Source organism: Triturus cristatus, chromosome 8 (genome assembly GCF_964204655.1).
Source record: "Triturus cristatus chromosome 8, aTriCri1.1, whole genome shotgun sequence".
In the NCBI taxonomy this organism is placed as follows: domain Eukaryota; kingdom Metazoa; phylum Chordata; class Amphibia; order Caudata; family Salamandridae; genus Triturus; species Triturus cristatus.
The window spans coordinates 1,499,392,856-1,499,464,944 of NC_140591.1; positions in this window are offsets into that span (position 1 = coordinate 1,499,392,856).

The following is a 72,089-nucleotide window of genomic DNA, read 5'->3' on the forward strand; positions in this document are numbered from 1 at the left end:
TCCACACTAGCATTTTGAAGGTATGGCTGGAAGGTATAGAAAGATGTCTGTAGCTCATGCAGTTCCTTCGTAGAATAAGAGATATGTTTAAAGATGGGGAACTAGTTTCATTTCGCATACAAAGCGGTACCTGATTGGGAGATTAAAAAAATTGTTTTTTAAAAGTAGGGTGCACATTTGTTTTGTGGAAAGGTATGTTTGTGATTGGTTAAGAAAAAGCAGTTTGCACGTTCATATTATAGTACATATTATAGGATAAATTCTGCTCAACTCAACCACACCTGCTACTTGCATTTGGAAGGCACTGTTCGAACTTAAAACAATTGTAAACTTTTAACCTGCGTGTGCTAGTACGCGTTTATACTAACAAATGCATCATGGTAATAGGGAGGGCGACCTCTCAGGCACAGCTCATACAATGTCCCGGGGTGTGAATTCGCTGGACATTTGTGTTTGCTATTAGAGGGTGGTGCATGGCTTGCACCCTGTGATACTACTTGAAGCGAGAGGAGGAAAACCTTGAATCGCTGTAATAGAGGGAATACGTTCTTTTAAATGAGGCCCCTGGTGGGTGGTTAATGTTCCGTGGCCAATCCAATTACTATATTGCAGGGTCTCTGTAGGACTGGGGATCTTAAAGTCACATGTAAATTAGGCGCGGAAGGGCACAGAGACGTTTTGCAGCCTAGGGGAGCGCCACCTTCCCGGGTATTGTTCACTAATTGTTCGGGGGGGTTCGAGGCCAACTGAAGTCCGGGGATCGCTACACTCTGGGTCTTTATTTAAATATTCAGGGTGGGCCTCGACAGTCCCTGAAGCCTCGGTGGTCCTAGACAGTGCCTTATTTGTTCTGTAATCACACGGACAGTACTTATGGTGTTATAAAGCGCTACACTCATAGAACTCTTGCAGTTGTACAATTACCCAGGCTTCATTTGTCTAATAGTCAGTTAGATTATGTTTGGTAGGTGCACTCTAATATTAAATAATGTTGTCCTTAAAATCTCTTATAAACAGATGATTTTCACAATAAACAATAGACAAGTGTCGTCAGAAAAAGAAGACCTATACACTCAGTTATTTAATTGAAAAAATAAGTAACCTTTATTAAAAACTAATAAATAAATAGAAATGTAACTTTAATAGAACAGTATAATAAAAAAAACATGGGTTGGACTCCAGTGGAAGACTGCAAGACAGAAATGAAACATAAGTATGTGTGCTATGTGGAAGAGGTAAAGAAAGGTAGTCCAAATGAAAGGACCATAGTGAGAATGGTAGGGAGGGGGTGTGGGTGGAAGGGAGAAGGGGAGGGAGAGTCAAAAGAAGAGAGGGAGGAGGAGGCAGAGCTTTGGCCTATTGCACCCAGCCCTTAGTGTTTACCCTCCGTCACCCGATTGTCTAGGACGCTGGGGTCTGCGAGAAAGATTGTGGTTCAGCAAGTCCTTAAAATTAAATACATGAGGCCAGAGATTATGGGCCATATTATGAAGGAAGGGCGATAACCTTATCGCCAGTTTAGTGGCTGGAAACTGCAGCTAAAGCAGCAATATGGGGTTGAATATATGCCCTTGTGAATTCCCTTAGAAGCACAGGTTCTGGTGTGAACATGGGCTTCTGTGGGAATTTACAAGGGCGTATTATCAACCCCTTATCGCTGCTTTAGCGGCAGTTTCCTGTCACTTAAGTGGTGATAATGTTATCGCCGTTGTTTGATAATATAGTCCTACATTATTAGCTGCGGGAAAATCGCTTGCATACACCTGTGCACCCCAACCCCTTCCTCCGCACTGTGCTCAATTGTAGGTCTTGCACACCGAGGCTTCACTGCTCATCTGTAGGGGTGGGCGGAATTTGCGAAAGTAACTTTCGCAAATGATCGCGAAAATGCTAAAAATCTCCGCAAACACGCCGGAAATATCGCGAAGACACGGAAGTTTTTTTTCCCGCCTGTTCGCGGTATTTTTTGCGTGATCGCAGGTCGCCAACTTACCCATGCGGTTGCTCACGGGCGCGGCCATCTTGTTTTCACTTGTCCCGCCCTCTCGCGATGCTTACTTCCTGTTACGGGTCACGCAAAGCATGTTCGCGTCCGTTCGTGGTAGTTATTTCCTGTTCGCGACCGCTTTTACTTGATCGCGTTGCTTTTTGCTTGCTCGGGGACAAAATATCACGCGAACTTGCGCACGTGGTCGCAATGGGCGCGGCCATCTTGTTTTTCACTCTATTGCATGGTTCTGGGGCCTGATTTTGAATCTTCCCAAAATCTTTTCAATCCTTTGTTTAAAGCCACTTTTTTTGGATCTTTGTTACTTATTATTTCTCTAACTATTTTCCTGCTTCTATATTTTTTGTTTTTGTCTACTTTTTTTTTGTTTTTTAGCTACTTTTTCTCTCTTTCTATTGCCTGCTATTTATTTCCTTTACTCCTTTATTTTTTTTACCTTTTCTTTCCCACCCCGTCCCCAGAAACATGTCTAAGGATAGGGCTGTTCGCCGTCGCAGCCAGAGCCACGACCGCCTTCCTTGCGGAAGGCGGCGCCCACAAGGGGTGCAGGCACAGGCCTTATTTGGGGAGGTGAAGTTGGCTGCACTAATTTTCTTTTTGCAGCGCCACCTCCCCTCAACCCTGGCAGCAGGTGGCAGGCCTGGGTCCGGGTACGGCCTCCGGGAGCGTCGGCAGCGGTGGGGGAAGGTGCGCCGGGCAGTGTCGCGCTTCTCTGGGGTCCGGCGCACCCATGCGCAGCTGACGCACCGGTGGTCCGACATCCTGGACCGTGAGCAGGACCTGCTGGATCTGCTAGGAGTGGAGGTCCCAGGGCTTGGTGAGTACCTATTTAATTATTACAACTTTGAGTCTGTTCTTCTGCTCTGTGTTATATATTGCAAATGTTGCTGCTTACAATACATTCCAGGTTAATAAAGTTTAAAAGTCTTCTGTGATTATGACACAGGTGCTCTTCTGCGCTACTACTAATCTTACTTGTTTGCAGCTTTGCGTTTGCGCTTGCCTAGCGTGATACTTTACGAGTTTATTTTAGAGAAATTAAGTTACGTAATGCTACAGTGACTCTAGTCCACTCCTTACTTTGTCCTGTCACTAATAGATTGGGGCGGATTGATACTTAGGTTTAGGTACTTTGTATGAGCTTCTAATTTGTTAGTGGTATGCTTGATGCCCCCTCACTCAGTTACGTGACGTGCTGCTAGTACGGCAGTCTTTATTAGAACCTTTTCTAGTTTATTCAATGAGTGGTGGTAGGCTTAGCACTAGCAGATCAGCATCAATCAATCAAACCAAAATTTGGTGTACACAAAAAATGTAGTCATGTGTCCTCCATGACTTGACCATGTGCATTGTTGAGGAATACAGTGGAAATGCATACTTAATGTACAATTGGCATGCCTGGAATAGGTGGGCTAGGTTGGGTGATACGTCGTACTTAGGCTTAGTTGTAACTTAGTATTATGGAATCAGAATGGAAGACTGGATTACTGTTGATAAATAGTAATGTAAGTAGTCAACTGCGAATCCCCCGATATTACTTGTTGACCAGATGAGATCGGTCAATTTAGTGATTGCAATTGTTGTTTACATAAGTGTTTTTTTACCGTTGTTGAAAAATATTGTATTTGTTTGACACCATCCATCAATGTTTGTCTCTCTCTTATATCTTTCCTGTTCATCAGCACCCAGGGGCAGACAGACAGGGAGTGGGGTCTCGGCGGGACAACAGTCCGAACAGCACCAGGAGGACACCGCTGAGGGCTCCTCTGCTGGCCAAAGTAAGTCTTCTTGTTTTTAATAATATTTCTTATTCCATAACTTTTACTGCCCCATATTTTTCACAAACTATTGTTTGTTTCCAAATGCTATTTTTTTACCACCAATTATCCTTCGATCTGTACGGTTTCAAAAATCTTATCCCTGCTTCCGCTATGATGACTCTCAGTACTACTACTACTACATACTATCAGTCTGTCTGTACTGTAGTAGCTAGTCTTGCCCAGTTGGCCAGTGCCACTCTTTATGTGAAAGGTTGTAATGTAAAACTCATATTCACCAGTAGCTTGAGCTATTGAGTCCAACTCCAATGCTTTGGGTGGTCGTCTTGTACTACTTTTACTCTTATTGATCTTGAGTCTTTGTTAATCTTGAGGCTTTGAAAAGATCAGCAACAACAGAGCTACCAGATTTATTACTATTTTGATATGATAGCCTATAGGACATACTACTACTGTTGTAGGGATCTTGCACATACACAGACATTTGCACCAGAAAATAGGATGTTGGTGATGGTAGGTTGGACCTTCCTCGGCTCGCACTCCTCAATCAGAAATTCCGCACCCACCACAATTCCACTGCTTGACTATAGTACTGTCTTGTCATAACTATTAGGTCTCGGAAACCTCCCCCCAAGATACCCAACAAGCAGACAACCCAGAACATAGCACACCCAACCTCTCAGTCGTGGAAGCAATGCACATGCACACCCTTACTTTAATTTGCTCACTCGTGTAAGTTAGTCCACACCAAATACCACCAAGTCTATGTAAGTTCAAAATGTTTATTTCAAATTGAGAAGCTCTGTACACTGTTTTATTATAAAATGCAGCACCAACCGGAAAATCAATAACATTAAAACAATATAAATTGTTACACTTATACAGTTGGGGATTAAATCATGATAACTGAACAGTGGTGGAAGGCAGCACCACCATCCCCTAGGAAAGGAATTTAGTTTATATAAATTTATAAATGAAGATGTGAGTGAAGGGACCCCTCACCTTAGAAGAACCTAGTACTGTTAGTTGTTGCATCATTCAGAAGCTCTGGTTCGTAGAAGGGAATCTTCCGTATGTAATGCAAGAAATGAAATGGTGTGCGTTAGTATATTGCAACTTGCAAGCATTTCTCAGCCGTGCCAAAAAGTGTAGCATTTATGGATAAGCAATATGGACTAACAGTAACAGTAGTACACCAGTACTTCCTAAAAAAGCTTGTTAATGTTTTCGTTGACCGCTTGTACGCAGTGCGTAGACTAGACAGTAGCAGTGTGAGGTAGGTCATGTGGACTCAAAGGTGTCTTATACAAGAAGCTTCAAGGTAACGTCACATGTGCAAAAATAAAAGACACAAAGGTAAAATGGTAGCATGGCTAGGGCTAATTAAGCAAAGGCTACAATGATCATATATAACTATTAGTGTCTACTCTACTACTACCTGATTTGTACTAGTGATGTATGTTAATATTAACTCATTTTTCAACAAGGTGTATATGACGCCTAATAAATGTGTAATGTTTTCTAGGCGCACTACCGACCACCATTGCCGGGGCCAGTGAAGGCAACGCAGAGGGCGAGGATGCGGCAGTTGCTGCAGATAGCAATGGAGCAGTAGGGGGAGTGGCAGCACCAGAGGCAGGCGGTGGTAAGTTAGATTCATAATCCTTAACTATTGTTGAACTTGACAGTACACTCACTGCAAGGGTGTACTGTATGTATATGTATACTGTACAGTTGTGACTTAGGGGAGGGCCCCATTAGGATGGTGGGCGTATTGCCCCCGCCGGGCTGGCTGGAATTCACTGCCGACACCGCAGGGGCAAACCTCCCGCCATCCCTGTAGAAAAAATTCAGACCCCCCCACATGTCGACCAGGCGGAAAAGGGTTCAATATGGCGGTGGTGTCTCTCTGAACACACCGCCAGCCATATAATCTGCATTTTGGAATGCCTTTGCGTGGCGGCATTGCCGTCCGCCACAGAAAGGCATGCAGACATTGCAGAGTATGCTTGGGGGCCCCCATGGAGGGTCCCTACCTCTGCTGTGGTACCCCCCCACCTTTCAAAGCAAAACGTGACAGGCTCTGTGCGGGGCCCGTCATGTTGTGCTTGGAAAAGCAGCACAACATGTATTTTTAGCATTGCTTTCGGCAACGCCAACCAGAATGTAAAAAAAACAGGATGCGCCTGCCACTGTGCCGGGCGCATCATCCTAATCAATTGTCCCCACGGGACCCCCACCCTTTTTAGCGTGAGGATGGTGGGCGGACAAAGTCCGCCCGCTATCCGATGTCGTAAGTAAGTATGAGTTGTTGGTGATGTTTGAAGAGAGGACTAGAAGACTAGAATTCCCTTTAATTGGCATAGGAGCGGGAGTATTGAGTAACCAATGGCCTCATCTATCTGATTTCAACTCCGCTTTGAAAGTTTTATGGAGAAGAGCACCTGGTGCACTGTTCAACTAAAAAGTGAAAGACGGGTGGAAGGAAGAAAGACGGGCGAGATTTAAAATGTTATGTACTACTGTGCTTTATAGTGCTACTCTACCATGCCACTATGTGTATAAATAATTAACTTGTCTTACTGTTGTTCTAAGAGTATATTTTACAATTGTCTTAATTTTTTCTTTTTGATACACAGCTACTCCGAAACAAAATCGAAAGGAGTTGGCCGCCAAGGCACGGCGCCGAAAGCTGGAGGCAAACCAGCGGGAATACCGGCGGCTGGTGGTCTTAGCCGAGGAGGAGCAAGAGACTGCGGCAGCAATTGCTGAAGCCTCCTCCAGTGCCCCAGGCCCCAGCCACCACCCTCCAGCGGTACGGCGCCACCGTCTGGCGGCTGCCCGCCGCCACTGTAGTGCCAACTCCGGTGCCCCCCCACTGTGGCTGCAACTGCCGTGCCCTTAGACGCCGCGTCGCCCATTTAGAGGGCGAGATGCGCCAGATGCGTGTCCTCCTTAAGTCCCGCCCCACCACTTAGTCCCTGTCATCCTGTTCTGCCCCTTTTTTAATTCTTGTTTGGTTGGGTGGGTGGGAACTTGTTTGGGCGTTACGGACTTCTATGGACATTGGTTGAGGTTAGGGAGGGGGGTGGGTCAGCTTTTGTGGGTTTAGTTTATTTTTGTTAGGGTAAATTAAATATATTTTTCTATGTTACATGCAATGTTGTTAATGTTTTGTAGGTGGGGTAACTGTTTTACATCACACTGTTTCCTTGCTGGTGCATGGCCGGCCATAGCCTGTGTTTGATTTATAATTGGCTGACTGTATAAGACACAAACAGATAGATGCGACACACCTCACTCATTGACTTGCCCTTCTAGTACTTTCAGTCTGTCCTCTAGTCTATGCATTCTTTGGATTGGTGTGTGAAAATGAAATCATTGACAACATGTCCATTATTAATTCTGCCTCCCCCAAACTTCTCTCTTACCGGTGCTTGATGTTTATGTCCAACTGTGGCACAGCACTGGCTGCATGGTGAAGATGGTTTCCTTTTTCATACATGCCATGATTGGGGTGGTGGTGGTGGTGGAGGTAGCATAGTAGTAGTAGTAGACACTGGCAGGGCGGCAGCATTTGCAAAAAAAGAAAAGGAGACAGTTAATCGCCTTTGAGAGACTGTTAGAGGAGTAGTAGAATGAAGTACAGTACAGAACTTACAGAGCAACAATAATATGCTCAAATATTTGACAGAAAAACAAAATGGTGGTTGGGATAGCCTACTAGATAGAGTTACAAACTATAGTTGTGTCGAGTCACTTGACTAGGCCTACAGCCTAACAGTTAGTGCTGTATATGAGGAATGAGAACAAACAAATCCAATCAATGCCGGCAATTCATGCTGAGGTATATGTTTCTTTGTTAAATAAAATAACCTCTGAAATATCCTACTCATGGGTGGGCAAGCAGAAGAAGATCATCGCTCTGCCTTGAAATTGAAGTAGTGTTGCTTTCACCACATCCCCCCCAGCAAGTGTGTGATTAAGTATTGGTGTACATTTAATTTAGTTACACCTCGACAATAAATCACACAACCCGGGGGAAGAGGGTTAGGGTTTGTTGAATGAATGGGAAGGGGGTTTTTGGGAAAGGTTTGACATAGAAAAACAGTATGCATACATAGACAAACAAACGACAATCATTGAAGACTACCATATCCATATGTTAAGGGAGAAAAAGGCAATGCATGCATGATGATGAGAGAACCGGATTACATACACTTCTAGTTCTTGTTCTGTTCCGGCCTTAATACTTTTACAGATAGCAAATAGAAATTTTAAATATTGGTAGGGAAGAATCGTAAACACAGAGCAAACCTAATGATGATAATAACAACTCCAAGAACACACTGTTGTAAAGATTGTATACAAAATATTAATCAAATTATTTAAAAGAAGATAAAAGTGGATACTGTTACTGTGTTATCCTGGTCAAAAATGTGGACTGGATTTGCATCTCGGCATTCCTCTTGCTCCTCTCGTCCATCAATCTTGGGTGTGTTGCCTCACCACTTGCCACTGCCCGGCTGGAAAAAAAAAGGCGATTTATTGGTAAGGTAATTATGCATTGTAGTGTTTTACAAAGTATAGGGCAAGGCACGGCCTGTAATTGTAGATGGAAAACCAAAGGGGATATTGAGAAACAAAGTTGAAACAAATGCACAAGTTATGCTGTAGTGCAACAAGAACACTTTCCGAGGTGGCATGTATGCATCATCTGTACTACTCTAGTCTGTTTCCAGCATTGACCTTCAACAGTAACAGGATAGAGCAGGCCCACAGTGTTGCTTAGCAGTAGCACATCCTACGTTAACACTTTAGACTCCTTTTTTTTCTCTCAAAGATTTGGACAAACGCAAAGCACATTATCCATTCCAAACATAGCATTTTACAGTTTCAGTTAGTAAAATCAATGCACTGCAGTCATCCCACCGCTACACTCTATTCCACTTCTACACAGACATTTGTGTCTGCTGTGGTTGTTGTTGACGTGTTTACCTTTATGCTTTTCCGTTTCATGCCACTCATGAAACGTCCTCCTGACTTCATCATCATCTCCGATACTTTTACTGACTGACTGTGAAGATCGGCCTGCAGTATAAGTAACATTTTTATGACACAACAAGAGTAGAAATATAAATATTGCTGACTTGAGTCATTCTTTATTGTGTACAGAAAGATAGATTACTAGTACACTTTGACTTCACTTTGTGCACAACAAACAAATAATGAAAACACAAAGACCAATCGCTCAGAGTCAGGTGTCCAATGCATGCCATTAATTGTCATTACCTGGTACTTTTCATCTTAAGTTAACGGGCCGTCTATTTCACCTTCATCATGATGGACGGGTCTGTTGTGTCAATCATACTCATTGCGCATATTGAGTGAGTCCCCTTCATGTATGAAATTAAAAGCAATGTATCACCTAGCTGTAGAAGTACAAATTCAATATTTGCAATAAGGGGACAATTGAATTTACCTTGAGTTAAGTTTAGTGTGTTCCGTAGAAAGTTGATTAGTGGCACTGCACAATTACATAAATTCATGCACAACAAACACAACAAAATCTAAATAACTGAGTCTGCGACTCTGCGTCCAATGCATGGCATCGATCATTACCTGTTCCATCTTATTTTCAGTTAATGGCTAGTCTCTCTCGGCTCTGAAAGGAGGATAGCTATAGTAGTCATCTGATTCATGCTCCACTTCTTTTGGAAGGACTAGGAAAGTTTGAATTTGTTGTTGTATTATTTACCGTCATCCAATCATCATTCATGAGGGAAATGGAATTGAGCAGGAGATTCAGTATGATGGAGCGGAGGAGCTGGATTCGGAGGACTGTACTGTCAAATAGCAGATACCTGAAACTTGTATATTAAATTAGAAGAGTAGAAGACAGTAGTATTGGATTTGTTGTGATTCACAAGTTTGTAACCGGAACGACAGGCACACAAACAAAGGGGGAAAAAAGGGAGGAAGACAGTAAGTGCGAGCCTAATTGTCAGGGAAGTATAGCTCGTCCTCAAACTCTGGGGGTCCAGCCAGTAGTAGGTAATCATCTGACACAATACTTCAGTCACCTGAGCCGCTGTCCTCATCTTCCTTCATTGCTTCATGTATTGTGTAATTCGGTGGTATGAAGTGCTGATTCATTTTGATCCTTGTTAACCTCTCCACGTTTTTTGGCGATATACTGGTCCTTCTCAATGTTACAATGGAACCAGCAGCACTGAAAACACGTTCGGAAGAGACACTTGCGACAGGGCAAGCCAGATAGCTTATCGCCAGCCTGCTGAGCTGTGGCCATTCAGACCTTTTCCTATACCAATACTGCAATGGGTTTTGATCAATATACACCTCTGTTGGGTCGTCCAGATAGGCCTGGACCATCCGCTCAATGTTCAGGGTTGCTGCTGGTAAGCTTTCATGCTGTTTTTTCTGTGCATCAGCACTGTGCTTATTAAGGCCTAACTTTACATACCAATCCTGTAATGATAATGATTGTACTCTGCCTAATGATCCAGTTTTTGTTTCTGTGGTCGATAGTGAGGGTGAGTGTTGTGATTGTGATCCAAACGCACTGCCCTCAGCCGACAAAGTTGCACTTGATCCTGCATGGCCTGCTTCAGTACTTCTTGTGGGTTGATCTTGCAGCCTTTTAATTAGCTGCCGTTCGTTTTCCAACTTACTGGCTGCTTCAGCTATACAACGTTTGTAGCGGGCAACATCAATGTCGGAAAAAGCAAAGAATGTCTTCAGTCCTAATTTTGCACGTGGATCCAGAATTGTGGCACAAATGTAATGTTCTTGTGACAAAATTTTATTTTGCATCCTTACATTTTCAGCTAAGCGCCGGGATAAGCTCTCCACCAAGTCATAGGCTTGCTTTCTGTCCTCTACACCTTTGTATGATTCAGACACATTATTTAGCTCATGCTCTAGCATTTGCAATAATGGGATAGCTTGGCCCTTTGTACAGTCCTCCTTGCTGACTTCACGTGTGAAGACCTCAAAAGGACACAGCATCTCAGTCAGGCATTTAATTAGGGTCAATTGATCCATCTCAAGGTTCATGCCTTTAACACTAGCATCCCTGCTTCTGTTCCAGACATATTCATGGAGTGACCTGTACTGTTCGTACAGACGATCAAGCATGTAATACGTTGAGTTCCAACGTGTTGCCACCTCCTGGATGAGTGCCTGGACTGGCATCCTTTGTTCACGTTGGATGATCCTCAGCAGCTTCCGAGCTTTAAAAGAATGGCTGAAATGAGTGCATATTCTTTGGCAGATGGCCAGTAAATTGCTGACTATGGGTTCTTTTTTCAGAAAGTCTTGAACTGTAATGTTTATGCAGTGCACCAAACACAGAACCCTGAAATAGGAACCAATTTCCATGGCCTTAAGTACATTACTGCCATTGTCTGTGGCAACAAAACCAATACCAAGCCCTCTGGGCCGCAGCCATTCCAAAACCTTGCTGCGAAACTCGTGTAAAATGTTTTCAGCCGGATGAGATTTCTCCATGGCGAACATGGCTACAGTTGCATGTTTCCGAGTACCTTCAAAAATCGCAGCTGTGTCAACAACACCTCGTGCAGATAGCTGATATCTAACCCCCACAAAAGAGATCCAGTGTGCAGTGATGCACATGTAATCTGTGGCTTGGCAACTGGTCCACATGTCTGTTGACAGGTGGATATTGTGCACAGCACTCTGCTGCAAAGCTTGTCCAACCAATTCCAGCACATCATGATGTAGTGCCGGAACAGCAATTCTTGCAAAATAGGACCGGCTTTTAGGGCAGATGGCAGACACAAATTCAAGAAAACCCACCCCTTCCACAAATGAAAAAGGAAGAAGGTCCAGCGCTAACATTTTAGCCAGCTTCGCATTGTACAATCGTGCCATTGGGTGGTTGCGTTGGAACTGCCCCTCCAACCTAAACATGCTCTCAATGGTAGGCTGGATTACTTTCCTTTGTGGTGCTGTTTTCATTAACCCACTAAGGCTCAACGACACAGATTGTCTCATTGAGGTAATGGGTCACCTTGGTGCCTCACCCTGACTCTGAGTATGGCTCTTAATGCGGTGCCACTCTGATGTTACTGAGAAGGATGTAGGCGTTACCACTGCAGTGACTGCACTACTGGGGACAGGGCTAGAAATGCCTCCCTCTTCTTCACCTGCCACCACAATAATATCGCTCCCTGATTCATGCTCCTGACTAACTTCAATGGGTTGAGTTTTCCTACTTTCTTTTAACTTAAGTAGGTGATCCTCCCATACGATAGTGTGGTGTATTCTTAGATGACTTGCTTGTCCTCCGTTACCATAGTTTGTACCAAGCTTACCACGCCGAACACCTTGCCGACAAATTGAGCATATAGCAACGTTCTCCTCCTTGGCGCTAACAGAAAAGAAGTCCCAAACTGGGGAGGAGAACTTTCTGGCACTGCTGGATGTGCCACTTTCAACACCAGATGAACTGGAGGGGGTGCTTGAAAATATGTGACCCTGTGCACCTACACTGTGACTTTTACTACCTCTACCTACTGAGATGGTTGAGCTGGATGTAGGTCCCTGCTGGGCCTTGGAAAATATGGCAGCTGGAGGTAGTGGTGGTGTAACCTGTGTTGGTGAGATCCGTGCTACATCCCGCTCAGTTGCAGCCTTTCTGGATAGGTTGAGAATGTTGGTGTCCAATCCCTTTGGGGCGGGAGTAATGTGCGTGATGACTGGCTCGTCTTCATCAACATCATCACCCCCCTCTTCTACATCTACCTCCATAACTCTAAGTTTTTCTGGGACCTTCCTTTTCAGAAGCATTGTCTTGTGGCGTATATCACTCTCAGACTGCGCTGGTGGGAGCCAAGTGGCATCACGATCATCAGAAGCGGGGCTTGAAGAAGATGATGACGGACTAAGCCTCCTTTTCCTTGCTGGTGGTCTGGAAGACAATAGAGCTTCTGAAACAGTGGTTTGACTTTGCTCCACTTTGTCTGCAGGAAGCTCGATTTCCTGAAATGCCCCTATGTCAGGAGCAACAACTACTATGGTGGGCTGTTGCGGCCGCTGCTGTTCTTGTTGCGGCGGCTGCTTCTGTTCTTGTTGCGGCGGCTGCTGCTGTTCTTGTTGCGGCGGCTGCACACTGATCTGCTGAGTTTGCGCCTGCGTTGAACTTGATTGTGTACTACTTTGCGGTAATGACATTTCTTCAACATCGCTGCTAGTTAGTAGACTGGCTACCTCTGCGACACTAAAGCCCTTGGGTCTAGGTTGGTGGGGTTGGACCGCTGTGCTGCTCCCAGCTTGGTTCCCAGACAACGCTGCTGCATGCGTAACTTTTTTGTTGCCAAAAAACACATTGGCCGGCAAACCACCAGTCGTGGTTAATGGCACTTCCTTTTTCTGTTCCTTATTCTCACCGGCAACTTTCTAGGTACTGGACCTGGTACGTTGCTTTGGGGCCATCTTCTTCAAATGTCAGGTAGGATGCAGATGCACAACATGTTCTGGTCACACGTGGACGTGATGCGCAGCAGGACTTCTGTCTGGCTGGCAGTACAACGGGTAGCCGGGTGATGCTGATGACACCTCCTACTCTGTCTTTTGTGCACCTAAAAGCAAATAAGCCAGGAGGGGAACATCAGTGAAATGTTGCATTTGTTGTTGTGGTTCAGTTACTTAGTACTGTACTAGTGCAAACAAAAGATAGTCTAGCCATTTATGACTTTTTTTTAACTAGGGCTATGTTATACTACTGTGCACAGCCACACACTAGACTCTCAGGAAGGATAGGAAAGTTAATAATAACCACCAAAATAAAAATGTAATGAAAGTGGGGTGGACCATTATTTGAGCATCTCAGCATCCATGGAGCTGCTGCTGGCAAAGGGGGTGGATGGATGGAAGCAGTAAGCCAAATAGCCAATAGGAAAACCATGCAGGCCTATGGCAAAAGCAGGACACTAATAAGTCACAGTCCAAACACCAAAAAAGGCCACCACCCACATGGACACTCACAAATCACAAACAAGCCGGGTCCTGGGAAACACCAGGAGCTGACAAAAGGCCTATAAAAGCCAGGTAAAGGATGCATGCTAAAGCACACTGCTCTGCCTTTTTAATGCAACAAAATGTAAATACGAACATTCACAGGCCCCAAAAAGCTCTGCAGGGTGCATGCATTGCACACCAACACACCAGTGACCTGACACATACAAAAAAAGCATGTCTTTAAGACAACCAACATCAGAAAGGCCACCTCAAAAAGCACACTTCCCCAACTAAATCCAATGCCATCCATGCCCTAAATGAAGTCTAAATTCAACAGACCACACAGAAAACACTTGATTAATAAAGCTGTGGCTACCTGCTCTGATCCTAGTGGATGAAAGCAGGCCTGTTGGCAGACAAGGCCAGGCAAGCTTGCATGCCTAGGCTTCAAAATGGCCACCAGCCTCATGGCCAGGCCCAACAACATCAGAAAGGCCACCCCCAAAAAGCACTCTTCCCCAACTCAATCCAATGCAATCCATGCCCTAAATGATGTCTAAATTCAACAGACCACACAGAAAACACTTGATTAATAAAGCTGTGGCTACCTGCTCTGATCCTAGTGGATGAAAAAGCAGGCCTGTTGGCAGACAAGGCCAGGCAAGCTTGCAGGCCTAGGCTTCAAAATGGCCACCAGCCACATGGCCAGGCCCAACTACATCACAAAGGCCACCCCCAAAAAACACACTTCCCCAACTCAATCCAATGCCATCCATGCCCTAAATGAAGTCTAAATTCAACAGACCACACAGAAAATACTTGATTAATAAAGCTGTGGCTACCTGCTCTGATCCTAGTGGATGAAAAAGCAGGCCTGTTGGCAGACAAGGCCAGGCAAGCTTGCAGGCCTAGGTTTCAAAATGGCTACCAGCCACATGGCCAGGCCCAACAACATCACAAAGGCCACCCCCAAAAAACACACTTCCCCAACTCAATCCAATGCCATCCGTGCCCTAAATGAAGTCTAAATTCAACAGACCACACAGAAAACACTTGATTAATAAAGCTGTGGCTACCTGCGCTGATCCTAGTGGATGAAAAAGCAGGCCTGTTGGCAGACAAGGCCAGGCAAGCTTGCAGGCCTAGACTTCAAAATTGCCACCATCCACATGGCCAGGCCCAACAACATCACAAAGGCCACCCCCAAAACACACTTCCCCAACTCAATCCAATGCCATCCATGCCCTTAAATGATGCTTGAAAATAAAATAAATTCAAAAACACTAAAGGAACAGTTGCTTCATGATGCACACACACACACCCATAGGCCATGCCAATGCTGCTCGGGCCTACTACTGACTAGTACTACCCACAACATTTAAAAAAAGAAGGAAATATGATAGTTACCAAAAATAAATTGCAGTTGCAAGAACTGCATGCCCCCAATCAAACAGACACAACAACCACTTACTTGTAAAATATCCAAATCAAAAAATCCTCAAATCCAATTGCAATGATGCAGCAGACAAAAAGAGTGATCTTTCCAGCTCAAAATCCAAAGGCAGAATGAGCAGGAGATGGACAAAGCACTGGGAGGAGCCTGCTGGACAGGAACAGGAAGTTGGAGATTCTGTGTCACTTCCTCCCTCTCTCCACCTTTATAAGAAAGGGCTCCTTGCACAATAAAGGACAGCCAAATGTCAATCTGAGGAGATGTTTTCATCCAAAATCATCTTTTGCAGATGGTTTCATGCTGCTAGAGCTGATATTCTTCTCCAAACTGAAAATTTCACACGTTGGCGTTCTCGAGCTTCACATTACTTCCGCCGGATGTCGATTGCGTGTCGAAAATGACTTGATCGCGCTCTCTCACTCCCTGTCACGTTGGATATGACGTGTTCGGGGTCTCTTTCTCCTTTTCACGATCGATTAGACGTGCCCGCGTCCTCACTCTCCGGCTCGCGGTGGAGAATGACGTGTTCGAGATCTCAATCTTCTCATTCTCTCGAGGGGCATGATCGCAAGAAGAAAGACGTGATCGCGCGACAAATGACGCGTTCGCGCGACAAATGACAATAGTGCGGGCGCGAACTGACGCGAGACAGCGCAAAATGGCTATCAACATCCAACATCTCGTGGAAAACGCGACCGGGTCGGGAAAACTTGTCAGAGAACTCGGGGATCCAGGTAAGGCAATCGCGCGCACGCGAGAATGTATTTTTTTACAGCACGAACAAGAAACAAATTATCGGTAAGCTGCAGAATGCGGAAATTTTGACATTTTCAGGCTTTCCGCGGAATGAGAAAATGCCAAATTATCGCAATTTCCGTGAACGGAATTTTGGCCCAGGCCTACTCATCTGCCACCACTGGTGTGTCCCACGACATGTTGGTGCAAGCTCCTAGTCCAGGGTATGTTTGTACGATAGAGCAGGTCTCCGGTCGGGGATGGTGTCTTGATACCACGATGGAAGGTGTCAGAATGCCAGGGCATCATTGCGGGGTCAGCTCCCGCTCCGCCCTTATTGTGGCAATCAATGGAATGTCTGTAAAGGGAGAAATAATTTAATGGTGCAAACGTCTGGAGGTAAATGAAAGTTTATTTCAATCTTGATAGAAAATAGGAGTTGAGTGCATCCTTCGTTTTTGAAGTACGATCTACCAAGTGTTAGTGGTAATCATGGTTCAAAGATGAGTTGGAGTGCACGGGAATACACAAGGTTAAATAATAATATGTTATGCCAACGTTCACATACAAAGGAACAGAGTGCATGCTAGAAGCATAATGTGCACGTGTAATGGAGTGGCGGGAGCCTGTATGCGTGTACACTTAGTAAGGAGCTCACTACAGTGTCCTGAAAGCCAATGCCACTTGTCTGTAGGGCAGTGCTGCCCACTGGCTCACGCCTACAGTACTGTCCATCAGGTCCTTAAAATTAGACCGATGTGACTGAATGAGGTCAGAGATCACATCATTACTCACGGCAACATCGCTTTTTCGCATGTGCACACTCAGGGTGATGCACCCCATCCCTCCCGCAGAAACGCCCTCAACAGGTGTCTGTAGGGCATCGCTGCCCATAGGTTCAGGCCTACCTTATGGTATAGCAGGTCTTTAAAATGAGACAGAGATGTGACTGAATGAGGTCAAAGATCGCATCATAACACATGGCAATATCGCTTATTCGCACATGCACAGTCTGGCTGATGCATCCTATCCCTCCCGCAGCACCGCACTGAAGAGGTGTCTGTAGGGCAGCTCTGCCCGCTGGCTCAGGCCTACAGTACAGTCCATCAGGTCTTTAAAATAAGACAGAGATGTGACTGAATGAGGTCAAAGATCACGTCATAACACATGGTAATATCTTTTGTTCGGACCTGCGCAGCTAGGCCGATGTCATTAGTGATGTCACTGACCATGTCATGAGTGATGTAATATGTGAAATCATGAGCAGTGCATTGTGGGCACGCGAGTTATAGGTTGCTCAACTAACTATAACAGGCGAATTTCTCTGGTTTTATATGAGTCAAATGTTCAAGTAACTATAACTGTCCCTGAAACCTATGTTTTTTTAGTGAAATTCTAAGGTTTTTTAAATGCTAATTCCTAACTATTACGTCTGTAAAACCTATCTTTATTTTCTGTGAATATATATATCATCACTGAAAAAAAAACACAGGTTTCAGGCACGTTATAGTTAGTTGGACATTTCACTCGTACAAAACCAGAGAAATTCTGCAGCTATAACTCGCTCCCCCGCAATGCACTGCTGATGACGTCACATATTACATCATGCATGACATGGTCAGTGACATCACAGATGACATCACTGATGACATCACCGATGACATCATCCAATGACTGTGTTTTTCTTTAAAGTTTATATATGTATTATACATATGCCAAGGTGTATTGAAGAATGAGTGGGTGTATAAGTGTCTGAATGGAGGATTTAGTAGGTGCATGACTGACTGTTTAAGTGAGTGATTAAACATGTCTTACTAAATGCATTAGGTTAGTGACAAAACTGTGTGAATGTCTGTATCAGTCTGTCTGTTGTTTTATAAGCTGCTCCATGGGTTGGTCAGTAGCTACATGAGTGTCTATATGGGTTATTGATTGGTTGCTTGAGTATTTTTATGGGTGCCTGGGTGTGTGCGTGTGCGGGTGGGAGGTGTATGAGTCTGTGCATAGATGTTTGAGTGGTTGATTCACTGTGTGTATGGGTTCAAGGGTGCATGTGGAAACAGCTGTATTGGTGGGTAAGTGTGTGTATGGGAATGTTGGTGAATGAATGGATGTCTCAATGGTACATGTCCAAGTAACTATATCTGTCAAAGGCAGTGTATGAGAAAATTGAAGTTTATAAATGACTATACATGTGAGTCAGTGATTGTGAGAGTGCTCTATGAATGAGTGTGTACTTGTATCAGTGATTGTAGAAGAGAGTAAGTATGCATTTGTCTCTGTTTGAATAAGTGATGTGGTGTGTGTATAACTGTACAGGTCAGAAAATGGAAGTGTGAATGATTCTTTGCATGACTGACTAGGTGTGAGAGTAACTCTGGATGAGTGGTGGTGTGTGAGTGTCTATATAGGTTTATGAGTGCATATGATAGTGTTGTATTGATGAGCGACTGCAGGTATGAATGATTGTATAGGTAAATGAGTGGATATATTTGTCAACCTAGGAATCAATGAGTGCGTATGTAGTAACTAGTATTGGTGTGTTGAAAATGGTAGTCTGTATTTTACAGTGGGTGTATCAAATGGTATATTAGAGTGTGAGGAGGTGCATCAGATTTTCACGTGGATGATGTCATCAGTGATGTCATCAGTGATGTCATTTGAGATGTCATCAGTGATGAAATTTGTGACGTCATCAGCAGTGCATTGCGGGGGCATGAGTTATAGTTGGCTGAACTAACTATAACGTTGGAATTTCTCTGGTTTTATACGAGTGAAATGTCCAACTAACTATAACATACCTGAAACCTGTGGTTTTTTTCAGTGAATTTTTTAAGGTTTTTTAAATGCAAATTCCTAACTATAACGTGCCTTAAACCTATGGCTTTTCAGTGAATTTCAATGTTTTTTTAAATGCTAATATCTAACTATAACGTCCCTGAAACCTATGTTTTTTTCAGTGATATATATATATATATATATATATAGATATAGATGTAGATATAGATATATAGATATATATCTTCCAGGTCTGTACAAGTGGAGTTAAGAATAGTAAATGTATACTAACCTATTTGCACTTAACTTCTTGATATTTTGTTTTTTCATATTTTTGACACAATATCTGTCCACAGGATATTTTTAGGATCACTAATCTATCAAACAATCAAATTCCCTAGGTCTAAATGTCCTTAATATGATTTAATAAAAATAACTTTAAGGAATCAGTTCACCACCAGCCGATATTATAAATGTCCTGTGTTTTTAAGAATCCTAGTTATCTCCTCCTCATCCAAGGGCATTGATCACTTGATGTAATTTTACATCTGTTTGTTAATAAACATGTTAACTTACTTAACAACAGTTTTTGTTTTTGAGGTCAAAGTCCTCATTAGTATATGTTGCTGAAAGTAGTATGCGCGATACCTGTGGAAGCCAAAGTACTTCAGTGATCCACTTTCCAATGTGTTTCCCAGTTTTCTTTTGGAGCAAATGCACAAGTGGGACTACATACGTACTAGTGTGTTGTCTACAGTCAATGGTTTTGTGGAACATATTATAAAAAATCCATACACCCCTAACCACACAGATAGATCAAGAAAGGTGTTAAATAAGCTTTATAATTGCTCACTATAAAAGATACTATAGGGTTTGGGGTATGGAGTTGTTTAGGAGAGCTATGACAGCCAGTTTCGTTGTGTGTATTTGAAAAATTGGCCTTGAAGTAGTGCAATTACAGATATGTGATAATGAAAAGATTAATTTGCTAATGAACTGTTATATTCAAGTCATATTTTCATGACAACTATTCAGGATGTTAAAGGGGTTCTGCTAAACTCAATTTTATGTAAATGTATCCTATGTAGATAGCCTGAAATCTAGCATTGATGCAGGACTCCTTGATGCTTGCTCAACACCCCTTACCCAGGGACTAGCAGCTGCGACCCTTGGCTTACCCCTAGCAACCCCTGACACTGCCTTTGTGACCCCTTGCGTCACACATAGCAAAATCAGTGCAAGGAACACAGTGGCAGCCCATCCTTATGGACATTGGGTGGGCTCTATTTTCTTTCTTTTCTGTCAAATGTTTAATTACTTTAATATTGATTAATATTATTCACTATTAGTAAAATACAAAATGGAGTACAATTAGCTGGGATATGCCCTTCCATGGCAGCTGAGGTAAGTAAAAAATGCTTTGAAATGTATTTTGAATGTGTGCTTGTGGGTCAGAGTGTGTGTACGTGAGAGAGAGTGTGAGTGAGGATGAATGTGTATGTATGTATAAGCATGTGTGTGTGAGTGGACGTGAAGATCAAAGGGCACTTAATGTCACATCCGCTACCCCAGGCATTTTGGTGAATTGACGTCCAAGATAACCTGGACTGGTACATTTAAAGACCTTGAAATGCATACCTCACCAATAGACAATATCAGTATTTTTCACCACACTTAACGTATTATTCAAATTCCCGTCTAGAAGTAAAAATGCAAAATCAGATCTCCTTTTTGAGGAAATTATCAAAGACGGTCAAAGGTGAATCTTTCCTGTCATACACTAGATCATGTGTGGAAAGATAAATTAGAAACTTTAGATTCCTGTGAACGGCTGAAAGGCACGCCAATATCCCAGTGAAGCAAGGGAACAGATATGTTAAGAAAACAAGTAGAAAAAAAAATTATGCTGAGAAGCTAAAATGATTGTATGTCCTAATGTAAGAAATGTAGCTTGAAGGATTCAAATGGGAACTTGCAGGTTAATTGCAGACGTTGGAGGAAGAGTAAAGACTCACTTTCAAGATTCAGGAAGACACAAGATAGCTGCGGAGTGGGAGTTTCCTCACTGAGCTCTCCCAGGATTTCCAATTCTGGGCCCCTTGCTGTCAGCGCCCAATGCCCTGTCATCCTGTGGGGTGTCATCTGCACTGCTTTATGACCCCCAACAGAGGAGGTTGGTCGGGACTCACTAGAAGGTTCCTGTCGATGTGCGACTGCAGACACGCGATGGAAATCCATAATAGAAAGACAGAGTGGTCTGGGCTGCTGCCCTCAGGGGCAACGCAGAGCGAGCCACAATTAACACCACCCAAAAGAAGCCATGAAGGAGACCAGCTATTGTCTGACCTTGCAGTCAGAGTCTATCGTATCCTACTTCCTTGAGCCTACGGTTGTGGTCGGAGGCCACCCGCCTTGCCCCACTAGTCTTATTTTCAGCTGTGGAGATTTTTGGATGAGTTGGGACAAGTTGTTTGGAGGATCCAAGTGGTGGGCATGCCACTCCAGGTCCTGAGGTTGTCTATGAGTCCTGCGGCTCTCTTGCTGTGCTGGGAAAGCTTTTTTTTGTTTTACTTTGGACAATGTGCATGAAGTTGGAGAGGCCAAGTACGACATTTACACAGGAGGTGGCATTTCCATGAGGGGCTGTAAACTCTATATAGAATGCCCATTATCTCCAAAAAGAATATAATCCTCTTGGCGCCATGATGGAGGCACTCTCATTCATTCTGCACACCTGAGGAGCAAAAATATTTATTAGGACTTTCACATTCACATCTAAACTAACTTTTTCCTACTTTGACATTAGGTTGTCCTTGTGAGTAATATCGCAATCATTTTCTGCGCTACTGCTATTTTTTTAACTATATTTTATCTTGACATTATCCTATATAAAATATTAATTGTAAACTAGTAGCTGTCCTCATATAAACATCTTGCAGGAGGACTGCTGGTTCAATACCAGTGGCTGCTGGTATGTAAGGAGAGTGGTAGGTGGAGTAGGAGACAAGAATAGGAAATAAATAAATAATCATTCCACTTACTTTCTTCCTGGTGCAACGTCCTCATCCTTGCTCGGGTCTTCTCTGTGGGTGGGCTGGCAGGCTCTAGGTAACTGCAGGAACCAATCCAGGCACTGCTCTCATAGTGCATGAAAGCAGCACCAGGATTGGAGGGAGCGGCCTCACTCATCGCTCCCGTGGGCACTGGAGCCCTATTCTCTTTCTAACCCAATGGTCTTAGGACAGGTAGGTTAGAGAGGTTTAAACTGTGCATGTCAGGCTGGCCGCTGCAAGACGGCCGGCCAAAAAGACATGTGAACTTTGATCTTAAGTGCCTTGCCTATCATTGGTGAAAGCTGCTGCCTGAATGGCAGCAGCAAAAATCAAAAAGCTCCGCCCCCGTCCTAACACTCGGCTTGGGATGGGGTTTTGAAAATGTAAATGGTAATAAATGAACTTTATTACCATTTTATTTTTTTGTCTTTGGGGGCAATTTTTTAGTGGGGCTACACTCCTCCGCCTTAACGGAGGAGCCGCCCTTGTTCCATTGCTGTTTCTAGTTTGAGCTATATAAAACTTTAAAAACAAAAACATAAATAAAAGATTATGGGTGTCTCATGGGGATAAAGGGATATATATCAAGATATGTGGATTTTTAGCTCTAACAAAACAACCTGCTGAAAAAGCTAGTAAATGCTTAATGCCATTAGCTACCCCCAAAAGAACCATGTTGTTGGGTTTTATTGCTGATACACTACTTTTGACGCATAATACCAAGATGTTAACAGTAGTATTTTTATATTCATACATGTCACACCTCATTCTGTTTCCCACTTCCCTGAAACTAGCATGGGTGTTCTTGAAGGAGATGTATCTCCTAAAAGAAATACTATCCGTGGTATAGATTTGGATATAAGCTGAAATAATGTTTTGAAAATTGTGCATGTATATTTGTATAAGAAATAGTGCCCGCTGTCAAGTCATACCCAGAAGAATTCTCTAATAATGTGCTATCATAAGTAAAGAAAATTAATTCTCTCAGACTCTATAATGCCTTTCCAAATGAATTTGAACATGTGGATTGGAAGGCTACAAGAAGATTCCAGCTGTAGGTGCTCAGCTCACTTCTAATTATTAAAAAAGTAAAACTAGGACATAGCCCTGTTCCCACGGTTATGAGTTCATTTCTTACATCAAAATTTTCCAGCCTCCTTTTATTTCAGTTCTGATTTCTAGCGTGTGGTGACTGATACAAAGGCATCTCTTTCTCTCCCTCCCTCCCTCTCACACACACAGAGTCTGATATCACTGCCCACGAAAAAGGATGTGGTGAGATTGCATTGAAATCTGCTCTGTCTGAGGGGGACCAGATTACAGACAGAGGAAGCAGCACCACCAGGCTCACAGGCACACAGCTCGCACCCTCCACACAACGGCGTGCACTTGTTTCAAGGAATAAACATGTAAAAGACACACAGGGACCTAGTAAGAGGCTGTCCGCAGAAAACACGAGAACGGTTTCCGGCCCCCCTGAAGATCGTCTGAGGGACCCCGCTCCTGGTTTCTGCAAACAATTCCAGAAGGGTCTGCTAAGTTTGGCAAAAAAACTGTTTCTGCGGTTTTTGTGGAGCTGCAGGCAGATAGATGTGAAGTGGGTGGGGCTGAGGGTGGTATCTGGGAAGAGCAGGGAGCGGGTCGTGCGGGGAGAGAATGCTGGCTGGAGGAATTCCCACAGCACCAGGAGCACAGTGAACCGGGGGCATGAGTGAGAGACACTGACCGGGCAGGGAGACGTGTTCAGTGAACCAGAGAGTAACCAGGTGGGGTGCGGAAGTCCTCCAGCCAGGCTGCGGATGCTGGATGTATTCTCAGTGTGGGTGTGGAAGCACGGGGCAGTGATGGGTGTGGGCAGAAGGTTAGAATGTGCCAGGGGTGTGGCATGTGTTTGTGGGGCATACAATGGTGATGTAGGTGCATTTTGCTGCGGATACGTGTTGGGGTTTTGTTTTACGGGAGAGTCTTTTGTAAATTCTTTCCAAATGCCAGAGTGATGTCTATGCTGTGGCGGGACAGCGGTGCAGCAAGGGGTGGCTGACGGCCAACTGAGTGCACTTAACCCTCTCAGCTGCAGCCCCACCGTGATATGGGGTCCTGGCTTTATAAGCCAGAATCACACTGTAATGTACAGTTCATAGTTAAATATGGGGTCTGCACATTCACGTATGGAGACGTGCATGCCCAGCGCTGTTCTTTCTAACCTCGGCCATCCGGGCAGATCCCGGACAGTCAGAGCATCCCAGCCAGGCTTCTGCCTCCTCGCTGCTGCCTGGGCATGCGCACTGGGTGTGGGCATAGGCAGAGCCTGGGTACGGTCAGTCGGAGCTGTTCCAAGCACATCAGGAAGGGCGGGGTACCACACGTTCGAATTTTGTTTATATATATGTATATATATACATTCTTTTTTTGTAGGCATGGGGAGATAGATCTAAGTGATTTGCCCAGAATCACAGGCTCCTGAGCCGATGCCGGGATACGAACCTGACTCCTCACTTCCAAAGTTGGCAGCTCTGTCCTTTGCACCACATGGGGTTTGTTCCTGTCGGTAACCTAGAGACTTTGGGACCACCCTTCACCTTAGTGAGGGAGGAAGTAATGGGTTTATGCCAAGTACTTTAGCAATTTAGTGAGTAATTCAGTGTGTGAATGAGTGAGCCAGTGGATGAGTGATTGGGAGCCCTATTCTGTTTCTAACCCAATGGTCTTAAGACAGGTAGGTTAGAGAGGTTTAAACTGTGCATGTCAGGCTGGCCGCTGCAAGACGGCCGGCCAAAAAGACATATGAACTTTGATCTTAAGTGCCTTGCCTATCATTGGTGAAAGCTGCTGCCTGACTGGCAGCAGCAAAAATCAAAAAGCTTCGCCCCCGTCCTAACACTCGGCTTGGGATGGGGTTTTGAAAATGTAAATGGTAATAAATGAACTTTATTACCATTTTATTTTTTTGTCTTTGGGGGCAATTTTTTAGTGGGGCTACACTCCTCCGCCTTAACGGAGGAGCCGCCCCTGTTCCATTGCTCTTTCTAGTTTGAGCTATATAAAATTTTAAAAACAAAAACATAAATAAAAGATTATGGGTGTCTCATGGGGATAAAGGGATATATATCAAGATATGTGGATTTTTGGCTCTAACAAAACAACCTGCTGAAAAAGCTAGTAAATGCTTAATGCCATTGGCTACCCCCAAAAGAACCATGTTGTTGGGTTTTATTGCTGATACACCACTTTCGACGCATAATACTAAGATGTTAACAGTAGTATTTTTATATTCATACATGTCACACCTCATTCTGTTTCCCACTTCCCTGAAACTAGCATGGGTGTTCTTGAAGGAGATGTATCTCCTAAAAGAAATACTATCCGTGGTATAGATTTGGATATAAGCTAAAATAAAGTTTTGAAAATTGTGCATGTATATTTGTATAAGAAATAGTGTAGGCTGTCAAGTCATACCCAGAAGAATTCTCTAATAATGTGCTATCATAAGTAAAGAAAGTTAATTCTCTCAGACTCTATAATGCCTTTCCAAATGAATTTGAACATGTGGATAGGAAGGCTACAAGAAGATTCCAGCTGTAGGTTCTCAGCTCACTTCTAATTATTAAAAAAGTAAAACTAGGACATAGCCCTGTTCCCACGGTTATGAGTTCATTTCTTACATCAAAATTTTCCAGCCTCCTTTTATTTCAGTTCTGATTTCCAGAGTGTGGTGGCTGATACAAAGGCATCTCTTTCTCTCCCTCCCTCCCTCACACACACACAGAGTCTGATATCACTGCCCACGAAAAAGGATGTGGTGAGATTGCATTGAAATCTGCTCTGTCTGAGGGGGACCAGATTACAGACAGAGGAAGCAGCACCGCCAGGCTCACAGGCACACAGCTCGCACCCTCCGCACGACGGCATGCACTTGTTTCAAGGAATAAACACGTAAAAGACACACAGGGACCTACTAAGAGGCTGTCCCCAGAAAACACTAGAACGGTTTCCGGCACCCCTGAAGATCGTCTGAGGGACCCCGCTCCTGGTTTCTGCAAACAATTCCTGAAGGGTCTGCTAAGTTTGGCAAAAAAACAGTTTCTGCGGTTTTTGTGGAGCTGAAGGCAGATGGATGTGATGTGGGTGGGGCTGAGGGTGGTATCTAGGAAGAGCAGGGAGCGGGTCGTGCGGGGAGAGAATGCTGGCTGGAGGAATTCCCACAGCACCAGGAGCCCAGTGGACCGGGGGCATGAGTGAGAGACACCGACCGGGCAGCGAGACCTGTTCAGTGAACCAGAGAGTGCCCAGGTGGGGTGCAGAAGTCCTCCAGCCAGGCTGCGGATGCTGGATGTATTCTCAGTGTGGGTTTGGAAGCACGGGGCAGTGATGGGTGTGGGCAGAAGGTTAGGATGTGCCAGGGGTGTGGCATGTGTTTGTGGGGCATACAATGGTGATGTAGGTGTATTTTGCTGCAGATACGTGTTGGGGTTTTTTTTTACGGGGGAGTCTTTTGTAAATTCTTTCCAAATGCCAGAGTGATGTCTACGCTGTGGCGGGACAGCGGTGCAGCCAGGGGTGGCTGACGGCCAACTGAGTGCACTTAACCCTCTCAGCTGCAGCCCCACTGTTATATGGGGTCCTGGCTTTATAAGCCAGAATTACACTGTAATGTACAGTTCATAGTTAAATATGGGGTCTGCACATTCACGTATGGAGACGTGCATGCCCAGCGCTGTTCTTTCTAACCTCGGCCATCCGGGCGGATCCCGGACAGTCAGAGCATCCCAGCCAGGCTTCTGCCTCCTCGCTGCTGCCTGGGCATGCGCACTGGGTGTGGGCGTAGACAGAGCCTGGGTACGGTCAGTCGGAGCTGTTCCAAGCACATCAGGAAGGGCTGGGTACCACACGTTCGTATTTTGTTTATATATATGTATATATATATACATTCTTTTTTTGTAGGCATGGGGAGATAGATCTAAGTGATTTGCCCAGAATCAGAGGCTCCTGAGCCGATGCCGGGATATGAACCTGACTCCTCACTTCCAAAGTTGGCAGCTCTGTCCATTGCACCACATGGGGTTTGTTCCTGTCGGTCACCTAGAGACTTTGGGACCCCCCTTCACCTTAGTGAGGGAGGAAGTAATGGGTTTATGCCAGGTACTTTAGCGATTTAGTGAGTAATTCAGTGTGTGAATGAGTGAGCCAGTGGATGAGTGATTGGGCTTGGAAGTGAATGAGGACAGCTGTGAGTGGGTTCGTGACCAAGTGAATGAGTAAGTGAATGTGTGTTTGAGAGTGGGTGAGCATGAACGACTATGTATGAGTAGGTGAGTGAGCATGAGCAAGTGAGTGAAAATAAATCCAGTGAGTGAGTGAACGGATGAATGAGTGACTTAGTGAACACATAAGTGAATGAATCTATGGGTGAGTGACTACGAAAGGGAGTGAAAGACTCAGAGTAAGTGAACAACAACAGAGAGTGAAAACAGTGGGCGTCTAAATGAGTGCACAGTCATGTATAGAGCAACACATTCATAAAACGAATCACCTCCAGCAGCTTTGTAAGCACTCAGTATCCTGGGGTATAGTTGCTTGACCTATCATAAAAAAAGATAGTCTCAGTGTCACGAGAGCTGCGTCAAGATGGAGACATCCTCCAGAAGGGCGCTCCTGACTCAGCAGCAAGCCTCCGACAGGATGTCCTCGCACTGGGTCCTGGATGGGTGTGGGCTAAGAAGTCAGTGCAGTCTCACTGCTACAGCTGGCTTGTGCAGAGAAGCGGCCATCAGTAGAATGCGTGTACAGCCAGGCCAGAAGGGCTGGGGTGACGTCCTGCTCAAACGAGTGCCAGGATTTTGGGCCAGCCCGCAACTGTGCTGGCGTCATTAGCTGGTGGGAATTCTTAGAATGCCACTCTGATCTGTGCGCAATTCTTTTTTATTTTTTAGAAACTTCGGCGCATTCCACAGATTTTTTTTGCAACAGTGTGCAAAACCCACGAGACGGATTTTGGCCACATTTGCTTTCCCATTTCCTGAGTTCTCCTTTTTGGAGATGTAGCTTCTAAATTACCCCACGAATAGCCTGTGGGCGCTATGACTCATCCGCAATAACAGATGAGCAAAGCGGTACATCAGCACGGCCTTGCATAGGTATATCGACATGTAAAGGCCCAGCGACTTATGTAGCGCTTAACACAGCCATGTATTTAGCTTGTTTGTAAGCGCTCTACAATGTGGCGCATTGTGAAAGCGAGTCACAGGAAAATTATGAACATTTCTCAGGGTCACACAGTGCAGTGAAGTCAGGAAGCAAAGGTTTACAGCCCCGGGGAGGTGGCGGTCCCCGGGCTGCTCGCTGGACCCCGAAATGACACAATTTTAATTAATGGACAATGCCCCTGGGACCTGGTCCTCACGGGGGCTTATAGAAAATGAAGCGCAGGAGCCCTTGCTTCATTTCTTTTTTATAATTTCGGCAGGATTCGCTGCCCCAAGGCGACTTCTGCCGAAATTATTAAAAACATTTTTGGACCTGGGGGTCCTTGTGGGAACCCCTGAGCAGGCTTGGGGGGTCAGGGTGTTTCTACCCTGCCCTCTTTTCTTGTTTTTCAACTTTGTTTTACTGTTTTCTTGTGTCTCTGTTCTACCAAGTCACAAGATGGCTGCCAACACTTCCTGGAAGCTCGTGGTCCGGAGGGGTCCCGATTCCACCGCATCCCTATATATCAAAACTTTAATTTTTTGAATTTTTCAGCAACTTCTGAGCGGATTTACACCATTTAAAAAAAAGGTGGCTTTCTGAACCAAGCACTGCCTTTTTGCTAGAATTGGTGTAATTCTGTTCAGCAGTTTGGGCTGTAGCCGTGTCTAAAGTTTCCTATGGGAAATTGATTTTCTGACATCTATTTTTTAATTTCTCAGGAACTAATTAACAGATATACACTATTTAACAAAAAGGACTCTTTCTGAACCAAGGATTACCTTTTTACAAAATTTGGTGTAATTCCGTTCAGCAGTTCAGGCTGTAGCCGTGTCTAAAGTTTCCTATGGAAAAAAACATGGAGAAAACACGTTTTGGGACCCCCCTTTTTTCTTGGCTCCCACTTAGCGAATCACCACAAAACTTTTAAGACAGGAGCTGACCAGAGTGCCCCACTAGTTTTAAACATTTCACGATGATTCGTCAAACGACGCCAAAGTTATCGGGAAAACAAAAAATGCTTTTCCTATGGAAAGTAGGTCCTGACTTTAACTACCTACTGGCGACCGCCAGTAGGTAACATGTATGTGTGTGTGTGTGTGTGTGTATATATATATATATATATATATATATATATATATATATATATATATATATGAAAAACATTCTCCCCAACCTTCTTCTGATTAAGGAGCCTGCACTCGTGTTGTGGGTATTGCTCCCGTTTATTTCAGGATTTGCATCAGTTACATCGTGGAACACAGGAGGGACGGGTTTCGGCAGTCACGCTGCCTTTCTTGACCTAAAGTGCGCCAAACTGGGAGCTTTTTTTAAAGCTTACACATATTAAAAATAGAAGATGCACTCCACTATAACGCCCCTAGTATTTCAGATAGTCATTGGGACACTAATGATATTTTTGCACAATTTAAATACAACCCTTTACAAAAAAACAGCGCTACATAGTAAGCCCCATACATTTCATTTTCACAAACCCGAACTGGACTAAAGTTCATTTACGGGCGGTCCATGGATGCATCACAATCTTTTATTTAAAATCCCAAATGACACATCTCTGCCAATTTGTGTAGAGTTCTTAAAAACACTATCGCTCACCAGATTTTTTGTAAACCATCCTTTGGCACGTTCCCGAGAGCAGCAGGCTTCCAGCTCGAGAACAGTTCAATTTAAGGACAAAAGTATCTGATTTCAAAGGTGGTATTTTACTCACGGTGGCGATTCAGTAATGCTTCTAATTCCACTCGCAGTAACAATTGCAAATCAATCCCAGTAAATAGTAGTTGGGTCCCACAACATCACCGCTGCCAAGGTCAGTACCTAATACGGTGCCCAGCTCCATTTCACGGGTGGTCATACCTGGGTGAGGATGCGCCATTAGTGCTGGCGGTCCAGTTCCCGCCAAGAGAGCCTCAGCTCTCAGCGTATGAACCATCACCTCCACGTATGTCCTACTCCTCGTCACCACTGCCGCACCCTAGAATGGGGGCACGCCTGCCTCAAAATCCAGTATCACATGCGGTAAACGCTGGCGTGCTACCTGAACGCTCGTGGTGCATTGAAAAAGTGCTACCGCTAGCGCTTGAAATATGAAAAACATTCTCCCCAACCTTCTTCTGATTAAGGAGCCTGTACTCGTGTTGTGGGTATTGCTCCCGTTTATTTCAGGATTTGCATCAGTTACATTGTGGAACACAGGAGGGACGCGTTTCGGCAGTCACGCTGCCTTTCTCGACCTAAAGTGCGCCAAACTGGGAGCTTTTTTTAAAGCTTACAAATATTAAAAATAGAAGATGCACTCCACTATTACGCCCCTGGTATTTCATATACTCGTTGGGACACTAATGATATTTTTGCACAATTTAAAGACAAAACTTTACAAAAAAACAGCGCTACATAGTAAGCCCCATACATTTCATTTTCACAAAGCGACTTGCTAGCTTTGCTTTTAAACTTGTGCTTTACAATTTATTTCTCTTCGAAATGTCCCATCGTGCCTCATTCCATGATGTGGAAAACCCGAACTGGACTAAAGTTCATTTACGGGAGGTCCATGGATGCATCACAATCTTTTATTTAAAATCCCAAATGACACATCTGTGCCAATTTGTGTAGAGTTCTTAAAAACACTATCGCTCACCAGATTTTTTGTAAACCATCCTTTTGGTACGTTCCCGAGAGCAGCAGGCTTCCAGCACGAGAACAGTTCAATTTAAGGACAAAAGTATCTGATTTCAAAGGTGGTATTTTACTCACGGTGGCGATTCAGTAATGCTTCTAATTCCACTCGCAGTAACCTTTGCAAATCAATCCCAGTAAACAGTAGTTGGGTCCCACAACATCACCGCTGCCAAGGTCAGTACCTAATAGGGTGCCCAGCTCCATTTCACGGGTGGTCATAACTGGGTGAGGATGCGCCATTAGTGCTGGTGGTCCAGTCCCCGCCAAGAGAGCCTCAGCTCTCAGTGTATGAGCCATCACCTCCTCGTATGTCCTAGTCCTCGTCTCCACTGCAGCACCCTAGAATGACATGGCTTGGCAGTTCGGGCTGGACTGTTCCCATGAGGCACAGGGTCAAGACTGATTTGCATATGGCCATGTCTAAACTGGGGTGGCGTAGTGGGCAAAAGAACGATGGATTTAACCCAGATCTCTTGACTGGGGGAGAATGTGTGCATTGTCAGCATTCCGTCCATCATTTGTTTGTTGTAACGCTTTTTGCCCTAAGTGGGATGGGTATTCCCAGACGTGGGACCCGTGCTCACTACGCCACTGGAGTCAAGCTATCCTGGTTGATGACGGCTGATAGCCAGAAACCGGTCCTAGGATGCTTGATTCCGGTCCAGGGAAGACATGGCTTGGCAGTTGGGGCTGGACTGTTCCCATGAGGCACAGGGTCAAGACTGATTTGCATATGGCCATGTCTAAACTAGGGTGGCGTAGTGCGCAAAAGAACGATGGATTAAACCCAGATCTCTTGACTGGGGGAGAATGTGTGCATTGTCAGCATTCCGTCCATCATTTGTTTGTTGTAACGCTTTTCGCCCTAAGTGGGATGGGTATTCCCAGACGTGGGACCCGTGCTCACTACGCCACTGGAGTCAAGCTATCCTGGCTGATGACGGCTGATAGCCAGAAACCGGTCCTAGGATGCTTGATTCCGGTCCAGGGAAGACATGGCTTGGCAGTTCGGGCTGGACTGTTCCCATGAGGCACAGGGTCAAGACTGATTTGCATATGGCCATGTCTAAACTGGGGTGGCGTAGTGGGCAAAAGAACGATGGATTTAACCCAGATCTCTTGACTGGGGGTGAATGTGTGCATTGTCAGCATTCCGTCCATCATTTGTTTGTTGTAACGCTTTTCGCCCTAAGTGGGATGGGTATTCCCAGACGTGGGACCCGTGCTCACTACGCCACTGGAGTCAAGCTATCCTGGCTGCTGACAGCTGATAGCCAGAAACCGGTCCTAGGATGCTTGATTCCGGTCCAGGGAAGACATGGCTTGGCAGTTCGGGCTGGACTGTTCCCATGAGGCACAGGGTCAAGACTGATTTGCATATGGCCATGTCTAAACTGGGGTGGCGTAGTGGGCAAAAGAACGATGGATTTAACCCAGATCTCTTGACTGGGGGAGAATGTGTGCATTGTCAGCATTCCGTCCATCATTTGTTTGTTGTAACGCTTTTCGCCCTAAGTGGGATGGGTATTCCCAGACGTGGGACCCGTGCTCACTACACCACTGGAGTCAAGCTATCCTGGCTGATGACGGCTGATAGCCAGAAACCGGTCCTAGGTTGCTTGATTCCGGTCCAGGGAAGACATGGCTTGGCAGTTCAGGCTGGACTGTTCCCATGAGGCACAGGGTCAAGACTGATTTGCATATGGCCATGTCTAAACTGGGGTGGCGTAGTGGGCAAAAGAACGATGGATTTAACCCAGATCTCTTGACTGGGAAAGAATGTGTGCATTGTCAGCATTCCGTCCATTATTTGTTTGTTGTAACGCTTTTCGCCCTAAGTGGGATGGGTATTCCCAGACGTGGGACCCGTGCTCACTACGCCACTGGAGTCAAGCTATCCTGGCTGATGACGGCTGATAGCCAGAAACCGGTCCTAGGATGCTTGATTCCGGTCCAGGGAAGACATGGCTTGGCAGTTCGGGCTGGACTGCTCCCATGAGGCACAGGGTCAAGACTGATTTGCATATGGCCATGTCTAAACTGGGGTGGCGTAGTGGGCAAAAGAACGATGGATTTAACCCAGATCTCTTGACTGGGGGAGAATGTGTGCATTGTCAGCATTCCGTCCATCATTTGTTTGTTGTAACGCTTTTCGCCCTAAGTGGGATGGGTATTCCCAGACGTGGGACCCGTGCTCACTACGCCACTGGAGTCAAGCTATCCTGGCTGATGACGGCTGATAGCCAGAAACCGGTCCTAGGATGCTTGATTCCGGTCCAGGGAAGACATGGCTTGGCAGTTCGGGCTGGACTGTTCCCATGAGGCACAGGGTCAAGACTGATTTGCATATGGCCATGTCTAAACTGGGGTGGCGTAGTGGGCAAAAGAACGATGGATTTAACCCAGATCTCTTGACTGGGGGAGAATGTGTGCAGTGTCAGCATTCCGTCCATCATTTGTTTGTTGTAACGCTTTTCGCCCTAAGTGGGATGGGTATTCCCAGACGTGGGACCCGTGCTCACTACGCCACTGGAGTCAAGCTATCCTGGCTGATGACGGCTGATAGCCAGAAACCGGTCCTGGGATGCTTGATTCCGGTCCAGGGAAGACATGGCTTGGCAGTTCGGGCTGGACTGTTCCCATGAGGCACAGGGTCAAGACTGATTTGCATATGGCCATGTCTAAACTGGGGTGGCGTAGTGGGCAAAAGAACGATGGATTTAACCCAGATCTCTTGACTGGGGGAGAATGTGTGCATTGTCAGCATTCCGTCCATCATTTGTTTGTTGTAACGCTTTTCGCCCTAAGTGGGATGGGTATTCCCAGACGTGGGACCCGTGCTCACTACGCCACTGGAGTCAAGCTATCCTGGCTGATGACGGCTGATAGCCAGAAACCGGTCCTAGGATGCTTGATTCCGGTCCAGGGAAGACATGGCTTGGCAGTTCGGGCTGGACTGTTCCCATGAGGCACAGGGTCAAGACTGATTTGCATATGGCCATGTCTAAACTGGGGTGGCGTAGTGGGCAAAAGAACGATGGATTTAACCCAGATCTCTTGACTGGGGGAGAATGTGTGCATTGTCAGCATTCCGTCCATCATTTGTTTGTTGTAACGCTTTTCGCCCTAAGTGGGATGTGTATTCCCAGACGTGGGACCCGTGCTCACTACACCACTGGAGTCAAGCTATCCTGGCTGATGACGGCTGATAGCCAGAAACCGGTCCTAGGATGCTTGATTCCGGTCCAGGGAAGACATGGCTTGGCAGTTCAGGCTGGACTGTTCCCATGAGGCACAGGGTCAAGACTGATTTGCATATGGCCATGTCTAAACTGGGGTGGCGTAGTGGGCAAAAGAACGATGGATTTAACCCAGATCTCTTGACTGGGGGAGAATGTGTGCATTGTCAGCATTCTGTCCATCATTTGTTTGTTGTAGCACCCTAGAATGGGGGCACGCCTGCCTCAAAACCCAGTATCACATGCGGTAAACGCTGGCGTGCTACCTGAACGCTGGTGGTGCATTGAAAAAGCGCTACCGCTAGCGCTTGAAATATGAAAAACATTCTCCCCAACCTTCTTCTGATTAAGGAGCCTGCACTCGTGTTGTGGGTATTGCTCCCGTTTATTTCAGGATTTGCATCAGTTACATCGTGGAACACAGGAGGGACGCGTTTCGGCAGTCACGCTGCCTTTCTCGACCTAAAGTGCGCCAAACTGGGAGCTTTTTTTAAAGCTTACACATATTAAAAATAGAAGATGCACTCCACTATTACGCCCCTGGTATTTCACATACTCGTTGGGACACCAATGAAATTTTTGCACAATTTAAAGACACAACTTTACAAAAAAACAGCGCTACATAGTAAGCCCCATACATTTCATTTTCACAAAGCGACTTGCTATCTGTGCTTTTAAACTTGTGCTTTACAATTTATTTCTCTTCGAAATGTCCCATCGTGCCTCATTCCATGATGTGGAAAACCCGAACTGGACTAAAGTTCATTTACGGGCGGTCCATGGATGCATTACAATCTTTTATTTAAAATCCCAAATGACACATCTCTGCCAATTTGTGTAGAGTTCTTAAAAACACTATCGCTCACCAGATTTTTTGTAAACCATCCTTTTGGCACGTTCCCGAGAGCAGCAGGCTTCCGGCTCGAGAACAGTTCAATTTAAGGACAAAAGTGTCTGATTTCAAAGGTGGTATTTTACTCACGGTGGCGATTCAGTAATGCTTCTAATTCCACTCGCAGTAACAATTGCAAATCAATCCCAGTAAACAGTAGTTGGGTCCCACAACATCAACGCTGCCAAGGTCAGTACCTAATACGGTGCCCAGCTCCATTTCACGGGTGGTCATACCTGGGTGAGGATGGGCCATTAGTGCTGGTGGTCCAGTCCCCGCCAAGAGAGCCTCAGCTCTCAGCGTATGAACCATCACCTCCACGTATGTCCTACTCCTCGTCTCCACTGCCACAACCTACAATGGGGGCACGCCTGCCTCAAAATCCAGTATCACATGCGGTAAACGCTGGCGTGCTACCTGAACGCTGGTGGTGCATTGAAAAAGCGCTACCGCTAGCGCTTGAAATATGAAAAACATTCTCCCCAACCTTCTTCTGATTAAGGAGCCTGCACTCGTGTTGTGGGTATTGCTCCCGTTTATTTCAGGATTTGCATCAGTTACATCGTGGAACACAGGAGGGATGCGTTTCGGCAGTCACGCTGCCTTTCTCGACCTAAAGTGCGCCAAACTGGGAGCTTTTTTTAAAGCTTAGACATATTAAAAATAGAAGATGCACTCCACTATTACGCCCCTGGTATTTCACATACTCGTTGGGACACCAATGATATTTTTGCACAATTTAAAGACACAACTTTACAAAAAAACAGCGCTACATAGTAAGCCCCATACATTTCATTTTCACAAAGCGACTTGCTATCTGTGCTTTTAAACTTGTGCTTTACAATTTATTTCTCTTCGAAATGTCCCATCGTGCCTCATTCCATGATGTGGAAAACCCGAACTGGACTAAAGTTCATTTACGGGCGGTCCATGGATGCATCACAATCTTTTATTTAAAATCCCAAATGACACATCTCTGCCAATTTGTGTAGAGTTCTTAAAAACACTATAGCTCACCAGATTTTTTGTAAACCATCCTTTTGGCACGTTCCCGAGAGCAGCAGGCTTCCAGCTCGAGAACAGTTCAATTTAAGGACAAATGTATCTGATTTCAAAGGTGGTATTTTACTCACGGTGGCGATTCAGTAATGCTTCTAATTCCACTCGCAGTAACCATTGCAAATCAATCCCAGTAAACAGTAGTTGGGTCCCACAACATCACCGCAGCTATATATATATATATATATATACACACACACACACACACATATAATATATATATATAATTATATATATATATAAATATATAATTTAGTGTTGCATATACATTTAATCAAAAATATTTGTTTATAGGCATGTATAGACAGAAACATATAGGCATATATATGAATATGCATTCTCAGCAACATCGTAGTCAAGAAGCCAGCAACTATGACCTGGACAGACCACACCCTCACCACTTTACGTATACCCATCTCTGACCATCACAGACCTACCACCACTGGAACTTCCCCCCCAAAGCCAGCTGGTACACAAAAGAACCCAGGCTTCCGAAAAGCCACACCACACAACTGGAACCCAAATGGAGATCATACCAAGACACCACAGATAAATACATCTTAAAATCTGCCCTAAGATGCTACCACCAGCCGATACAGAACACTATGTTGTGTATTCCCTATACATCTATATTGGATCTCCGCGCTTAGACAACATAAACTAAGGGATTGGTGTCCAGACTGATTCCAGACACCCCCGAAGGATAGGTTAGCCCTTAGACCAGCTAGCTCACAGTGCCACTATAAGCCCCCAACCTTACAAAGGAGCGAATAGTTTTTGGCAACTATCAAACATGACAACCCTGACCCTTCAGGGATCATGGAAACAGTAATGAACTTTTTGCTCAGTCATTCGTGCTTACTTTTGTCTCAGAAAGATACACTGAATAAACGATGAGGACATTTCCAATAAGGATTTATTGAACCAGCGTCTTTCTAGTATAAAATACGTGTGCTGCAACAACCAGTAGACAGAACTAGATATATTTGATGATGGGCACCAGCAGAGTAAAGAAAAGGTAGAATTCTTCCATATATGCAGTCATATAGATACATAAAAGTAATAATGTATATTCTTATCATGCAAACCCTAGCTAGATGTACCTAAGTGTACCTAGCATGTATGTAGGTATAAAACCAAGGATCCCTGTATGATAAAGCCAACCCCATTACCTGATGTCGGAGAGTGAAGAACCCCGTCTTGCTCTCAAGAAGGACACCCCATGAGGGAAGTCTGACCGCAGCTCGCTAGAGTGTCTGTATGCAGGAACCTCAGCATCTCACATTAGCATGTAAGTCTTTTTCTCCTCTGGTTTGCCCAGAAAAGAAGTAGTGCTTATATACTCGAATGGTACCCTCAGAGTTTCTACAAAGGTACCCTCAGGGGTTCTACCTAGAAGTGTACTATGGGCATGTTGGGCAAGGGTGACGATAGAGGTGACCCTTACACAGAATTATTATGCGGAAGATGGTAATCCTGCTGTGACACTGAGAATCCTCATGCATAATACATGAGGCTAGTTTTCAAAGAAAACAAGACAGTCATGTAGCACCTAACTATGTAAAAGATCAGCGTCACACCCGTTATGTAGAACAATGATAGGACAGATGTAGGTAAGAGGTTGTGTAAGTACCTAGGCCTACTGTAGGGTACATTGCTGAGTATACAGCTCTTGCAGATTGCATTGATGACAGCACTTACAGAAGCAGGGACAACTTTGCCATCATCAAAGATTTTACCATGCCTCCAGCCACCTACAGCAACATCACCCCCTCACAAGAGCTTGGCAGCAAGCTCTTGAATTTCTTCTATATCAAAAGCATCTCCATATACAGCAAATTTGACCCTCAACCAGCCCTCCTAACACTCAGTGAAGAACTAGCACCAATCCTCAATGCCCACATTGATTCAACCACATTCCCAGACACTGGAAACATGCCACTATTATGCCCTTGCTCAAGAAACCATCCATTGACACAGCCTGCTTTGCAACTACAGACCCATCTCCCTACTACCATTCCAGCAAACGGCTTAGAGAACCAATCAACTAATGCCTCACCGCCCACTATAGCATCCACCAGCCCCTCGATTCCATGCAGTCAGGATTCAGGGCGAACCACAATACAGAAACAGCATTCATTGCTGCCACAGGCAACATCCACATGATCCTTGACAGAGGAGACAAAGCAGCCCTAATTCTTCTGGACCTCTCTGCAGCATGTGACCGAGTCGACCATCCCATACTCATCAGGCGACTGCATGAGAATGGCATCCTAGGACGGACTTGATCTGCTTCTTCTTAATGGATAGAACACAAGCTGTCATGCAAATATCTTACTCATCGGAAGCCTTCAAAATCAAGGGTCATCGCTCAGCTCCAACCCCTTCAACAAAAACATGGTCCATCTGGGAAATGTCATCCACACACACACCATCAACTAGCAGATGACACAAAATTCATACTCTCCCTCTCTCCAAAGACCCCAACAAAAGAAACAAGTTCACCGCCTACATGTCCGAAGTTGCTAACTGGATGAAAGCCAACTGTCTTAAACTCAGCCGCGGCTAGACAAAAGTAGTGACCTTTAGCAAGAACACCTTACGATGGGGCTCCAACTGGTCGCTTGGCAAACTGTGACCAACAAAAAAGGGGGGATAGTAGGGCTTTTTTACAAGGTCCAGCATATGTGCCCAAGGCAATGTGTTAAGGTATGCAGTTCCTAAGGGCATGTGGATATACAAGGTTAGGGGGTTCTAAGTTCAAAGTGCAGGAGCACAAATGAATGTCCTGTGATTAAAGGCGAGAGGGGGAAGATCCTCTTCGGAACTAGAGCCCTCACACACCCAGCAAGCAAGGTGTTATGCTTCATCATTTGAGCTTGCTCCTCGTCGGGCCGGCGCTGCAATGCCCAACGGGCTCCCATAAATGCGGCTCTTTATCGTAGATCGTTTGTTCCGGCCGGTTGGTGCAGTGGGGTGAGGTGCCTAGTAGTGTAGATGTGATGTGAGTGAGTTAAAACTGGTCAGTCAATCCTAGAACTGTCTTTATTGTGGTGGGTAGACTACCTGATTAAAATATGTGTTGTGGGTTAAAACTAGTAGTAATGTGCCTAGATATCCACGTAATACTCTCAGTAGGTCGACATGTTTCTTGCCTTTATGGTCATGAGGATCAGTGGCAATTCTTCAGGACCAGAGTTAACAAAAATACTATCTACACACAGTGAGAGGGGAAACCTACCTCCCACATCATGGTAAAGTGGGCAATGTCCCACCGTTGTCACGGAACCTAGATTGAAAATGCAGTAAAAAACATTACATACATTGTAGACCCCATGAATTATGCATCGTATATCTAATATGTCTTGTGAACATTGCACACAAAGTATTCAAAAAGGGGTGAGCATTCCGTGGTGATGGCTCACACAATTATAGTGTCTAGGTGCAACATTTAAAACATTAAAACTTATAGAAAGCAGAAGTCGAGCATAATGCGGTGTAATGCTCACCTAATGGCCTATCTAGATAAGCCTCATCAATCTCCGGCGTGATAAAAGGAACACCAGTAGCTCAGACTTTAGCTTCTAACCTGAGAGAACGGGGGTATCCAGAACATCAGATCAACACTGCTATGAAAAGAGCAAGGAACAACCCACAAGAGGCCCTTCTAGAGGTAAACACTAAAACCTCTGTTGACACTCTCACTTGCATGACATCATTCACCCCTGAATCAAACAGGATAAAAAGCGTTGTAAAAAAACATTAGAACATATTAAACACGGGTGACCTTCAAATCCCCGCTCCAAAGTTTGTATTCAGATGCACTAGTAATCTCAAAGATATTTGTATTTGTATTTTTAACTTGTAGAGCGCCTTATCACCCCGGGGTCTCTAAGCGCTTAGCAGACGAGTGAGTACTGGCAGGAAGAAAAACCGACTAGATGTTACCCCATGCCTCTTGAAAGAGCACAGTTTTTAGCTCTTTCCTAAAAGGCAGGAGTCTGGTTTCTTTGCGCAGATTTTCAGGCAGTTGGTTCCAAGCTTTGGGCATTATGTGGGAAAATGTCCGACCACCGATGGTGGATCGTTTGATCCTAGGGCAGATCAATAGGGCGGCGTTGGCTGAGCGTAGGTTCCTGTTAGGAGCATATGGGACAAGGCGTTTTTTGATGTATTTTGGGGCTTGCCCATATAAGGCTTTCTGCGTAATGCATAGGCCCTTGAACTTGGCTCGTTGATTCACTGGCAACCAGTGTAGCTCCCGGAGGAGGGGGGTGGCCGGTGTCCTTCTTGGTTTATTATATATAAGTCTGGCCGCGTCATTCATGACGATCTGGAGTCTCTTGGTGAGTTTTTTCGGAATGCCGAAGTACATGGCATTACCATAATCCAGTCGGGCCAGAATTAAGGCTGACACTGCTCGTCTGAGAGTGTCTGCCTTTAGGATGGGAGCTAGCTTGCGCAGTTGTCTCAGGAGGCCTACACAAGTGCCCACCACCGCCGAGACCTGGGCTGACATAGTGAGATTTGTGTCGATGATTATGCCCAGGCTTTTTACTGTTGTTGCCGGTATTGGGGCGTTACCTAATTCGGATGGCCAAAGGAGGTCGCACCAAGGGCTAGATGACGTTGTGATAGGTAGAACCTCCGTCTTGTCCGGGTTGATCTTCAAAAAATTTGCCGTCATCCAGTTGACTGTAAATTTTAGAATATTCTTCAATTTTTGATCAGCCATAGGGGAATCGCCTATCTGAATGATGATCTGGGTGTCGTCGGCATAATTATATATGTTGCAGTCCATCTGATTCAGAGATGAAATGAGGGGCTGCAGATATGTGTTAAACATCAAGGGGGACAAGGCAGAGCCCTGCGGGACGCCGCATATGATTTTAGCAGCCTCTGACACCATGTCATCCAGTTGTACTTTCTGAACCCGTCCACCAAGGAACGAGGTCAGCCAGGCGTGGGCCGTGCCCTTGATGCCAAACTCCCCCAACCGCGACAAAAGAAGGTCATGATTGACCGTATCGAATGCCGCGGAGAGGTCGAGTAGCACCAGGGCACAGGGATCTTTATTATCTGTTTTAAGACGTAGGTCATCAAGTACTGATAACATGACTAGTTCCGTGCTGTTGTGGGCTCTAAACCCTGCTTGGTTGGGTTCGAGTAGTGCGTTACTCTCCAGGTGGTGCGAGAGGGCGGACAGCACATGATGTTCCAGTATTTTTGCTAAAAAAGGCAATTGAGATATGGGCCTGTAATTCTTTAAAATCTTGGAATCGGCACCAGCCTTTTTTAGCAGGGGGATCAGTCTCGCTTCTTTGAGAGTAGATGGGACTAGTCCCGAGGTAAGGGAACTATTTAGGAGCGATAAAATGTCCTCCTCAAGGCCTGGCCATGCTTGTTTAAATATCTGCGGGGGGCAAGGGTCCGCTGGGGAGCCTGATTTAACTTGGTTCATCACTTTTGTCAGGGAGTCCTTGGTAAATAGGGGTAGGGAGGTTAAAGGCTCTGTGATTGCGGGCGGGAGAGTTAGCGGAGTTTCCGGGCAGTCGAATCTAGGGGTGCTTTCGATCTCTATCAGGAGGTCAGATATCTTTGAGGTAAAGAAGGATTGAAATTTATGGCAGTCCTCCTGCGTAAAAGAAGGCGGTTGTTCCTTCTTTTTCCTCAGTTCAGTAAGTACTTGGAAGATTTCCTTCTGAGGGTTAGGTGCTGTGGCAATTCTGCTCTCGTAGAACTCACTTTTTCTAGTTCTGATGGCTTGTTTATACAAGGCGAGCTTTTCCTTGTATAGAGTCTGGCAGTTGAGATCATACCCCTTCCGCCAGGCTCTCTCGTACTGACGCAGGGCCCGTTTTAGGAGTCTCAAATCGTCATTGAACCAAGGAGCGCCTTTGCCTTTTTCCCTGATTTTTATCTTACGAGCTGGGACTACCACCTCAATTGCAGATTCTAGTTTTTGCGATAGCTTTTGACTGGCCTTCTCTAGGTCATCTTCAGGTAGTCTGTTTAGGTGGGAGGGTTGCAGTAAAGTAGATAGCAAAGTATCCGGATTAATGGAGTTCCATCTTCTCACTACCCGCCATTTGTCGGCTGAGATGCTTTCTTGTTTCGGGAAAGCTAAGCTACCCTGTAAGAGATAATGGTCTGACCAAATGCAGGGCAATGAAGTGACTGGGCGCAGGGCAGGAACAGAGGTCCATATCAGGTCCAAGGTATGGCCCTTCATGTGTGTTGGGCCTGTCACAATCTGGGTTAATTCTAGTGCGGTCATTGCGTCTTCAAGCTGTTTAGACGTAATGTCTCTAATGGGCTCCTCCCAATGGAGGTTAAAATCGCCCATTACCACAAGACCCTCATATCTTGTACGGAGGTCGTGGACCAGACCCAAGAAAGGTTCTAAAAATGTTGGGGGGGTTTTGGGCGGGCGATATACGATGATTATCGTGAGGCAGTTTGTGGGAGAGCAGAACTTGACGCCTAGGATGTCAGCTCCCTCAATGCATTCAGCACAGATAGTTTCTGCTTTAAAGGCATTATTATATAGCAGCGCGACTCCACCCCCTTTTCTGCCATCTTTTCTGTTATGGGAGATAGCCCCAAAGTTGGGTGGGAGGGCGGCCACTAGGTCGGGTGCGGAAGAGTCATCCAACCATGTCTCCGTGACTCCAAGAATATCTATATTCCCCTCCTGGAGCAGGGAGAATACCTCTAGATGATGTTTTTGGAGCGAACGAGTGTTCAGCAAGCTGACGCTCAATGACGTTACCGTTGCTCTCCTTCTCTGATTGTTTTTTTTTTTGGCTGTTTCAGCTGCGGGTTTCAGTATGTTCTCCCGCCTCAGAATCTGCTGTGTAGATTGGCTGATGGAATAGGTAGTGCTATTAAGCGCAATTAGGTTTTCCTTGGAATACCACGGCGCTGAGCCAAGGGTCCTGGCCCCTGGTCCCGGCCGGTCGCGGACGGGCGCAGACGGGCTTGCCTTTGGTGTGCCTTCGGCGCCCCGCCGGCGCCCCCGCTGCGCCCGTCCGCTGCGCTGCCTGTATGAGGGTTCCATTTTATGCCCACGAGGGCGGGAGGGTGGGCGTGGCTAAGTGCTTGCTTCTTAGTCCCCCAGCCTTCTCCTCATCTAATATGGCCGCCGCTAATAGTCCTACCTCGAGGTCAGTGACCAGAGGGCAGGGATAGCTTAGGATAGGAAAGCAGATAGATTTTGAAAAGCAGGACCCGGCTTTCCGCCTCAGGACACTGCAGAACAGAGCGTTTTAGGCAGAGGGTAGGTACTGTGCAAAATAGCAGTATTCACAGTGCAAAACACGCAGGTTAAAAAAAGCAACAAGTATTTTTAAAATTTGTTAAAAATAACCAAACGCTTTCGCGCACAAATCGTAGTACTCACTCACTCTCAATCGGTGAGGAGAATGAAGGAATCGATTCTTTTATGCCCACGAGGGCGGGAGGGTGGGCGTGGCTAAGTGCTTGCTTCTTAGTCCCCCAGCCTTCTCCTCGTCTAATATGGCCGCCGCTAATAGTCCTACCTCGAGGTCAGTGACCAGAGAGCAGGGATAGCTTAGGATAGGAAAGCAGATAGATTTTGAAAAGCAGGACCCGGCTTTCCGCCTCAGGACACTGCAGAACAGAGCGTTTTAGGCAGAGGGTAGGTACTGTGCAAAATAGCAGTATTCACAGTGCAAAACACGCAGGTTAAGAAAAGCAACAAGTATTTTTAAAATTTGTTAAAATTAACCAAACGCTTTCGCGCACAAATCGTAGTACTCACTCACTCTCAATCGGTCCTTCAAATCCCCGCTCCAAAGTTTGTATTCAGATGCACTAGTAATCTCAAAGATATCCTGATCAACACCAGACCAAAAAAAAACGCCGCACAGACCAAAGACAACTTTGGGACCTGCCCCAGTCATTGGCCACCACCAATGCACCACATGCACTGTAAGCCAATTCACCTCCACTGTCAAGGAAGTGTCCCTGTCAGAAACATTAAAGTGGAAATTAACCAAGCACACCAACTGCAACACCACCCATTGTATTTACATTATCATCTGTCCCTGCGGCCTCAAATACATAGGCATGACACTACGCATGGCCAAAACTGTGTCCAAGTTTGCTTTAACGATCTTGACTAGGCTAAGATGGCCAGTAGTCTTATGTGTGAAGTCCGTCTTCTATCTCACTGCCATCATGAACATGCGTCACCAAGTCACGCCCATACCGTACGCACGGAGATCGGCGTGTATAACCACGGATGAACACGGCGGTCCCATACCACCCGGTTCCGGCAGCGAGGGTAGGTGAGATTGCGTGCACATACAAGAATGCGGTAAGTAAGAATGAAAACTGTTAAAACTGCAATTGTGGTTGTCATGACCCTGCTTTCCCCTGTCTATTTACATTGTGCATACTCACGCTTGTCCAACTTGGAATGTAAATACTCCTAAGTATCATAAAACTGATGGTAGTTTAATTGTCCCAATGTATCATGTGTGCTACTATTCTGAGTAATCCCTGGTATCAGTGATTGGTTTGTCATTTACATGTTTGTGCACTCTGGATATGTCCAACAATGATTGTATACACGAGGAGCATTAGTTATGCGAAAGACCTTAAGTAAGTTGCATTCACATCCATGACATGTCCACACAATCATAGACATGCCCAGATGGCCTAATTAATTGTGACATATTGTCAGCACACCTCCACGTTCAGCAGCCCAAGCGCTAGGCTATAAACAATGCTCAAAGTATCTGCATTCGCTTGCCTTCGTCAATGCGACCTTACCTGAGTGGCTCCTGTCTTCAGCGACGATCTTCCCAGCTGTGCGTCTCTGTTCCTCCAGCGGTTTATGGTTGTGCATCTCTCCTTCTTCCACGGTTCCTGACGGCTCCAGAGAGTATTTGGCTTTCCACTGCTTCTTGTCTCCAGCTTTCTGTTGCCAAATTTCCAGTGGCACAATTTGCGGAAAACCTAGACCCAAACAAAAATTGAAAAGAGTAATTGAGTGAACTCAAGGAACACCATTATAAAATTAGGTTAAGGAATTGTTACTTAAAGAAGTTCTTGAGAAAAGATATTCACTCTATATCTATCATATCAGGAAGAAAATCATTCCTGAAAATACTCTGGAGGTACCAGAAATGCTACATTATGCTAGCCAGTACCGCCTGCAGGGGTATGACATCCCCATAGATCATCCATGTCAAGTCATTGTTTAGCTGGTTGAACTGAAAAAAGTGCTGTGTCAAGGGGGAATTTGTATTCCGCTGCCAATTTGCCACAGCTTCACCTGTGTAGTATGCCCAACAAAGAGTAACTTAACTCAGTCAATCGATGGAACAAATTACATTGATGCTGTTACAATTAGTGAGGGTTTATATGGTTGGTGTAATACTGAAATATCTTAGTGTTACTTGTTTGTGCACCTACACCCCAGTTGCCACATGTGAAATCACTTACATCTCCTGGAAGGTCCAATGCTGCTGTCAAGTAACTAGGCTTAGTTGTATGGGCTTACATCACTTGATCTTCAAAATGCTGATTTTTTTTTAAAGAAATGAGGTTATTTTTTTTCAAATTGCACATTAAATTGTGGCAAGTACATAAAAGTATTATTTTGATGAAATTGTTCAAGGAGTTGAAAGTAGCGTCTTATGGGTTAATCATTTCTCTCTTAGACAAAACCAAGCATGCTTTAATGTTCACTTAACCAGCCAGCAAGCATAACCTCTCTTGTTCAATCTTTGTCAGAGGGCCTCTGATTCCAAAAATGGTGAACTTTGATATTCACAATTATCTTGTAAGAGCAAGATTTGTCTAAAAAGGAGGCTATTGCAAAGGGTATGAAGATGGTGGATGTCCTGTTGTAGAAGGGAATTGCTTTTAGCAGATTTTCAAAACAGAGTAGAATGAGTATTATCCAGACCATGTTTCATTTTCTGGTCAAGATAGACTAGGTTACTTTTTGAGGCTTGGATCGAGACATTCTAAGCATCAGTGCATTGTTATTATCAGCCTCTGCAAAGGTTCAACAAAGCAGTAAGGTACTTAGACTGTATTAGAGAATGTAAGATTAAAGGTGCAAGATTTATGGGTTGTATGTTTTTATTGTTATGCTGTTGTGCTAAGATGTGCAGCACTTCATCAGTGCTTTCCCAAATACTAATATGTACCTTTGCTGGAGTTTTATACTCGCATTGCAAGGTTTAGTGGCTTTACATAAGTTACTCAAAATGCTCCGAGCGCCTTCTACGGGAAAACCCAAAAGTGCTATTCAGAACATGGTATCACATCATCAATATTTCATTACATATTTGTCAGAAGCTACAGCCCTCTCAGGTGGTCTTAACTGATGCCGAGCTAGAGCGAGCATGCATTGTAATTTGGAATATGTACAGGCTTAAACTGAAAGAGAGCTTCTGCAGTGACTCTTGTTAAGGAAAACTGACATTTGCCTGAGGTGTGGGCTGCCTAAATTAGTGCATTAGATATTTAGTTACTTTTTGGCCTTCAAGACATGATGTCATTGTGAAATAAGTAGTGGTTCGGCCGATCAGTTGCTGCATTTTTCAACGGTGAGTGTGGGATAAGGGCCAGTTCTCAATCTTGTACACCCAGAGACAGTGCTGTGTTTGCACAACTTTCTGTCTGTTATTTGTGGTGGCACTAGGTACTCCTACAAGCATTTGCAATATTCTATTTAGTTAGACCAGTGGTTCCCAAACTTTTGACTCCTGAGGACCCCCATTGAGTAACCACTGGAAGCCGGGGACCCCCAAGCAATTTGTAGGATTTAAATTTCAAACATTAAAACAGTAATTCGAAAAACATTAACACATGTGTGCACACAAAACAAATACTCCAATTACTAATGATTTTAGGTGCATATTTACAAGCCCCTATCACCATGGGAACATCACTTTTTGAGACGTTCCCGTGGCGATAGGGGCTGTGCCTTATTTACAAGGCAGCGTTAAGCCACTTAACGTGGCTTAACGCTGCCTTTTAAATGAGACCCCCTTTCACCCAATGTTTAGCGTGAAAGGGGTGAGCAGTGGGTGTTTCCCCTGCAACACCCATTGATTTTGACGTGGCCCCCTATTTACAAGGGCAGCGTAAATGGGAGGCAGCGCCAAAATTAAGACCAGGGAAAACCTGGTCTTAACTTGGCGAAACAAGGAGAAATGATTCATGTCTCCTCGTTTTTGCAAAACGCCTTCATTAGTTATGTTCAGGAAGGTGACCCTTCCTGCACATCAACAATCTTTAAAAAAATAAAAAAGACATTTTGTAACTTCCATATGCGCTGCATTAAGCAGCACATATAGAAGCGACAAAATTACTTTTCAAGATTTTTTATGTGCAGGAAGGGGGACCTTCCTGTACATAAACAATATTCCCCTGTTAAGTGTAGCGCCAGCGCAGGGGAAACGCAGGGCTGCACCATATTCTTGTAAATATGGTGCAGCCCTGCGTTTCTGAAGTGGCGGAGTGTGTTGTTAAGCCAAGGAGGCTAACGACACTCTTCGCCACTTCTGTTGTATTTTATATTGTAAGCATTTGCAAGAAAACAAAAGAAGTTAATGGGAAGGTTGGTGCTGCATCTCCGTGACTAACTTTTCAATGGTTGGTTTCATTTCGCAGTACGAGGCTCCTGCTCCTGCCAGGGCCAGACTGGAAATCCAAAAAAGCCCTGGCAAATGATTTCAGACCAGTCCCCATACGGTGCACACCAAGTGCAGTGAGTGAGCCTGACCACTACAAAGTGGGCTTTGGGAGGCTCTACCCCCAAAACATTTAGGAAACAATGGTGCAGTCTACAACACATTTATCATTATATATTGAATTGTATTAGCTTTTAAAGAATAGTAAATGAAGACCTGACCATGCACCAGAATACGACAATCTTTCTGGGGGGGTCTTCAATCATTCCCCCACTATCACCCTCCAACAGTGCTTCTCATCTCCCAATAGCCCCTCTGTCACCTGTATTTCATTTTATATAGCATCTCTCATACCATTGTAGGATGTCTGAGCACTTTACATCACACACATATAGAGACAGTGAATCATGCGTGTAAATTAGTGTATAGAAAATGTTACATAAGGCAAAGGGGACTACAAGGTGAAGAATTCACATGTCATTCATACTGGTAGGCATTTTTAAAGAGTGCTTGGTCTGGAGAAGCACGAACGCAGGATTCAGAACATAACACAGTAGTTAGCATTGACTTTAACAATAAAAATGTATTTCCACCCAAATAAGCCTTTTTAGCAGCATCAGGATAATGAAAGACTGGGAAAAAACATAATTCACTAACTTGTACCTTGCAGCTTGCAAGCAGCTGTTTGATGACAGTTTACAGGTCACTGTGCTAGATTACGATTGTCACTTATGAAGTGCACAGTAACAAAAGAAACTCTCTAACAAAAGCAGTAACCCACTGATCTATGCACATAAAATACTGTTTTTTAAAATGCATGGTACACGTTCTTTGCAGTAGGCATTTTAACCCCCTGCGCTACATTAGATAAGTCAAAGCTGCCACTGGACAAAACTCTCATCTCACTCTAGCAGGGACATTAATCACTGATGTTATCTTGACACTTTTATAGTTGTTTGAAAACTGCTAATTAAATAAGATACTTTGCAGTGCTTTCAACACTTCTGCCTGCGGACCCCCTAGGAATGTGTCAGGGACCCCTGGGGGTCCGCGGACCACAGTTTGGGAAACACTGAGTTAGACAATCACAAAACATACCTATTTTAGACGTACACCTCCAACACTTAGGTCAAGATTTTAAAAGTCCACACTTCACCTACCTGAGCATAGTTTCTACTGACCACAGCACTGAATCACTCCAAGACTTGTGAATCAATATTCTATCCATAGGAACATATTAAAAGAGGACTACATAGGAATTGTATCGTGCATTTGTGGAAGTCAATCCATTTCTTTTAAATTCTATGTACCTCCATGTTTTAGTTTTGTGAACTAAAAGACTTCTAGAACGAAAGAACTAAAATATAAGGTGTACTTCAGGAAAAAATACTTGTTTTTTGATAGACCTGTCAGCCTTAGGGTGTTCTTCCATGACCTTTTTGCCACTCATCTTCAACCTTTTTGCTGCTCCTATTTTTGTTGGCCTTGGGACTATGTGCACTTTACCACTGCTCTCCAGTGGTAAAGAGCTATTACTCACACTCCTAAACCATACTTACATTGGCTCATACTCAATTGTATATTTAATTTACTTAAAAGTTCCTTGTAAAGTGATCTACCATATACCCTTGGCCTGTAAATTAAATTCTATCAGAGGGCTTGCAGAACTTATTTTGTCACCCAATTAAGTAGCACCTTACAACATATGCCAGGTCTGCTGCCTGAAAGCAGTTTCAACCTGCAATGTCAACATATATATATATATATATATATATATATATATATATATATATATATATATATATATATATATATATATATATATATATATATTATATATATTATCTACTGGCGGTCGCCAGTAGATAGTTATAGTTAGGACCGTGTTTCCATAGGAAATCCGCAACATTCTATTTGGAATAACTTTGGCGCCGGTTGACGAATCCTCGCAAACTTTTCAAAATAGGTGGGGCGCTCCGCTCCTACCCTGAAAGTCTCTGGAGGATTCGTCAAGCGGGGGCTGAGAAAAAAGGGGGGTCCCAAAACGCGTTGTCCCCATGCAATTTTCCATAGGGACCTTTAGTCCAAGGTACAGCCCGAACGGCTGAACAGAATTACTTGAAATTTGGCAGAGAGGTAGTCCTCAGCGCAGGGATGTGCCTTTTGCATATATGGAGTCAATCTATCTGTTCAGTAGTTCCTGAGAAAATCAAAAGTAAAATCATATATATATGTGGGCGGAGCCTAACCACACATCTCATCCTGAGATCTGATTGGCTGTCAGCACTTCATCCAAGAAGTGTTGGCAGCCATCTTGGGTCCAATATACATGATAGCACCTCATTAAAAAGCATTGCAGTTAATAGAAGGTTTTAAGACTTTAGTTACATTATAAATCATTTGTTGAGAGTACCATACTCATTTTAGGAATTGTGGTATGTTCTAAGGTGATTTCACCATGTGAAAAAGCCTTCTGCTGGGAAATCATGATTGAGAGAAAAATATTTTCTCATGCTTTTCCCACAGAGGTTTGGAAGGTGATCTATAAGCTAAACTGAGAGCTTATTTTCTGTAAATTCACATTATCTTTCTCAGTCATGTGAAAATGAAGTCAGACATTCTCAGTCAAACATGTACAACCAACAAGGGCAGAGACTGTCAGTTGATTCCATTGTGTTCTACTGCAGCTTCCCAGAGTGTTCCAAAGAACAACTAGAGCGCTAACAGTCCTACTTATGATAAACGTATGGCACACCTGAAGCCATCTTGCTTGGATTAAAGTGGTAACTCTTAAAACATTTAATTTAAAAAGGAACAAAATGAGGGGGTTCATTTTTCCATAAAAAGTATGATTAGTGCTGCAGAAAGAAAAATTAGGGCACATTTTGAGTGACTTCTCAAATCCTCTTCTATTTCATTAAAAAATTCTGACAAGCAGACTGAAACATGCACTTTCAATATTAGCAGCAGTTTTCCCTGGTGAGCAGTAGCTTTACTACAGTGATCTAATGAGCAAAAAGAGTGCTAACATTCTGAATTTATGGCAAATGTGTGACACATCTGAATGCCTTCTTGATGGAATCAAAGTAAAAAACTGAAAGTATTTCCTACTGAGGAGACTGCAGTAAATGAGGAAATTAGGAAACTTCATAACAAATAAGTCTCCCAAGATGGTCACCAGAGACAAAAGAGCCCAAATGTAGCCCATATATCACCCAGATGTAGCCCAAGTATAGCCCAATGACAGAATGGCCCAGAGTGTTCTTAAAAACAACTAGAGCACTTACTGTCTTCATTATGACAAAAGTATGGCACACCTGAAGCCATCTTGATTGGAATAAACTGGTAACACTTAAAACATTTAATTTAAAAAGGAACACAATGAGGGGGTTCATTTTGCCATAGAAATTATGATTAATGCTGAAGAAAGAAAATGAGGGCACATTTTGAGTGACTTCTCAAATCCTCTTCTATTTCATTAAAAAATTCTGACATGCAGACTGAAACATGCACTTTTAATACCAGGAGCAGACTTCCATGGTGAACAGTAGTTTTTCTACAGTGATCTAATGAGCAACTAGAGTGCTAACATTCAGAATTTATGGCAAATGTGTGACATATCTGAATACCTTCATGATGGAATCAAAGTAAAAAAACTGAAAGCATTTCCTACTGAGGAGACTGCAGTACATGAGGAAATTAGGAAACTTCATAACAAATAAATCTCCCAAGATGGCCACCGGAGACAAAAGAGCCCAAATGTAGCCCAAAATCACCCAGATGTAGCCCAAATATAGCCCAAAGACAGAAGTGTGCAAACCACTTATTATGTTGTGTTTTTGCAGTGTTATATAGTGCAGACTTGTCAGGTATTGGAGTGCTTTACATGAGCATTGGTTACATCACACAAGAACAAATTCATTTTGGTTGTAGACATGGGGAGACTAAGTGATTTGACCAGAATCACAGAATGTCGAGCTGAAGCAGATACTCCAACCTGGTTCCCCAGTTGCAAAGTCTGCAGTTCTGGAAGTAACACCACATCCTCTCCCCTAAGTGCAACATTTAATCAAGTGGTCAACTGGATAAAAAAACATAAAGATAACAAATAATTTAAAAGTGCTTTGTCGCTATTTGAAAACTCAGAAAATATGTCCTTATTTTAGTATTTTAGAGCACTAACCATAATTTTGATGCCAATAGGACCCTCTCATATATGTAATTTCTAAAGGAAATGCTCTAGGTATTACAGTTTTGATTACATCAAGATGACGTCAGGCGTTCCACACTTTTGTAATAAATATAGAATGTTAGCAATCTAGTTGTTCATTAGGATACTGTTGAGAGGCAGAGGCCAGGGGCACGGACTTTGAAAATTGAAGGCAGGTAGGAGGGTGCAAAGGCAACCATTTAACCACACTGAGCAGGCAGGAAGGACCGTGGCAGCACAACAGGCTATGGAGGGCAGTGGAAAGGGGGGCAGGGGCAACAAACCAACAATACAGGACTTGCAAGAGAGGCTGTGGCAATGTAATAGACCATTGTGGGCAGAAGGAAGAGGCAATGGTAGTACAACCATACATGACAACAGACCCGATTCAGCCAGGAAACGTCCAATGTTTTTAAGCTCAAATGGGCTTTATTTGATCTGTCTCCTGTCTACAATCTCCTCTTTTTCAATGTAACTCAAAGGGGAAAATCAATACCCCAGTTTTTTTTCAAAATCTCCCTCTTACCAAGTTCAAAATGTTCGCAAGTATGGTACATTGGATCATGGAAGGAAATGGGGTAGGGACATGGACTTGGATAACAGAGGACAGGAGGGACATGGAGAGGTGCACCAAACTGACCCTGCAGGGTTTGCAGCACCACAATACACCACACAGGGCATACGGGACGGGAGTGCAGCACGACAATCCATAGAAAGCAAGAGGGAGGGGACAGGACCATGCACATGGACAACAGAGAACAGAGGGCCAAGAGGCAATGGTAGCTAGCTGACCATAATGGACAGACGGGAGAGAAATCTGCAGCATAACAGACCATAAAGGGCAGGAGGGACGGATCAGGGGCATTACAATGGAACAGACAAGCCAGTAGGGAGGGAGTAGGGGTCTGCACATGTAAACAGAGGGCTGGGGGCAAGGGGGCAGGGCAGGAGCAGCAAGATAGCCATGGAGGTCAGGCGGGATGGGCACTAGAAGCAAGACACACCATGAAGAGCAACAGTGAGACTGTGATGGCATACACACAGACCATGGAGGGAAGGTGGGAGGGGGTCAGGGGCAGCTAACTGACCACACAGGGAAGGTGGGAGGGGCCATGGCAGCACAGAAGACCATGCATGGCAAGTGGGAGGGTTAGTGGCAGCACAATGGCTATGATGGGCAAGAAGGAGGGTGCAGGGGCATGCACAAAGGACGATGGAGGATAGATGGGAGGGTCAGGACCTGTGCACAGACAAGAAAGTTCAGGGGAAGGGGCCTCACAACAGACCGCACGGGGCAGGCAGGAGGAGCAGTTGCAGCACAACAGACCAGGGAGGGCAGAAGGGTGTGGCAGTACAATGGACCATGTAGGACAGGAGGAAGAGGATAGGGGCATAGCATGTGGACAGGCAGAGTGGAGGTGGCAGGGACAGGTTACAGCCATCTGACAATGCTAGGCAGGTGGGAGGGGAGTGGCAGCTCAACAGAACACTCAGAGTAGATAGGAGTGGCAGGTCCATGGAACATGGTGGGCAAAAAGGATGGAGCAGGGACATGCACAAAGACATTGGAGGGCAGGGGGAAGGAGAATAGGGGCAGCAAGCTAAGCACAGAGTTTAAGCACGAGGTAAATGATGGGGCATAGAATTGGGCAATGTAGGGCAGGAGGAGTGGACTGGTACATCATACTAAATTGAGGGCAGTGGCAGCACATCAGACCATGCATGGCAGGAGGGAGGAGGCTAGTCCATGGATTCACACAACAGAGGATAGGGAGGAGGGGGATGGGGCAGCAAGCTAACTGTTCAGAGAAGGCGGGTATTAGGAACTTTATTGTTTTTAAAACGTGTGTCTGTGCGAACTACTTAAAATATGAACAAGTATGCAGCATAATCTCACTTTTATTCAGGAAGAAGAGGACGTTTGTGACTGTGACTCCGGGCTCACTTGGCAGAAACACCAAGTGACCCTCCACCCCCTATCGCAAAATGTAATGCCCGTGAAAAGGGTAGGTGAACACAGTGTTATATAGAACATAGTCCTGAGAGCACGATTGAAAATGAAAACTAGATATAGTGTATGGTATAAACTATGCACCAAAAAGTGTGATATAAGATGAACCGGGCGTGAAATATAATATGCAATACATTGTGCGCAATGACAGATTCATTGGAAAGCGCGAGATAGCACAGGCACTAGCGCGTGCTATGCGATATGCGCCTTGGAGTGTAATATGCACAGGGCAGTGTTGTGTAACCTAACTAGTCTCTAAAGTTGTAATATAAAATATGTGCTGGGGAGTGTAACGTTACATATGCACTGTGACAAAGATATGGATCCCAGATTGTAATATGTATGGCATAGCACTGTGCGTTATAACATAGGCATCGAGGAAGGCACGTTAGATGGGGCAATATAACCCGTGCGAAGACAAGTGTGGCATGACATATTCATGGGGTGGTGTTACAGTGCACATGGGCTAGAGAGTGTCATAGCATATGCACTAGCTAGTGGAATACAACACAGAGGTGTGTGGTACTCAGCAGGCAATGGTGGGTGTAACACAGCATTGGGCTCTGCCAGGAGCGCGCTGTGACTCTCAAGTGATGTTCGTCCCCTTTCCAGAGAGTAAAATAAAAAGTATTACACATCCAGCAGTGGATGTGTGTTTTATTAACCGTGAGGGGGGTTTCTTGCATAGTTTTGGTCGAATTTTTGTCGAATCCCCTTTGAATTGCTTGGTGTGCATGTGTATTAAATGTGCCCGTCAATAGCTACCCATGTTTGTATAAATAAACGACAAGGGTGTCTACCGGGATTAGGCACGGTAGGGCATCAGACATGTCAGAGCTTCACTAGTGGTGTAAATACATTCCACGTGGATTCATTGTATGCATAGTCGCCTTTTAATGAATATCACGCAAATCGTCATGGTGATAGGTACGTACGGTTTGTCCAGCATGTCCTAGGTGTGTCTATAAATATATATTTTTTAAAAATAATAAAAAACAGTGGCCGGCCCTGGGGATTGGGGTCAAAATAATATAATTAGGAGACAGGCCCTGGGGGATGGGGTCATCAAGGCCAATAACTTAGAATAGGAAGGGGAACCACACAGCCCCCCTTCTTAAAAAATTAAAATAAATATGTTAGACCTGGCACCTTGGCGTGAGTTTCCCTCCCACTTTTTGATGGTGTGCCTCGACTGTTTTGCTGGTGTTGTCCGCTCAGGGCACTGCGCCACGGCTAATCCGTGCCGCAGTGCAAGTGCTCCCTAAGTAAAGTGTACCTGTAATTGATGTCCATGATTGGTTTATTGGATTCACTGTCAGTCCCCAGTAAAGTGCACCAGGGGTGCCAGGGCTTGTGAATGCCAATGCTGCTGGTGGGCTTGCAGCGCTGGTTGCGCCACCCACGGAAGCGGCCTTGTAAAGTGTGTCTAGGGTCTGCCACCGCAGACCCTGTGCGCGGTCCGGGACCGTCGCGCTGACTGCGCAAGTGCCCCCACTTGCCAGTCCCTAAACCTTCCCTTACCTACATATTAGCCACCCCTCTGGTAGGCCCAAGGGCAGGGTGCATTGTAGGCATAAGGTAGGACATGCCCTGATGTGTGTGGCATGTCTTAGTAGTGAATTACAGCCATTTTCGTTCTTCACTATTGAAGGCTACCTGCTCTCCATAGGCCAGAATGGGCTGCCGGGATCACGCCAACGCTGTGACCCCAGTGGACTCAGAGAGCATGGTAGAAGTGTCAAGTTTGGTATGCCTGAACTCAGGATGATAAAATACTTCTTGTAGTCAAGTCTATTTTAATATCCTGGGTTTGTAAATACTACTTTTAGAAAGTTAGTATTTACTGACCTGACCATCTCAGTCCGCCTCTGCGGTGTGTATGTGATCTGCCTGGCAACAGTAAGGAGCAGGGTTGGGGAATCCCCAGAGACAGGTTGGCTGCCAGGTGGTGGGTAGAGAGGTGACACCTGGATGGGTGGGAGGAGTACACCTGGACTCTTGAATAGACCTGTGCTCTGCCACCACAAAGCCGGCGCCACCCCCTGTGGGGCGGCTGATGTCTCTGCCCTGCTGCTGAAAGGAAAGAGCAGAGTCACCATAACAAAGTGCTCCAGAACTGGACTGAGCCAGGCCTAGGCCCCCTGGCGCTAAAGAACAAAAGAATCATGGTATAAAAGTAGGAGCCTGGCTCCTAAGAAATCAGAATCCTGTTTACCACAAAGAACCTCTGCCCGACTAGAAGGAGAAGAAGACGCTGGAGGAGCTGGCCTGCTGCTTGCCTTGCTGAGAAAGGAGAGGAAGAGACTTACTGAAAAGACTTTGCTACTTTGTGCTTGAACATTCTCCAAGGGCTTGATCTGAGCTTGCCCCCTGAACTGAACCCCAGGAACAGTGGGTTCTCTGTGCTTCTTGCTCATCCTCCAATCCGAGCCGTGTGGGCATCCCGCTGGAAAAGAGACTGCGCCCCTCATCGCCCCTCCTAGGGCCGTGACACTCAGGAGCTCGCCTGCCGCAATCCCGTGAGAGCCCCGCTCCGTCCGAAGCCGCTCTCTGTCCCCGGGCCAGGCCGCCTGCGCCCCTGTCACCGCCTGCCATTGGAGTGCGCTGAACGCGCTATCACCCCTCCTGCCGGAAGCCGTCCGACGACTGTGATCTACGCCGGGTCATCCAGCTGCACTGACTGTGCCCTGTGGCCCCGCTTCGCTGTCCCCGGACATCTCAGGCCGCGCCGCCCCCGCTGTGGAGACCCTCCTGCACCGCCGTGCTAAAGGGTCGCTGGCCGCGCCTGCCTACTTGCCCACACCTGCTGATTGAGGACCCAAGAACACTTCCCAAGCTGAGAGTCGCACCGACCTGTGCCGACTCTCCACATCAGGAAAGAAGTTCCAGTATCGGGCTCGGGGCCCGCAACGCCTTATTTCCCCGTTCGCAGGAGTCGATCTCTGTGAGTACTGGAACTACAAGTAAAGAGACTACAAAGTATCCATTTGAAACTACGAACCCAGAACATTTGCCTGCTGTATAACCTGGTGGCCTAGCGAAAACGTTATTGGTCTTGTGATAAGTCTGTTGAGATATATATACCTTATTTTTACATAAAGGATCGTATTTTTATATATATCCAAGTCTGGTGTCCGTTTCTGGGGGGATTGTTGTATTTACTGTGTGTACGATTGTAAGTGCTTAACCAACAACGCCTGAGGAATCGCCTTGGCTGCTCACGCCACGCACCTAGAGGGTGAGCAAGGGTCATTCGCGAGGGGTTATCCTGCGCCCTGACGTGGAGGAGAGGGTTCCTGCTTGACACAAGGGCAACCTTGCGCCAACCAGAGATCCCCGACTCTAACATTGGTGGCAGCGGTTGGGATTTCGGATTTGCACTTGTAATTTGCATACAGTGAATTATTAATCACCAGATAGTGAGAGCAGACCAAATAACGCAACCACAGGTTTTCATTTGTTGAACTTTGTTGAGACATCTGCCATTACTGCAACCATGCCTGGCTCACACTCCGCTGGGAGAGCACTCTCTGTGATTTCTGGAATCGATGAGGTGGATTGGGAGAGACTGGAAGGCTACACGATAGAGCAATTGAAAGGCTACAGTGTAAAATTCCGAGTCCCCCATGCTGGATTCAAGAGGAGAACCCAGTACGCCAAGGCGCTGAGAGCCTGGAAGGAGTCACGAGACCCACGGAATGCGGGGGACATCGTTCCACCCGACAACCTTGAGGAGCCCAGCAGAGTCCGGTCGCCAGAGGAGCTGGCAGACAGGGCAGCAGACAGGGCGCATGCAATGGAGATGGCAAAGTTGGCAGGACAAATGGAAATGGAAAAGCAGACGTTGGCCCTGGAGGCACAACAACGCCAAATGGATCATGATATCAGATTGAAGGAGTTGGAGCTGAAGGTGAAAAGTTTGGACACCGCTCCTTCTGGTGGCAGCACTCCACCAGCGCAGGTAGAGTCCAAGGTGTACATCCCCAAAGATGTAGTAAAGGAGTATTTTAGAAAGGATGACATAGGGCAGTGGTTTAGAGCCTACGAGGTGGCCATGTCCTCACACCGGGTCCCTGAGAAAGACTGGGGAGCGGGGTTGTGGGGAAGGTTCCTTGCTGAAGGGCGTGACACACTGTTAGATTTACCCTTAGATCTCCAAACCTCATACCCCCATATGAAGGAAGCTTTAATGACCAGGTATGGGTTAACTTCGGAGCTATATAGACAGAGGTTCAGGGAGACCAAGAAGATCCCTGAGAGTACGTATGTGGAATATGTGACCTTTTTCTGCAGAGCGCTGGATGGTTGGGTGAAGGGTAGCAAAGTGAATGATTATCAAGGGCTGCTTGATTTAATTGCATGGGAGCACTTGTCCAGTCAATGTTTTCCTGAGCTACGCCAGCACCTGATTGATAGCAAGCTGTCCAACCCGAGGAAGCTTGCTGAGGAGGCGGACCGCTGGCTCAGCACCAGGGTCCACAAGGGTCAAGTGGGAGACTCCGCCAAAGGTGGGCAGGGTCCCCAGCAGAAGAGTGGGGGGGACAAGGGTAAACAGAAGGGGTTCCAAAAAGGCCCCCAAAGTAATTCCCAAGGGAACCAGCAGAAGGGTTCTCAGCCTCCCCCACCCCCGCAGCAGAACGGGGCCCCGACAGGTAGACCTGTTCCAAAGGGGCCCTTCAATTGTTATAAGTGTGGTGACCCGGGTCACATTGCCTCTGATCCTAAGTGTCGCCTGTTTGGTAAGACCGCACCCACTGGTGCTCCACCCCGGCAAGTAGCTAGTGTTAACTTTGGGGAGGAGGTAGCAGTCCAGGAGGGTGGGGGTCCTGGGCAGATGACCCTAGTCTCGCTAGGAGACAGTGAGATGGTCCCTGTAACCTACCTGCCCTCTAACACTAAGAAATATGGGCAAGTGGTGACCATCAATGGAAAGAAGGTTGAGGCTCTTAGAGATACAGGAGCCAGCGTGACCTCGGTGAGGCAACACCTGGTGTCTCAAGAGCAAATTGTACCCAATGCCTACTGTAGGGTTGTCAATGCTGACAACGTAGAGAGTCGTTGTCCAATGGCTCAAGTTCCCTTTGAGTGGGGGGAGGTCTCTGGTACTCTACAAGTCGCTGTGAGAACTGACATGCCTGTAGACTGTCTGCTAGGGAACGACCTGGAGAGTTCCCCTTGGGAAAAGGTGGAGAAGACCACGCATCTAAGGATGGTGGGTCTACCCGACTGGGCGTGCGTGACCACCCGGTCCATGGCTGCCAGTAGGGGTGTTGAGAGGGTCCTGGAGCCTGAGGGAGAGGTCCAGGAACCGGCCTTAGGGAGAAGGCGCAGGAGGCGCGGGAAACCGGCCCCCGAAGTTCCCACGGCCCAGGAGGAAGCAGACCCTGAGGGGGATGCTCTGGAGCCTACCGGGGAACAGATTGCCGAACTGGGAGATCTGCCTGAGCTGACCCATTGGCAGCAAGAAGGAGGTCCCTCCAGGGAGGAATTCTGCAGGGAGCAGAAAGAATGCCCTTCTCTCGTAGGTATGCGGCAGCAGGCTGCAGACCAGGCCAACGGTGTTCAGGCCAAAACACACTACGTGTACTGGGAGAGTGACCTCCTGTATTCCGAGCCTAAGGCTGCTGAACCTGGGTCAGCCCGTGTGCTGGTGGTACCCCAGAAGTTCAGAACCTTCCTACTGGGGCTGGCTCACGATGTGCCTTTAGCAGGACATTTGGGGATGGACAAGACCTATGACAGGCTTGTCACCCACTTTTACTGGCCCCAAATGCATAAGAATTCAGATTCCTACTGCCGAACCTGTCAGACTTGCCAGGCAAGTGGTAAGAGCGGAGGGAAGCACAAGGCTCCTCTGCAACCTTTCCCTGTGGTCGGTACGCCATTCCAACGAGTGGGTATTGATATTGTGGGGCCTCTGGACCCCAAGACAGCCCTGGGCAACAGGTTCATCCTGGTCTTGGTGGACCATGCCACCCGGTACCCTGAAGCCATCCCTCTGAGGACAGTGACGGCCCCCGTGGTGGGACGGGCACTGATGGGAATTTTCTCACGAGTGGGATTCCCTCTAGAGGTGGTGAGCGACAGGGGGACCAATTTCATATCCACATATATGAAATCCCTGTGGAAGGAGTGTGGGGTAACTTACAAGTTCACCACTCCTTACCACCCCCAAGGAAATGGGTTGGTTGAGAGATTCAACCGAACCCTCAAAGGCATGATCATGGGCCTGGACGGTCCAATGAGGCGTAAGTGGGACGTCCTCTTGCCATGCCTGCTCTTCGCTTACCGAGAGGTGCCGCAGAAGTCTCTAGGGTTCAGCCCCTTTGAGCTTCTGTATGGTCACCCGGTAAGAGGACCTCTGAGTTTGGTAAAGGAAGGCTGGGAGCAATCTCCCAGGAAACCTCCCCAGAATGTATATAGTTACATGCTGGCCTTCCGAAACCAGACTCGGCGTTTCAGGCAACTTGCTGAGGCAAATCTGGAAGCCAGCCAGGAGGAGATGAAGCGGTGGTACGACCGGAATGCCACTCTGGTAGAGCTTCAACCTGGACAAAAGGTGTGGGTCTTGGCCCCAGTGGAGCCGTGTGCACTTCAGGATAAGTGGACAGGTCCATTTGAGGTTGTGGAGCGCAAAAGTCCTATCACCTACTTGGTGGACATGCAGACTCCCAGGAACCCTTTGAGGGTCCTACATGTTAACCGCCTTAAGCCCCACTTAGAGAGGACCGAAGTGGGCATGCTGCTGGCCACTGATGATGGAATGGAAGAGGAGACCGAGCCTCTTCCTGACCTCTTAGTGGCCTCTGAGAAAGATGGGTCAGTGGATGGAGTTAACCTCTCACCCACCCTAACGCCAGAACAACAGGAAGATTGCCGCCACTTGCTGGGACAGTTTTCCGACCGATTCTCCCTGGTTCCTGGTGTCACAGATTGGTGCGTCCATGATGTGGACACAGGAGACAGCTTACCTGTAAAGCACAAGGCTTACAGGGTAACTGACAGGGTCAGAGCTTGCATTAAGGAGGAGGTCTCCAAGATGCTTGCGCTAGGGGTGGTTGGATCCTCCAGCAGTCCTTGGTCCAGCCCCGTGGTCTTGGTCCCCAAAGCTGCTGCGCCGGGAGCCACACCTGAACTCCGGTTCTGTGTGGACTACAGAGGACTCAATTCAGTAACGAAGACTGACGCGCACCCCATCCCCAGAGCTGATGAGCTCATTGATCGGCTGGGGGCTGCCCGGTTCCTCAGCACGTTCGATTTAACGTCTGGGTACTGGCAGATCGCCTTGACCGATGGGGCCAAAGAGAGGTCCGCATTCTCTACACCAGATGGGCACTTCCAGTTCTGAGTCATGCCATTTGGGATGAAGAATGCCCCTGCCACCTTTCAGAGGTTGGTCAACCAGGTACTGGTTGGGCTGGATGCGTTCAGTGCCGCCTACCTGGATGACATCGCAGTGTTCAGTGCCACCTGGCCCGAACACCTGCGCCACCTCTGGGAAGTGTTGATGGCTCTGCGCCGAGCAGGCCTCACGATCAAGGCAAGCAAGTGCCAGATCGGGCAGGGTTCCGTGGTGTACTTGGGACACCAAGTGGGGAGTGGCAAGGTGGCACCCTTGCAACCCAAAATCGAGACCATCCTGGCTTGGGAACCCCCCAAGACGCAGACCGCAGTGAGGGCCTTCCTGGGGCTCACTGGGTACTACAGGAGGTTTGTCAAGGGCTATGGAACTGTTAAATGGTAGCGGCAGTTTCAGTCGATAATCTTTCAAGTATTTGCCCGGCGGTAATCGCCTCTCATACCACTCGATGATTTACCAATAAAAGAGGCAGGCGCCGGAGACTGGAAGGCAGGAAACAAAGTTTTATTCCGTCGGAGCAGAACACATCAGATCAGACAGCAAGGTATCGTCACGAGGTGCTCTAACTGCATCTCTGAGACCTGGTCTCTTATACACTGGTTTATTGCTTTATTACACATAGTACATTCTTGAGATTCCCTTGATGCCTGAAAGAACATCCCCTGAAGCCCCGGCTCAGATCCGATCCCACACATAGATACAGTAGAAGTTCCCACCCTACCCGCAGTGGGAGATGGCTATCGCGCAGCTGGGAATTCCGCTAATTCCCGGGGGTGTGTGCAACTGGCCGGGTCTCAGGGGGTAGGGGCTTTGATCTACTGTAATCCCTTTGAAGTGGGGTGTTTCCCTTACAGTAGGGGCAGTAAACTGCATCCGCAGGGCTAGGTGATGGCCTGGGACCAGTTCAGACAATGGGGCGCAGAGGAAGGGGGTTATCAAAGGAGAGGCATGACCATGTATGGGTTGTCGGTTGGAAGTGGTTCTGTAGCAGGGTCGTGCAGAAGGAGAGGGTTTATGGCCTGTATGAGAGAGCGGGGGTGGCCGGCGTGCGGGGGGGATGCTTGCAGCGCCAGGGGAAAGCGCTGGCGGTCGAGAGTGAGCGGGGAGAGAGTGGGGTGCCTAAAATAGCGGCTGTGCATTCGCTGCGAGTGGTGCTGGGGAGGGGCAAGATGGCGCAGATAATGTTCAGTTTGCGAGCTAAATTTCCACAGTCCTCCCTTTTAACATATCTCGCCAGCTTGTCCGGCCAATATTCGCCTTTGTTAGCCTTTCAGTTACAGTATCGTCAATGTTCGTCACACATTTAAAGATACAGAGTCTTTAGGGTAGGCAGGAGTAATCTGACACATTTGTACATTGTCTCATACAGTTTGATGAAGCAGGCGAGGAGGAAGTACATTCAAAGTTGCAGTATAGTTGTGTACATGGCTGGTGTTGTATGAATGTTACTATACAAAGTTACATTTTCTTAACTTCTCAGTGTACAGTCGGAAGTGATTGATGCAACATCATGAAAACTTGATAAGAAGATAGTTAATATAATAAGGTGGTTGGGAGAGGATTTTCAACTTTGACATGGGTTCTTCTTTCCAGTGTCCTTGTTTATAAAGAGCTATCACTGGTAAGCTCTCATTGTTGTTCTTCTTTCGTTGGCACTGTTGAGCACCGGCGGTGGAACTAAGGTCCAGCTCAAATCCGATTTCTTCACGTGGCAGGGTGTGACCACTCACTGTTCTTTGATCACAGTCCTGTTCCTCAACACAGTTCACCACAGGTACTTTTGAGACAGGGTGCCGGCCTTTTGTTCCTCGGTAGTAGGTCAAAGTCATAGTCCAAATGAAAGAGGAAGAGAGAATGGGGTGGCATGGGATCAGATCAAAAATGCGGACCAAGGAGAGCAGAATCTTTTCAGCACTGGGCCCATCAATCGGGCCCGACGGGTTAAGACTTCAGGCACGCTGGTCAGTGAGCAGGGGCCTCGATGTAGCCCTTCGCGCTCATCGTTCTGATAATGGTGCCTCGTCTCACACTCTTGTTGCTTCGTCGCTTCCCCCTTGGTCGATGTCATAGATGTTTTATGATCCGCAGCCAGACTGTGCGTCACATCCGACCCCTCTCTTCCGATGGCTGCAGGTTATCCTTGAATAGGTTATAAGAAACGAAAGTCTTAGAGATCTTGGCAGGGAAGACATTTACATACTTCATTCTCTCTCCCAACCACCGAGTAGTTGCGGAAATGCTCTTATCTGTTACTATATGATTGGTGTCTATTAACTCTGATGTTAATGTGCGTGTTACTAATCTATTAATTACTGCTGTGGTGCAGGGTTCTGTGGGTGTCCCTGTCCATCGTCTGGCCTTCTAGGTGTCAGTTTCTGCGCCCTATAATGCAAGGTTTGGTAATACCCGTAAGTGCGAGGTGCTATGGTCATGCGTTCACGAGTATCCTTTTCATACAGTAGGTGACCCTTTATCAGTTTAAAACAGGGGCCATCAGCTGTTTTGTTCGGGATACTCTGAGACGGCTAGTATAGGGCTGGAGTTATCTTTGGGAGAACAGGGTGCTTTAGACATTTTATTCCGGGCCAATTGGTCAGGGGTAATTCTGGGTGGTGGAGATGGTGTCCTTTAAGAACAAAAACCACTGACATATAGTCCCCGTGTTGTGGGTCAGATTGGGAGACATCAGTCGTCTTACCTGTCCTTTCCTTCTCAGCCGATTAGGCTTAATGTTTGTAAAAAGGAGAGGTAGTAACGTGGTAAAGTATGGTCGTTTTTGTTTCTATCAATTTGTTCGAACACCACTGTGTTCAGGCCAATTATACACTTACCAAAGAGGTGTATGTCGTTAATTTATTCAAGAAGAAAGAGGGCAAGAAAGAGCCTTTTGCGAGGGAGGGGGAGAGAGAGAGAGAGAGAGAGAGAGAGAGAGAGAGAGAGAGAGAGAGAGAGAGAGAGAGAGAGAGAGAGAGAGAGAGAGGGAGAGAGAGAGACACGTGTGCATCAAGTAGGCTATTCTGGCGTACATACGACACAAAACGAGAGGGAGAGAGATGGGTAAGATAATAGGTCACTTGGTGCACACACGACATGGAGTAGCATGGGTCTGTTCCATGTAAGAAAACACAAGCGGGGAAAAGACATAAATTCGGTGATCACGTACACACAAATGCCGGATAGGGTGTGACAGTACATGCGTCAAGACGGAGACTCAGGGCTGCGTCGAGCACGGGGACCTCTCCTTTCCTGTCCTCTATTCCTATGCATGCTGCGTACCTTCAGTATTTTGTAGTTCATCTTATGGGTTGTCTGACCCTTTATTCTCCTCCCTTTGATCGGTGGACGCACACTTCAATCATACAATGACGCTCTCTTCAAGTGATCCGAACATGAAATGCATACACATTCATATCGTATAATCGTAGTACACACGCACAATCATATCATACAGTTTTTCATGTTCTCAATGGTGGTCTGTAATTTTACACACTATCTCACAACGTTTGTCTATGTTTTCCCTGATGTTGAACTTGGTGCGGTCCATGTCCACTCCACTCTTCAGTCGGAACTTCGTCGTGACCTATAGAGGGGAAATAAGAGGGGAGGGGAGGTGCAGTATTCAAAATACCCCAGCGCGCGCAGACACGAAAAGGTTCTACCTACCATGTACCAGGCTAGCCGCAGGGTTGGGTAATACCACGGACCCATTATTCTTTAGTTTGAGGCAAAGATGCTCTAGTTCATTCATCTCCTAAATTCGCGTTCCCTGGTCGTGCATGTATTTCTCAATTGGTCGTGTATTATGGTGCAGGATACCATACCTTGCATGCGACATATACCTTAAGTTATAGTTCATTATTGATTTGACAATTCTTGGAAAAAGGGCAGGCGTGATGGGTACAAATTCCGTTAAACAAAAAGATTTTTAGGCAAATTGTGTCTGTATTATCTGTATGCTTTCGCTTAGGAGTAACAATCATTTATTCAAAAGAAAAACCTTCAACAACCTAGATGATTAGTCATGACACTGAGTTCGTAATTCCTTTTTAAGAAGCCCTTTATTTAAAACAATGTCAGTATGGAAATACGGGCCTACAGCCGCCACAGACCGGCCACGGTGTGAGAGGCGTCGAGCAACATGAGCAACACTGGATTAACATAAAAATCGGTTCCCCCCTCTCCCCCACCGCCATGTGTGAAAGCATCGCATACATGTATATATATCTCTTTTTAACACGAATGTCACGTGACTGGAACGCCACAAGGAGTTGTAGGCCACTCCTACATCAGCGCCATCTTAGGGCGGGGTCGGGCCAGTGCACAGTCTAAGTCTTTCCATGAATTAGCAGTTGAACCAGAATCCCTTTCGGTAGTTCGAGAACTTTCGTTAGCGTCAACTTTGCGTCACTGCAACCTTGTAGCAATGCCACGGTTTGTTCTTAGGGCGGGGCAGCAGGCGGGTTCTTCCGCCGACGCTTTACTGTCTCACTGTATCAAGCGGAGGCAAGGTGGCTGCCGCCCGGGGGCAAAAAGAGCAATGGTGGTGGTTTTGTCCTTACCGGAAGTCCGCAGGAGTCGAACGTCAAATGACTCCAACCAATTCTGCAAGGCTGAGGGGAGCGTTCTGTCAAGGGTGGGGCCCATGCCCTAGTAAACAAGCTTTCGAGTCCAGAATTGTCTCACGGTGGGCCAGGCCTGGAACCGGAGGGGTCGACCGCCGGAGTTCAAGGGCAGCAGTAGCAGCAGCTCTTCGGTACAGTCACCGGAGAGGAGCCAGCAGCAGTAACAGCAGCAGTTCGGGTGGTGCTGCCACCGGGGTGATTCCAGTAGCAGTGACGACAGCAGTTTGGATGGTATCACCACCGGGGTGGGTCCCCGATTACCTTGCTGCGGGGGCCCACTCCTCACGTCGGGCGCTAGCGGCAGTCCTGGTGAACCCGGTGCTTGGGTGGTTGCCTGGCGGCCGCGTGCAGGGGTGCCGGCTCAGCCGAACGGCGAATGAAGTGGCAGGGCGCAACTCAGCTGGCCGACGTGTGAAAGGTGTGGTTTGGGGTGCCCTCATCTGCTGGCGAGCCTCCACCTGGGGAGGTGGGGGAGGTCCGTCCGCGTCGCCTCCCCCCGCCAGGGCACCCTCCGTTATTGAAGGAAGAAGTGACTGGGAAGACCCGCACAGCGTGCCAGGGTGAAATTCAGCAGGCCGATGAAAAAGATGGCTGGGTGCAGCTTAGCTGGCCGGAGAGTTAAAGACGGTTGGGGTGCCTGGCAAGCCTCCACCTGGGGAGGTGGGGGAGGCCCGTCCGCGTCGCCTCCCCCCGCCAGGGCAGCAGCCATAATTGAAGAAAGAAGAAAGAAAACGGGAAGGTCCGCACAGCGTGGCGGGCTCCGCCTTGGTGTTGCCAGAACTTCGGCGCTTCGTATAGCCTCCGGCCTATTCGCACAATCGCTCGCCACTGATGTCAATGGATTTTTGCCTGGTTTTTATAGCCCAAAGTCAACTAAGAGGGACCGCCCAAAACAGGCCAATGTTGCAATTTCGAGGAAGGAGAGGCGAGGACGGTGTCACGTGGACGTTAAGGCTTTGGGATGGAGGTTGCAGCAGACCGTCATGTAAATAGTTGTTTTAAAACGTGTTTTAACCTGTTTACCCTGTTGGTGTGTTTGTTATATCCTATAAGTTATTAAAATGTTATAACTACATTACTTCGTTGGAGTGTTTGTACATATTTGTAGTCAGATGACGAGCACCAGGAGGTGACTGTGCAATCGGAAAAATAACATAGCCCAATTGTGCGCGAGCTAGCCCTAGTTCGGTGACGTCGATGGTGGGTGTCGGCAGGCTTCCGTTTGTGCGGGATTTTGTCATGCTTATTGGGCGGGGTGGGCAGTAGGGTAGACATGTTTAGGTAGCGAGAGTAATGGAGTCGGGCTACCTCGTGGTCGTCTCGACCGTGAGCTTGACTCCTTCCCTTGGTTTCATATGTCCCACAAAGGGCTAACTCCTAGCGTTATTTTAGTTTTTGTAAGGTCAAAAAGGATCCTACCAGTGCCTTTACTATCTTGTCGATTCCTGTTCGTTCATCCTTAGCTAATCGATTCATTCTGGTGGACTCTTTCTTTCCTATCTCATGGTCGTCTAGCGTTGTAGTCGACGTTGGGTTCGGCACAAGAGGCTCAGCCGGCGCGGAGGCCGTGAGGGCCGAGGCCCTTGTACTGCTTTCGCTCGTGTTCGGGGGTTGTGGGTGTTGTACTATTGATTGGGAGGGTGCATACGGAGGGGGCATGTAAATGATCGGGGGACCTAACAGTAATTCGTCATTCGTTCGCTGCTTGGAGGACAACTCAGGGTAGAGCAAAGAAGGGGTCCTAACAGCGTACTGGCCTGAGGTTTCGGGCTCCTGTCTTAGTTTAGTTTCCCTTCTCTCCTTTATGTCTTCTTCTAACTTTTTAGCGGCTAGGTGAGCTGCCTTTCGTAATTCCTTTTCTGCTTTTACTTCTTCCCTCTTTTTCCGTTGAGTCGCTTCTTTGCGCCACATGCCAATACTGTCAAGCATAGTAGGCGTCGTCTTATTGCTACGCAGAGCTATTTCTAGCGCTTCTATCTTATGGTCGTCGAAGGATCCCATCAGTGGCCACTGACTTTCGGGGTCCTTCTTGGTATATTTATGCCACAGCTTGCTATAAGCTACGGCGACTAGTCCATATTTAGTGAACATGTCCTTATTAGGGGTGCCTTCCAGTGGAGCTGGGTGGTTCACCTCTAATAAGCGGTCCGGGCAGAACCAACTACCAATCAGTGGGGAGAAGATAGGCATGACGGGTTTCAACGGGGACAAAAGTCAGCACTACCTATCTTTTCACTGCTTGCAAAGACTAGACAGAATATCTCTATTCCTCGTTATTTGTAAGCAGAGAATACCTCCAAAGAACCAATATCGAACAACTAGTGTTCGGACAATCAATCAATCAATCAATGGGGAGATAAAGATAGGCACGACGGGTTTCAACGGGGACAAAAGTCTGCGTTACCTACCCTTCACTATTTGCAAAGACTAGACAGAATATTCCTATTCTACGTTATTTGCAAACAGAGAATATCTCAAAAAGTACTATTCTTCAAAACAATCAATGTTCGGACAATCAATCAATGGGGAGATAAAGATAGGCACGACGGGTTTCAACGGGGACAAAAGTCTGCGTTACCTACCCTTCACCATCTGCAAAGGGAGAGAGAGAGAGTATTTCTACTCCTCCCCGTTTGTAGACAGCGAATATCTCAAAGAGAACAATCAATGAGCATAATCAATGAGCAATACTAGTATTCAAACAATCAATCAATTATTTCGCACTTTTGTCGTATTTCACGACCTTACCCGGACCGCGTGGACAGTTTCTCGTCTTCCGCCTCCAGCGCCCGATCGTCCTCTATTCTCCGTATTTGCCGCGGCACTCCTGATGGTTCCCAGTCAGGACCGTAGATCACTCGAGAGAGGTCTGCTCGGAACCAGTGAAGTTCGGATGATCGGCTGCCAGACGAGGGTCTATTGGGCAGGAGCTCTCCCGATCGTTGCAGTCGTTCACTCTGTCGTCGGGACCTCTCCCACTGGATCCACGTGTCGCTGATGGGCCCCACGTTTGGGACGCCAATTGTTAAATGGTAGCGGCAGTTTCAGTCGATAATCTTTCAAGTATTTGCCCGGCGGTAATCGCCTCTCATACCACTCGATGATTTACCAATAAAAGAGGCAGGCGCCGGAGACTGGAAGGCAGGAAACAAAGTTTTATTCCGTCGGAGCAGAACACATCAGATCAGACAGCAAGGTATCGTCACGAGGTGCTCTAACTGCATCTCTGAGACCTGGTCTCTTATACACTGGTTTATTGCTTTATTACACATAGTACATTCTTGAGATTCCCTTGATGCCTGAAAGAACATCCCCTGAAGCCCCGGCTCAGATCCGATCCCACACATAGATACAGTAGAAGTTCCCACCCTACCCGCAGTGGGAGATGGCTATCGCGCAGCTGGGAATTCCGCTAATTCCCGGGGGTGTGTGCAACTGGCCGGGTCTCAGGGGGTAGGGGCTTTGATCTACTGTAATCCCTTTGAAGTGGGGTGTTTCCCTTACAGTAGGGGCAGTAAACTGCATCCACAGGGCTAGGTGATGGCCTGGGACCAGTTCAGACAATGGGGCGCAGAGGAAGGGGGTTATCAAAGGAGAGGCATGACCATGTATGGGTTGTCGGTTGGAAGTGGTTCTGTAGCAGGGTCGTGCAGAAGGAGAGGGTTTATGGCCTGTATGAGAGAGCGGGGGTGGCCGGCGTGCGGGGGGGATGCTTGCAGCGCCAGGGGAAAGCGCTGGCGGTCGAGAGTGAGCGGGGAGAGAGTGGGGTGCCTAAAATAGCGGCTGTGCATTCGCTGCGAGTGGTGCTGGGGAGGGGCAAGATGGCGCAGATAATGTTCAGTTTGCGAGCTAAATTTCCACAGTACGATCGTTGCCCCCTTGACAGAGCTGACTTCCAAGAAGCAGCCCAGGAACGTGATTTGGACTGACACCTGTCAGAAAGCTTTCGACACCCTGAAGACTGCCATGTGCACGGCGCCCGTGCTCTTGGCCCCTGACTTCTCCAAGGAATTCCTAGTACAGACAGACGCTTCAGAGCATGGTGTAGGGGCTGTTCTCTCACAGATGACTGAGGAGGGCTGGGACCAACCCGTAGCCTTCATCAGTAGGAGGTTACTTCCACGGGAAAGTAGGTGGAGTGCAATTGAGCGAGAAGCATTTGCTGTGGTCTGGGCGCTGAAGAAGCTAAGACCCTACTTGTTTGGGTCTCACTTCCGGGTTCAGACGGACCACAGGCCCCTCAGATGGTTGATGCAAATGAGGGGTGAGAACCCGAAGCTGTTGAGGTGGTCCATCTCCCTACAGGGGATGGACTTTACGGTGGAACACCGTCCTGGTACAGATCACGCCAACGCTGACGGTCTGTCCAGGTATTTCCGCCTTAGTGACGAGGAACCCCCTGGGCAAGGGTAGTTCTCCCCACATTTCAGCTGGAGGGGACACGTGTTAGACCTGGCACCTTGGCGTGAGTTTCCCTCCCACTTTTTGATGGTGTGCCTCGACTGTTTTGCTGGTGTTGTCCGCTCAGGGCACTGCACCACGGCTAATCCGTGCCGCAGTGCAAGTGCTCCCTAAGTAAAGTGTACCTGTAATTGATGTCCATGATTGGTTTATTGGATTCACTGTCAGTCCCCAGTAAAGTGCACCAGGGGTGCCAGGGCTTGTGAATGCCAATGCTGCTGGTGGGCTTGCAGCACTGGTTGCGCCACCCACGGAAGCGGCCTTGTAAAGTGTGTCTAGGGTCTGCCACCGCAGACCCTGTGCGCGGTCCGGGACCGTCGCGCTGACTGCGCAAGTGCCCCCACTTGCCAGTCCCTAAACCTTCCCTTACCTACATATTAGCCACCCCTCTGGTAGGCCCAAGGGCAGGGTGCATTGTAGGCATAAGGTAGGACATGCCCTGATGTGTGTGGCATGTCTTAGTAGTGAATTACAGCCATTTTCGTTCTTCACTATTGAAGGCTACCTGCTCTCCATAGGCCAGAATGGGCTGCCGGGATCACGCCAACGCTGTGACCCCAGTGGACTCAGAGAGCATGGTAGAAGTGTCAAGTTTGGTATGCCTGAACTCAGGATGATAAAATACTTCTTGTAGTCAAGTCTATTTTAATATCCTGGGTTTGTAAATACTACTTTTAGAAAGTTAGTATTTACTGACCTGACCATCTCAGTCCGCCTCTGCGGTGTGTATGTGTTCTGCCTGGCAACAGTAAGGAGCAGGGTTGGGGAATCCCCAGAGACAGGTTGGCTGCCAGGTGGTGGGTAGAGAGTTGACACCTGGATGGGTGGGAGGAGTACACCTGGACTCTTGAATAGACCTGTGCTCTGCCACCACAAAGCCGGCGCCACCCCCTGTGGGGCGGCTGATGTCTCTGCCCTGCTGCTGAAAGGAAAGAGCAGAGTCACCATAACAAAGTGCTCCAGAACTGGACTGAGCCAGGCCTAGGCCCCCTGGCGCTAAAGAACAAAAGAATCATGGTATAAAAGTAGGAGCCTGGCTCCTAAGAAATCAGAATCCTGTTTACCACAAAGAACCTCTGCCCGACTAGAAGGAGAAGAAGACGCTGGAGGAGCTGGCCTGCTGCTTGCCTTGCTGAGAAAGGAGAGGAAGAGACTTACTGAAAAGACTTTGCTACTTTGTGCTTGAACATTCTCCAAGGGCTTGATCTGAGCTTGCCCCCTGAACTGAACCCCAGGAACAGTGGGTTCTCTGTGCTTCTTGCTCATCCTCCAATCCGAGCCGTGTGGGCATCCCGCTGGAAAAGAGACTGCGCCCCTCATCGCCCCTCCTAGGGCCGTGACACTCAGGAGCTCGCCTGCCGCAATCCCGTGAGAGCCCCGCTCCGTCCGGAGCCGCTCTCTGTCCCCGGGCCAGGCCGCCTGCGCCCCTGTCACCGCCTGCCATTGGAGTGCGCTGAACGCGCTATCACCCCTCCTGCCGGAAGCCGTCCGACGACTGTGATCTACGCCGGGTCATCCAGCTGCACTGACTGTGCCCTGTGGCCCCGCTTCGCTGTCCCCGGACATCTCAGGCCGCGCTGCCCCCGCTGTGGAGACCCTCCTGCACCGCCGTGCTAAAGGGTCGCTGGCCGCGCCTGCCTACTTGCCCACACCTGCTGATTGAGGACCCAAGAACACTTCCCAAGCTGAGAGTCGCACCGACCTGTGCCGACTCTCCACATCAGGAAAGAAGTTCCAGTATCGGGCTCGGGGCCCGCAACGCCTTATTTCCCCGTTCGCAGGAGTCGATCTCTGTGAGTACTGGAACTACAAGTAAAGAGACTACAAAGTATCCATTTGAAACTACGAACCCAGAACATTTGCCTGC